General features: G+C 42.0%; 1 protein-coding gene across 1 annotated transcript; it reads right to left on the reverse strand.

Annotated features, from left to right (window-relative positions):
• Window positions 1-1027: 1027 nt before the first annotated feature.
• On the reverse strand, window positions 1028-33987 carry LOC139155589 (platelet-activating factor acetylhydrolase 2, cytoplasmic-like). Its single transcript, XM_070730792.1, has 7 exons — window positions 33718-33987; window positions 15790-15940; window positions 11319-11415; window positions 8677-8745; window positions 6946-7087; window positions 5399-5512; window positions 1028-1123 (listed from the first exon to the last, which is right to left on the reverse strand). The coding sequence occupies exons 1-7, from the start codon at window positions 33805-33807 to the stop codon at window positions 1028-1030; spliced, it is 759 nt and encodes a 252-aa protein (XP_070586893.1). The 5' UTR covers window positions 33808-33987.
• Between the last annotated feature and the right edge of the window lie 36680 nt (window positions 33988-70667).

The raw sequence follows: 70667 nt of genomic DNA on the forward strand, positions 1-70667 counted from the left end.
GTGATATTGTTTGCTGTGTATTATTATTATTATTATTATTATTATTATTATTATTATTTTGTTGTTGTTATTATTATTATTAATAATAATAATAATAATAATCTATAGTTATAAAAATATTATGATTTGGAAATAGAAAATTAAACATAAATTATATTAAAGTATTATATGTTACCAGGCTGATACAAGTAGGTTATAAGGGCAACGGGATGGTTGACGTTTGTGTAAATCATTGAGTGTTTAAGATCTGATATATATTTGTAAATATGAAAGTTTATATATGCTTATGTTTTTGTATGTCTTGTAAGTTGCGTCACATTATTGTTTTTATGGTTCTTTTTTAATCTAAATATTTAATAAAGATTATTTTAAAAAAAGAAAAAAAAAGAAAATAAGCACAAGGCACTTAGTGTAGCAGGAAACCAAAACCTCAGCTTCCCACACATAGCAACCTTTAGATGGTTGGTTTTACAGGCCTAATCTAAGTAGTTTACAAAGTCAGTATATTGCCCCCCCATAAATCGGAGTCCTCGTTTTATTGACCTTCGAAGGATGGAAGGATGAGTCAACCTTGAGCCTAGTGAGATTCAAACTGCTCGTAGCCAGCAGTGAGCTAACCTGCAATACTGCATTCTAACCACTGTGCCATCATGGCTCCTTTGTCATTGTCTCTTTGAGCTTATTAATAACAAATGACAAAGGAGCCATGATGAGGTTGCAATAGAAACGTAGAAACATAGAAGACTGACGGCAGAAAAAGACCTCATGGTCCATCTAGTCTGCCCTTGTACTATTTTCTGTATTTTATCTTAGGATGGATATATGTTTATCCCAGGCATGTTTAAATTCAGTGACTGTGGATTTACCAACCACGTCTGCTGGAAGTTTGTTCCAAGCATCTACTATTCTTTCAGGCAAATAATATTTTCTCATGTTGCTTTTGATCTTTCCCCCAACTAACCTCAGATTGTGCAACCGGGTACAATTTTCTTTATTTTTTTTTAAAAAAAGACGTTTTGGAAGATACTCACTTAAACTGGGCTTCTTTGACCAGAGCTAGCATAGCTGTCGCGCCTCCGAAAGAATGGCCCATGACAACGGCTTTGGTCAGATCCACATTGTCCTGCAAGAGATGGGTTGAGACAATTAAGGAAGCCCACTCATTAATGTCACGGCTCAAGAATCAGCAAAGTGGGCAATGGTGGAATTATTGCAGGGGTGGGCCGCTGGGGGCTAGCAGGGGTTCGGGAGAACTTCTAGCTAAGATTCTGTGCAGTTGGAGAACCCCCCAAAATCCCACTCCTGACTAGTGGGAGTTGAAGTCCAGATAGAAACATAGAAACATAGAAGTCTGACGGCAGAAAAAGACCTCATGGTCCATCTAGTCTGTCCTTATACTATTTTCTGTATTTTATCTTAGGATGGATATATGTTTATCCCAGGCATGTTTAAATTCAGTTACTGTGGATTTATCTACCACGTCTGCTGGAAGTTTGTTCCAAGGATCTACTACTCTTTCAGTAAAATAATATTTTCTCATGTTGCTTTTGATCTTTCCCCCAACTAACTTCAGATTGTGTCCCCTTGTTCTTGTGTTCACTTTCCTATTAAAAACACTTCCCTCCTGAACCCTATTTAACCCTTGAACATATTTAAATGTTTCGATCATGTCCCCCCTTTTCCTTCTGTCTTCCAGACTATACAGATTGACTATACAGATATCTTCAAGTTGCCAAGGTTGGGAAACACTGGTTTACCCAATGTCTTTATGCACATTTAGACACACACACAAATACAAATACAGTGGTACCTCATCTTACGAACGCCTCTTCTAACGAACTTTTCAAGATACGAACCCGGTGTTTAAGATTTTTTTGCCTCTTCTTCCGAACTATCTTCACCTTACGAACCAAGCAGCTGCTGCTGAGATGAAGGGGTTTCTTTTTTCCCCCTTTTTTGAAGGAAGAAAAGGGAGGGGCTGCTTGGAGCAGGAAAGATTTTGCAGAGAACAACGTGCTTGCAGAGGAACTGAAAGGGTGTCTTTTGAAGAAAGAAAAGGGAGGAGGGAGGGGCAGCTTGGGGGAGGAAAATTTTTGCAGAGAACAAGGTCCTTGCAAAGGCACTGAAAGGGTGTCTTTTGAAGAAAGAAAAGGGAGGAGGGAGGGGCAGCTTGGGGGAGGAAAATTTTTGCAGAGAACAACGTGCTTGCAAAGGAACTGAAAGGGTGTCTTTTGAAGAAAGAAAAGGGAGGAGGGAGGGGCAGCTTGGGGGAGGAAAATTTTTGCAGAGAACAAGGTCCTTGCAAAGGCACTGAAAGGGTGTCTTTTGAAGAAAGAAAAGGGAGGAGGGAGGGGCAGCTTGGGGGAGGAAATTTTTTGCAGAGAACAACGTGCTTGCAAAGGAACTGAAAAGGTGTCTTTTGAAGAAAGAAAAGGGAGGGGCGCCCCCCTTGCCTTTCTTCCTTCCCACTCACCCTTTAGCCTAGCCTTGCTTCTTCCACCCGTCCCCTTTAGCTGCTCCTCCCTGCCCTCTGTTCACCTCCCTTCTAAAGTTTGGGATTTTCCTGAAGGATTTCCACGCATTATTTGCTTTTCCATTGATTCCTATGGGAAACATTGTTTCGTCTTACGAACTTTTCACCTTACGAACCTCCTCCCGGAACCAATTAAGTTTGTATGATGAAGGTACCACTGTATATATGTTCCAAGTCACAATTCAAAACGCTGCCTCATGGGACCGCCTCCCCCTTCATACCTCATTGCAGCAAGCAAGGGCCCACAGAGCCAGCCTTCTCCAGGTCCTGTCTGCCAAACAATGTCGGTTGGCGGGACCTCGGGGAAGAGCCTTCTCTGTGGTGGCTCTGACCCTATGGAATCTCTTCCCTACCGATCTTCCGGAAAGCCGTTAAGACCTGGCTTTTCAAGCAAGCCTGGAATTAGATTGACCGCTGTGTGTGTATGGTTCTTTTAAAATTATTATTTATCATTATTACTGATTTTATTATGTATTTGTGATTGTGTTTTAATATTATTGTATTTATCGCATTTGTTAGCCGCTCTGAGTCCGCTTTGGAATGAGCGGCATCTAAATATAATAAATAAATAAACAAAATAAATTCCCTTTTGTCTTCACCCTTGCTCTCAGGAGTTATAGCTACCGAGGCGTTGACAAAATCCCTATCAGTCAATTGCAAAAGGCAGCTATACTTGGAACAGCTTACATTCTGAGATTATACCTTTAACACCATTAAGCAACAACATCTGCCCATCCCAGGTCCTTGGGAAGGAGTCAACAAATGTGACATGTCCCAAATCTAAACATCTGGCTGCCTGTGTGACCAACACCACCAATAATAATAATAATAATGTGAAGTCCTAGGTGTTATCTGAGCTTGGTGGTTTGCTTGCAGAGGTTTCATAATTAGGTAACGTCATCACTTACCTAGTTGGATAGGAAACATCTGTAAAACAAACCACCAAACTCAGTTCAACCTGAGCTATAGATATTCTATCATCGTCAACTCATTTCTCTGCTGGTTCTGTGCTCATATATATATATTTATTTATTTTATTTATTTATTTTATTTATTGGATTTGCATGCCGCCCCTCTCTGTAGACCCGGGGCGGCTAACAACAGTAACAAAAAACAGCATGTAAATCCAATACTAAAACAACTAAAAACCCTTATTGTAAAACCAAACATCCATACATACAAACATACCATACATGAATTGTAAAGGCCTAGGGAAAGAATATCTCAGTTCCCCCATGCCTGATGACAGAGGTGGGTTTTAAGGAGCTTACGAAAGGCTGCTGCTGCTACTGCTGCTACTAGTGCGCTGTGCACACAAATTTGCGCCCTGGACATGCGAAGCTGCGCCCGCAGCTCAATATTTGCTACCGGTGTGGTGTCCTGATCGGTACCAGTAGCTATTGATACTTTCCCTACGGACAGATGGGTTCACTTTCTATGAGAAGAAGAGGTCCTGGTGCCCCCTGGTGGCTGGCTGAAATCATAGGCCAGTGATGGCGAACCTTTTTCCCCTCTGGTGCCGAAAGTGCGTGGGCATGCGCTATTGCGCATGAACGAGTGCCCATACCCATAATTCAATGCGTGAGGAGGGCAAAAGCAGCTGCTCCGAGTCTAAGGAGAGGGGGCGACATACAAATCTAATAAATTATTATTATTATTCCCTCGCCCCCCTGGAGGCCCTCTGGAGGCTGGAAATGGCCTGTTTCCCAACTTCTGATGGGCCCAGCAGGCTCGTGTTTCACCACCCCAGGCTCCACCGGCTTCCCTGGAGCCAGGGGAGGGTAAAAATCCCCCCGACCCCCCCCCGGAGGCGCTCTGGAAACAAAAAACGCCCTCCCAGAGCTTCTGTGTGAGCTAAATATCAGCTGGCCGGTACACACATGCATGTGGCTTCATGTGCAAACCGCTTGTGATGTCACGATGATGTCACAGAACTGGATTGGTTAGTGCTGATCTGTGGGCACCGCCATCTTTTTTAAAAGAAAATTTGGGGGATTTTTTGGGGAGGGGGGGAATTGGGGAGGATTTTTTTCCTGGAGTTTTTTTCCCTCTTGCGCATGTGCAGAAGCTGAGTTTCGGGCACTGCACATGCATCGCTATCTTGTATCCAGCTTTTTTAATTATCTATCTATCTATCTATCTATCTATCTATCTATCTATCTATCTATCTATCTATCTATCTATCTATCTATCTATCTATCTATTAGATTTGTATGCTGCCCCTCTCCGTAGAGTCGGGGCGGCTCACAACAACAACAAAGACAATGTAAGAACAAATCTAATAATTTAAAAAACACTAAAAACCCCATTATTAAAAGCAAACATCCACACAAACATACCATGTATAAACTGTATAGGCCAGGGGGAGATGTCTCAGTTCCCCCATGCCTGACGGCAGAGATGGGTCTTAAGAACTTTACGAAAGGCAAGGAGGGTGGGGGCAGTTCTGATCTCCGGGGGGAGCTGGTTCCAGAGGGTCGGGGCCACCACAGAGAAGGCTCTTCTCCTGGGTCCCGCCAAGCGACATTGTTTAGTCGACGGGACCCGGAGAAGGCCAACTCTGTGGGACCTAACCGGTCGCTGGGATTCGTGCAGCAGGGGAGGGTGTATTTTTTTGCACTGCGCATGCGAGGTGCAGCCATGCGGTGCAGGAGGAAGCAAACTGGCAGCGAGCGAGGTAAGTTAGAGCCCACCCTTGCCTCCGCTGGCAAGGGGGGTGAGGGGTGGATGGGAAGTCCAGGGGGCCCATCTGACAAAAACAACATGGCACCCTGGTCTCCCACCTCTTTTCTAAATCCATCTAAATATTTTGTGTGTGTGTGTGTGTTCTAAAGGGGCGGGGCCCATGGAGCTGGGCGTGTTTACCTTCAGTGTAGAGAGGTCAAAATCCGTGCGCAGAAGGTTTGTCACCGCCTTGCCGTTGTCGATGCTTTGGATCAGCCTGAATCCCCGCTTACATTCGTTTGCTCTTTGATGGAGCTGGAATGAAAAACGTTTCAGAATTACCCTTTAGCTCCTCAACTCTCTCTCTCGCACAGAGTTAAGCCCGACATTACAGCAGGATGCAGAGAACGTTTCGGGGTTCCACGTAATAGGTTCCTCGCCTTCCATAAAAGTTTAAAGATCTATCTGTGCCACCAGGCTCGAGGCCATAAGACCCTAGTCACCTGGCCGACGAGTATAGTATGTCTTGCTGTGTGAATGGGAATGAATGATTTTAAATGTTATTAGGGTTTTTAAAGTTTTTTAGCTCTATTAATTGGACTTTTTAGATATGTATATTGTTTATTGTTTTGATATGCTGTGAGCCGCCCCGGTAAATAGATAGATAGATAGATAGATAGATAGATAGATAGGTAGGTAGGTAGGTAGGTAGGTAGGTAGGTAGGTAGGTAGGTAGGTAGGTAGGCAGGCAGGCAGGCAGGCAGACAGACAGACAGATATAGAGATAGACAGACAGACAGACAGACAGACAGACAGACAGATATAGAGATATAGAGATAGATAGAGATAGATAGAATAGAATAGAATTTTTATTAGCCAAGTGTGATTGGACACAAAAGGAATTTGTCTTGGTGCATATGCTTTCAGCGTACATAAAATAAAATATACATTTGTCAAGAATCACGTGGTACAACATTTAATGATTATCATGGGGGTCAAATAAGCAATGAAGAAGCAATATTAATAAAAATCTTAGGAAATAAGCAACAAGTCATAGTCATACAGTCAACATGGGAGGAAATGGGTGATAGGAATGATGAGAAAAACTAGTAGAATAGAAGTGCAGACTTAGTAGAAAGATAGATAGATAGACAGACAGACAGACAGACCCTCAGCAAGTAAAACTCTGAGGCAAGTAGATTCCTCAAAGAATAGCTTCATTAGATATATCGTTTTGGCACAGGCTGGTGAAAACAGACTCTGAAGATTTTTGTGGTTTTCACCTAATTAATTGAATTAATTAATTAAATAAATAAATAAAATTTAACTAATTACTTAATTTTAATTCTTAAAACAGTCACATGGTCCAAACACGGCTCTGTCGGGTTGCCTGTCCTCCTTCCACTGACCAGGTATGAGAATGTTGCCCTTGGTTCTCAAGAGAAAGTTATTTTGCTTTGGCTACAAAGCCCCAACTATCTCAAATGCCTCCTTCTGGTCCCTCAGCTCCAGTGTGGCAACAAAAAAGCTCCAAGATGACTTTGCCCATGTCAACGTCGGTTGAGAGAGAGAGAGATCGGATTAATTGATGAAATTTGTGATATGAAAGAAAGAAAGAAAGAAAGGAAAGAGAGGTAGATAGAAAGAAAGAAAAGAGAGAAAGAAAGAAAGAATAGAAAGAAAGAAAGAAAGAAAGAAAGAAAGAAAAAAAAATGAATTTACTGTCCGAGATAGTCAACATGAAATACCTGCGGGTTCCGGAAGTGAAACTCTTTCTGATCTCTGGGTAGCCTGCGGTAAGTGAGCCATTCTTCATGCATCTGAGTCTCGGGTAGATCTGGTGTTTCTGGATCCAATTTGCAAAAATAAGTAGCAGAAGCTGACCGGTCTCTGAAAAGAGCAGAAATCCTGAGCATCAGTACGGGGCAAGAACAGATGGGAAAGCAAAGAAGAAAAGGAATCTCCTCCAGTTCCAGCCTGCGTGATCCTTAGATCTAGCCCACTGGGCCGCCTTGGAAACAATGAAGGACTGGCCCGTGTTGCCTCTGCCAGGGAAAACGGAGTTCAGGAGGGCTGCCCGGAGCCTTCATGAGCTCTGTTTTTGCTGGTAGAGGGTTGCAGGAGACCGTTGCAGCCAAAAATGGAGCTTGGAAGCCGAGCAGAACATTCAGGCCACCACAGGTGCCGCCAAATGAGTCATATTGAGCTGGCCATGCCAACCCCTGGCCAAACACAATCCCGATGTGGCCCCCAATGAAATCAAGTTCGACACCTGTTTCTAAGCTCCCACCTGAAGTGGAGTTTTTCAGTATGTCATTACAATCTCTACTCAAATTTTCCTCGGACTCTCTGTAGCACCACTTTCCTGCGAAAGAGGGGTGGCCTAACTTTAGCTTCATGATGCTGTAATTCTGAAATCAAAGGAACAATTCCAGAAAGAGCTTCTGGAACTTGCATCCAGTATCCGTAGGCAGGGCAAATAATTGAATTACTGAAATTAAATATGTTGAACTGCATAACCGGTTGGTTCCCACTCCCGTCTTCCTCAATGATTGATTGGTTTGATTTGATTTCTTATCCTGCCTTTATGACTGTAAAGGTAACTTGAGGCAGCAAAACTATGCGATACTCCTCCCTCTTACGAAACTGCAAGAATGATGAAAAGATTGAAAATAATGGCTGCTGCTATCAAGAAATGAAATTTTAGGATGCGCATAGATGCATCAAATGTATATATATTTTTTAAAAAACAACATAAATACACAAATCTAATTTTAAATTTGGGATGTGGTGGCTCAGTGGCTAAGATGCTGAGCTGAAAAGTTGGCAGTTCGGCAGTTTGAATCCCTAACGCCGCGTAACCGAGTGAGCTCCCGTTACTTAGAAACATAGAAACATAGAAGACTGACGGCAGAAAAAGACCTCTTGGTCCATCTAGTCTGCCCTTTTACTATTTCCTGTATTTTATCTTAGGATGGATATATGTTTATCCCAGGCATGTTTAAATTCAGTTACTGTGGATTTCCCAACCACGTCTGCTGGGAGTTTGTTCCAAGGATCGACTACTCTTTCAGTAAAATAATATTTTCTCATGTTGCCTTTGATCTTTCCCCCAACTAACTTCAGATTGTGTCCCCTTGTTCTTGTGTTCACTTTCCTGTTAAAAACACTTCCCTCCTGAACCCTATTTAACCCTTTAACATATTTAAATGTTTCGATCATGTCCCAGCTTCTGCCAACTTAGCAGTTTGAAAGTGCATAAAAAATGCAAGTAGAAAAATAGGGACCACATTGATGGGACGGTAATAGCGCTCCATGCATCTTTGACATTTAGTCATGCCGGCCACATAACCATGGAGACGTCTTCAGAAAACAGAGATGAGCACCGCCCCCTAGAGTCAGGAACAACTAGCACGCTGTGCAGGGGAACCTTTACCTTTTAAATCTTAAAATGCCTTCTCTAAAGGATTCAGTCTCACCTGTGCTCAAGAGCCATCACCAAAAAACCCCGAGAAGCCATCTCTGTACAGATGGCTGAGTATACGGTTCTGAAAATTGAAAGAGAAAAGCAGATAATTAAAACTGAGGAACGCTACTTCTTTTAAATCTATCTATCTATCAATCTATCATCTATCTATCTATCTATCTATCTATCTATCTATCTATCTATCTATCTATCTATCTATCTATCTATCTAATCTATCTATCTATCTATCTATCTATCTATCTATCTATCTATCTATCTATCTATCTATCTATCTATCTATCTATCTATTAGATTTGTATGCTGCCCCTCTCCGGAGACTCGGAGTGGCTCACAACAATAAAACAGTACAAATCTAATAGTTAAAAATAAAAACAATTTAAAACCTTTAATATAAAAAACAATCATACATCTCATACAGACCATACGTAAAGCGAAGACAGCCCAGGGGAATCAGTTCCCCCATGCCTGACGGCAGAGGTGGGTTTTAAGGAGTTTGCAAAAGGCAAGGAGGGTGGGGGCAGTCCTAATCTCTGGGGGGAGTTGGTTCCAGAGGGTCAGGGCCACCACAGAGAAGGCTCTTCCCCTGGGTTCCGCCAGACGGCATTGTTTCGCCGACGGGACCCGGAGAAGGCCAATTTGTGGGACCTAACCGGTCGCTGGGATTCGTGCGGCAGAAGGCGGTCCCAGAGATATCCTGGATAAAAAATTATTTTTTCCGTGGAGTGTTGGTGAGACAAGGGCATACCTTGGAAGGCCCATGACAGCTCGCACGGCTGCATTTTGCACAATTTGTAGTTTCCGGACACTTTTCAGAGGTAGCCCCATGTAGAGAGCATTGCAGTAGTCGAACCTCGAGGTGATACGGGCATGATTGACTGTGAGTAGAGGCTCCCTGTCCAAATAGGGCCGCAACTGGTGCACCAGGCAAACCAGGGCAAATAGCCTAAGCGCTATTGCTATTAAAAGCATTTCAGGCAAGAGGGCTGGAGAAGATTTCATAGGAAAAGCCCCAAGGTGTGGCTGGTTGGTTGGTCTGAGGTTTCCCTGTTTACATCTGGGGTTGACCACTTCCCCTTAAACATTCTGCATTTTGAGTCAGTGGCCCCTGGACTCGCTCAAACCTTGGCAATGCCTTGGCCCCCCCATCCTTCCTCCCCAGCCCCTTTCGACTTTCTCAGCTCCCATGGATAATTGTTTACCTTGCTTGCCCTCCTTCAAAAAAATTATCTCTCTGCATCTGTATGTGTCACCCTTTCCGCCCTTTCTTCAACCCACTGGTTGCTGCTCAGGTGTGCAATTCAGCCGGTTCTGGAGAACCAATGTTAAGTGTTAAGGAGCGTGCAGAGTAATCCTTGAGCTACCAAGGATGCGCAGATGAAAGGTGGAGGGGGCAGATAGTCAGCTGATAGCCCAGAGATACAAGTAGTAATTCAGATAACCAGATACATTAAGTGTATAAATATTATTTACTTTGGCAAACAGCTTTAGTCCAGAACAATCCTAGTCATACACAATTACATCAGTCAATGCTCACAGTACATATGCAATATTATAAGCCTCTCTCAATACATTAAACAATACTTGAAGTAGGGGTGGGCTACTGCCCGGATGGGGGCGAGCGCAGTGGGGTAGCGAAAATGGAGCTCCACTCCAGAGCACCCAATTTTATTTATTTTATTTATTTATTTTGTCCAATACACAATACATATGGAAGAGAATAGACATGAAGTAATATATATAAAGATAATATGTAAAAATAGAGGAGAAGATATATGAAAGGAAGAAAAGAGATATGATATATGAGATAAGGAGAGACAATTGGACAGGGGACGAAAGGCAGGCTAGTGCACTTATGCATGCCCCTTACTGACCTCTTAGGAACCTGGAGAGGTCAATCGTGGAGAGTCTAAGGGAGAAATGTTGGGGGTTAGGGGTTGACACTATTGAGTCCGGTAATGAGTTCCACACTTCGACAACTCGATTGCTAAAGTCATATTTTTTACAGTCAAGCTTGGGGCGATTAATATTAGATTAGATTAGATTTATTGGATTTATATGCCGCCCCTCTCCGAAAACTCGGGGCGGCTCACAACAAGATAAAAACAACACATAATAACAAATCCAATACCCACCAATCCAATTACAATTTTAAGCTAAAAATTCATAAAAACAACTCCAGAATATTAAAACACACATACAATCAATCTAACACCAAAACAACAAGTTTGAATTTGTTGCGTGCTCTTGTGTTGTTGCGGTTGAAGCTGAAGTAGTCATGCCATGCCTTTCGCAAGCTCCTTAAAACCCACCTCTGTCGTCAGGCATGGGGGAATTGAAATTTCCCTTCCCCCTAGGCTTATAGAATTTATATATAGTATGCTTGTATGTATGATTGGTTCTTTAAATTGGGGTTTTAAAGATTATTTTTAATATTAGATTTGTTTACATTGTCTTTTTATATTGTTGTTAGCCGCCCCGAGTCTTCGGAGAGGGGCGGCATACAAATCTAATAAATACAAATACAAATTTCCATGAATATCATTCAAAGATCTCAGACTTGCGTGCCAACACCATCCTCCTCCTCCTTGGCCTTCCTGGACTAGCTGGTTTACCACTCCTCCTGTACACACTCACCGAAAGGCTCCTAGTCCGTGGGAGAATATGATCAAGGGGTACTTGTGCGAAGGGGGTCGGAAAGGTGCGTCCCAGGTGACAGGGATCTTACACGATCCTGTGAAAACGAAGAGCATGTTTATTTATACATACAGGTAGTCCTTGACATGCGACCACAACTGACCCCAAAAATTTAGGTTGTTAAGTGAGAAATTTGGAAAGGGAGTTTTATCCCTTCTTGAGACTTTCCTTGCCACGTTTGTTAAGCGAATCACTTAAGTTTAACTGCAATAAGAATCTGTATCGCTCAGCACTAGAAACAAGAGAGCCGGGGTGGCGCAGCAGGTAGAGTGCTGTACTGCAGGCCACTGAAGCTGACTGTAGATCTGAAGGTCAGCGGTTCAAATCTCATCACCGGCTCAAAGTTGACTCAGCCTTCCATCCTTCCGAGGTGGGTAAAATGAGGACCCGGATTGTGGGGGCAATAGGCTGGCTCTGTTAAAAAGTGCTGTTGCTAACAGGTTGTAAGCTGCCCTGAGTCTAAGGAGAAGGGCGGCATAAAAATCGAATAAATAAAATGAATAAATAAATAAACAAGAGGAAATACCAGCAGATAGAACTGTTATTAATTTTTTTTCAATGTGCAGAACTCAAGAAAATGACCTTGGAACTAAACGATAAGGAGGACTCGAGTTTTTATGAAGTGTGGAATGTATTTTACGATTGGTTAGAAACAAGGGAATAAAAGGAAGCTGTCTATAGGAAATGTAAATATGTTAAATAGATATAGAATTGCATTGTTAGGAAAGTAAGTAAGTAAATGTTTGTATAAAAGATGGAAAATAATTAAAAGAAGTAAGATCTTCTTACTTACGGTCTTAAGCCTAAAACGTATCAGGAAAGGCTTAATGAACTCAATCTGTATAGTCTGGAGCAGAGGTCCCCAACCGCCGGTCCGCGGACCGGCACCGGGCCGTTGGGGTTTTCAGCCGGTCCGCGGCGCCAGGGCCCCCTCGGCCTTTCCGCACCACCAGCGGCGCTCCCCCCGCCAGCCAGCCAAGCCCCGCGCCCGCCGGAACCGGCTCCTCGCTCTCCCCCCGCCGCCCGCCGCGTTTGCAGGAGGTGGGGAGGGTCGGGCAGCCCGCCAAGGCCAGGAGGGACGCCGCTGCCCCCCCCCCTTCCCTCTCTCTGCCCGCCGCTGCGCCTCCTTGACGCCGAGAGGAAATGCCGGCGTCAAGCGGAGGTCTTCAATGTCGGGGGCACACAGGCGGTTGCACGCGCTCCCTATCTCCCTGCTAGCCCACTCGGAGTATTCAAAATAAGAAAAACCTTTGCCGGCGAAGGCTTTTCTTATTTTGAATATTCCGAGTGGGCTAGCAGGGAGATAGGGAGCGCGTGCAACCGCCTGTGTGCCCCCGACATTGAATATCACCTTCGCCGGCCCCACCTCTCCTGCAAACCCCCTTGCTGAGAGCCCGGGGCGAAAGTGCTCTCGCAAAGGTGAGGCGGGCAGGGCGTGCGCGCGTCACCGCTGAGAAGAACGGAGAACGAGAGTGAGTGATAGCAACAGACAGCAAGATAGAGAGAAAGTGAGAAAGAGAGAGTGAGAGAAAGGGGGGGAGAAAGAGATAGAAAGAGAGAGAACAAGAGAGAGAAAGAGCGTGCGAAAGAAAACAAGAAAGTGAGAGAGAGAGAAAGCAAAAGAGACAGAAAGAAAACAAGAGAGAGAAAGTGAGAAGAAGAGAGAGAAAGAGGGGGAGAGAGAGAGAAAGAGAGGGAGAGGGAGAAAGAGAGAGGGAGAGGGAAAGGGGAGAGGGGGGAGAGAAAGAGAGCGGGAGAGAGAGGAGATAAAGGAAGAGGAGAGAGAGAAAGGAAGAGAAAGAAAGAAAGAGGGATAGAAAGAGAGAGAGAGTGAGAGATGCTCAGTGAGCCTTTCTTTGAAGTTGCCTTTCTTTCTTTCTTTCTTTCTCTTTCTTGCTTTCTTTCTTGCTCTTTTTCTTTCTCTCTTTTACCTTCCCTTCCTCTATTTCTTCTTTTCTTTCTCCTTCCTACCTTCTTCCCTTACTCTCCCCTTTCATAAGTTTCCTTGCTTCCTTCCTCTGTTCCTGTCCCTTCCCCCCTTCTTTCTTTCTTTCTTTCCTTCCTTCCTTTCCTCCCTCCATTTCTTGCTTTCCTTTTCCTTCCTCCCTTCTTTCCTCCCTCATTCCCTTCTTTCACTCCTTCCTCTCTTACTCTCCCCTTTCACACCTTTCCTTGCTTCCTTTGCACCCTTCTTCTGTTCCTGTCCCTTCCCTCTTTCCTTCCTTCCTTCCCACCCTCCGTCCATTCATTCACCCATTCCTCTCTTGATCGCCCCTTTTACGGCGCCGCTGACAGCTAGCTCCCCCCCCCCCCCCACCGGGCCATGGAAAACTGGTCTAGCTTAAAGCCGGTCCCTGGTGCAAAAAAGGTTGGGGACCTCTGGTCTGGAGGACAGAAGGGAAAGGGGGGACATGATCGAAACATTTAAATATGTTAAAGGGTTAAATAAGGTTCAGGAGGGAAGTGTTTTTAGTAGGAAAGTTAACACAAGAACAAGGGGACATAATCTAAAGTTAGTTGGGGGAAAGATCAAAAGCAACGTGAGAAAATATTATTTCACTGAAAGAGTAGTAGATCCTTGGAACAAACTTCCAGCAGACGTGGTTGGTAAATCCACAGTAACTGAATTTAAACATTCCTGGGATAAACATATATCCATTGTAAAATAAAATACAGGAAATAGTATAAGGGCAGACTAAATGGACCATGAGGTCTTTTTCTGCCGTCAGTCTTCTATGTTTCTATGTTTCTATAAGAGGAGCAAGGCTTTGATTATGCAGCCACAGGCATTATTTTGACTTTTTGACCTGTCCTGCAGATACTCGCTGGCAAAGAGTCTGTGAAGGAGAACAGAGGCCTCCATATTCTACTCCTCTTAAAAGGTTACTGCAGATGAAAATATGGGTTGCTTTTCTGCTGCAGCTTCTCATTAAAAAAACACATCAGTACCGTATAAAGAATGAAGTTAAATTTATGCCCAGTTCAAAGAGAAAAAGCGCTCAGCTCAAAATCAAACCTGCCAGTTCTTTTGGCTTTTTTAGCACAAGGTGCATGCCTCCTGTTCCAAACATCTATTTTTCTATAATATTTAGATGCTAATAGACATCTCTTTTGATCCATTTATAGCATTTAAAGAATTTAAACATGCCTGGGATAAACATATATCCATTGTAAGATAAAATACAGGGAATAGTATAAGGGCAGACTAGATGGACCACGAGGTCTTTTTCTGCTGTCAGTCTTCTATGTTTCTATGTTTCTAAACAAACTTTAATACAAATGGAGTTGAAGAGGTAGTTTTAACATAAAACTGAATGTAAATCGTGGATATCTAGCACCGTAAGATAAACTAAGAGAAAAAGGGTGAGCTATCAAGATAGCCAGCATGTTTCTGTCTGTCTAAACAAACTGCAGTAATTCCAGGGCTACTTTTATATGCTACTGTATTTCTTAACTTCCCATGTCTCTCCGCTAAGGGTTACCAAAGGTAACATGTGTTCCCTTGGGTTGTAAAAATGTGACTTTATCAAGGCAGTTATTGAGAAATTTCTAACCCACTTCCCTAAAGAGGAAAAACATGCTTTGGTAATGAGGCCTACAAAGTACAATTAGAAAGGAAGTCTGCAGTTCGGTATGAACAAACTGAATTTATTTATTTTATTAATTTGTCAAACAATTATAGGGTGGTAATTTGTAAAAATAAAACATTAGATAAGTAATGATAAAAAAATAACAAAAGAAGACAATAGTGCAGTGAAAAGACTTATTGTAAAACTGTGAAACTGGAAACAAAAAAATATTTTCCTATAAGTTAGCACAGTGTTTCCCAACCTTGGCAACTTGAAGATATCTGGACTTCAACTCCCAGAATTCCCCAGTTTGATAAACATATCCAGAAGAAAAATATTAAGTATTGTATATGCTATAGACGGTCTTTAGATTTAAATAGTAAACATGGTGCAGAATTAAGCTAATTGGCTAATTGGCTCCATTTATTTTAAGGGATTTTTTTTTAAAAAAAAAATCAAACATCTACTTTGGGTTGCCTGATGATTTCTAAATATATGCTGAAGATATGCTTTCTAAATATATGTTAAATATATGCTTTAAATCAGAGGTCTTCAAACTTGGCAACTTTTAACACTCGTGACCTTCAATTTTGCTGGCTGAAGAATTATGGGAATTGAAGTCCACAAGTCTTAAAGTGATTTTTTTTTATTCTGCGCATGTGCGGAAGCAAAAGTATCGGCAAAAATGACCAAAATCTGTCGCGAGTCACATGAGATTTTGCTTTGGGTGCGTGTGCAGAAGCCGAATCTTGCGTCAACGCACACATGCGCAGGTAGGTCCAGCGACGGGCAGAACTTCTCTGCTGTTTCACTCAGTAACTCCCAAGAAGCAGTTGTCTTACCAAATGTGACGCTGAGAAGGGGAGCAAACCATTTCCTATTCAGGCTCATGTAGTCAGCTAATCCAGAGTAATATTCATAACGGGGAATCCAGTTAGGCTCCTCGGATTCGCCCTGAGGGACGCAAGGGTAGAAGAGGCGGAAGAAGAGGCCCTGTAGAAAAGAAGGGTCAAGTTAGTATAGACCAGGGTGTCCGTGGGGAAGACGTTTTAAAATTAACTGATGCTTCCCTGTAACTTGCGATCTAGTTAAGGCGCGGTCGTAGATGACGTCATACCAAACGGCTAAGCTGATAAATCACCTCGAGGTTCGACTACTGCAACGCTCTCTACGTGGGGCTACCTTTGAAAAGTGTTCGGAAACTTCAGATCGTGCAGAATGCAGCTGCGAGAGCAATCATGGGCTTCCCCAAATATGCCCATGTTACTCCTACACTCCGCAGTCTGCATTGGTTGCCGATCAGTTTCCGGTCACAATTCAAAGTGTTGGTAATGACTTTTAAAGCCCTACATGACATTGGACCAGAATACATCCGGAACCGCCTGCTACCGCACGAATCCCAGCGGCCGATAAGGTCCCACAGAGTTGGCCTTCTCCGGGTTCCGTCGATCAAACAATGTCGTTTGGCGGGCCCCAGGGGAAGAGCCTTCTCTGTGGCGGCCCCGGCCCTCTGGAATCAACTCCCCCAAGAGATTAGAACGGCCCCCACCCTCCTTGTCTTTCGCAAATTACTCAAGACCCACCTATATTGCCAGTCATGGGGGAACTAAGACATCCTCCCCCAGGCTTTCATATTTTATATTTGGTATGTATGTGCTGTATGGTTTTAAATTGTTGGGGTTTTAGATATGTTTTATTTTAATATTACATTTGTCTCACTGTTATATTGTTTTTTATTACTGTTGTGAGCCACCCCGAGTCTTCGGAGAGGGGCGGCATACAAATCTAATAAATAAATAAATAAATAAATAAATAAATAAATAAATAAATAATAATAATAATAATAATCTAGTTAAGGCGCGGTCGTAGATGATGTCGTACCAAACGGCTAAGCTGATTTTAAAAAAAAAAAAATAATAATAATAATAATAATTATTATTATTATTATTATTGTTGTTGTTATTGTTATTGTTATTATTTATTAGATTTGTATGCCGCCCCTCTCCGGAGACTCGGGGCGGCTAGCCAGCCCTCATTCATTGGAGGTTTGTTTGTTTGTTAATTTAATTTAATTTAATTTAATTTATTGATTGGATTTGTATGCCGCCCCTCTCCGGAGACTCGGGGCGGCTAACAGCAACAATAAAACAGTGTACAATAGTAATCTGATATTAGAAATGATTAAAAATCCATTAATATAAAAACCAAACATACATACATACATACCATGCATAGAATTGTAAAGGCCTAGGGGGAAAGAGGATCTCAATTCCCTCAGTGCCTGGCGGCAGAGGTGGGTTTTAAGTTGCTTACGAAAGGCAAGGAGGGTGGGGGCAGTTCTAATCTCTGTGGGGAGTTGGTTCCAGAGGGCCGGGGCCACCACAGAGAAGGCTCTTCCCCTGGGTCCCGCCAGACGACATTGCTTAGTTGACGGGACCCAGAGAAGATCCACTCTGTGGGACCTAACTGGTCACTGGGATTCATGCGGCAGAAGGTGGTCCCTGAGATATATTTGTTGCCATTCTTTCCATTCTGTTGGCCAGGCTTTACACAAGGACTGGATTGACACACCTTTCCCCACAAGATGTCTCTTTCTGGAAAGCATAAAGAAGTTTTTCCAACTTCCTGCACTTCCTCATTTATAAGCCAACAGATTTCTCATCAGCTGGAAAGTCTCAACTTCTCACCATGATATCATCCATATCTGCCTTCCTCACTATGACGTGGCCTGCAATTACTGGAATTCTTCAGCTACTTGAGAGACGTATTTCATGGGTAGTATCTTAGGTTAAGAACAAGGAACTGGACAAAATCCTCCCAAGGAACTTCTGGAGCTGTTGAGGAATTCGAACTTGGATCTTCCCATTCCTAATCCACTACTTTCCCCACTCGGTTCTTGGGCTGAGAGGAAGGGACTGGACTGAAGTCACAGGGAGTTTCCATCATCATCATCATCATCATCATCATCATCATCATCATCATCATCATCACAACAACAACAGCAACAACAAACACAACCACCACAAGAACAATAGAGTTGGAAGGGACGTTGAAGGTCTTTTAGTCTAACCCCTGCTTAGGTTGGAAACCCTACACTACTTCAGACAGATGATTACCCAACATCTTCTTAAAAGCTTCCAGGGTTGGAGCATTCACAACTTCTGGAGGCAAGCTGTTCCACTGATTAATTGTTCTACTGTCAGGAAGTTACTTCTCTCCTTGTTTGGTTTCCACCCATTGCTTTTTGTTCTACCCTCAAGTGCTTCTTTAGGATTGTTAGATGTATAGAATGAAGTTTTCAACAAGTGAATCCTTAGTGGTATACAAATGTAATAAATAACATTAGTATTTTGAGAACATGCTGTGAGCCTTCTCAAAATAAAAATAAAAATTGGCACTTCCTTATTAACCAAAGGACTGTCACCATCAACAATAAGTCATAAGACATTTCTTCCCCACAAAGGAAAACCACTTTGTACTCATACATATTCTTATCTTTATTCCTGCAGGTGTCTGGTGCTTCCCCGCTATTTTTATTTTCTAAGAAAGCCAACGGAAAGTGTAGAAGAAAAAGGAAAAGAAAGGAAAGGAAAGAAAGGAAATGAAAAAAGAAAGGAAAGAAGGAAATAAAGGAAGAAAGGGAAAAAAGAAAGAAAGAAAGAAAAGAAAGAAGGAACGAGAGGAAGGAACGAAGGAGGGAGAGGGGAAGGAAGGGACGAAGGAAGGAAGAAAGGAAGGAAGGAAAGAAGGAAGGAGGGAGGAAGTAACAAAGGAGGGAGAGGGGAAGGAAGGAAGGAGGAAGGAAAAGGAAGGAGGGAGGAAGGAACAAAGGAGGGAGAGGGGAGGGAAGGAACGAAGGAAGGAAGAAAGAAAGGAAAGAAAGAAAGGAGGGAGGAAGGAATGAAGGAGGGAGAGGGGAAGGAAGGAATGAAAGGGAGGAAGGAAGGAAGGGAGGAAGGAAGAGAAAGATACCAGCACACCTTTACCCTTTCTTTTGCAAGACAATCTTTACAGCACAATGTTAGTTACATTACTCAACCCAAATTTCTTAAACATAGGCAGATAAAAATCAGGACAAGCAAATGATGCACCTATTATGCACACAAGGAATTTAAAAATCTAAAGTTACTAGTGCTAGAGATATTATCTTGCACAATTGTGCAATAATTAAAAAGCAGAAGAAATAAAAGGGAAACACTGAGTCACTTCAGGGTTAGAATGCACCGACAAGCAAAAACTTTAATAAAAGTAGCAAAAACCACCCACCACCACCCACGCACAATTTCCCAAAAGTACAATACCCAAACTGTTGGATTTTCAAACTCAAATAAATCAACATTGCTTGTAAGGGCTAAATTAATGTTAGGGTTTGATGGTGGAGCTTCTGGTTTGAACTTCTAAGGGAAGCAAGGGGATCTTAACAGGTTCTTGTTCTTACATTGTTCTTGTTATTGTTGTGAGCCGTCCCGAGTCTACGAAGAGGGGCGGCAAAGAAATCAATCAATCAATCAATCAATCAAATAAATAAATAAATAATCAGTTTAAAGCCCACATATTACAGCATAGTCTTCGACTTACAATCATGGTTGGGAATATTGTTAAGGCCCTTTAAGCGAGTTGGGTTAAAACTTCAAAAAAGTTGTTATTATTATTATTATTATTATTATTATTATTATTATTATTATTATGTCAATGCAACACAGCAAACGAGTTCACTATGCTGGATTTCGTATTTCATCCCCAGTCGGGCGCTTCCCAAGCACCTAGGACTGCGTGATGTAGCGGCGAATTACGTTTGCCGATCCCAGTAAAGCGGCCTTTTGCAATTGACAGATGGAGATTTTGTCAATTCCGATGGTTTTCAAATGTCCGCTGAGATCCTTTGGCACTGCGCCCAGCCTACCACAGAAGCATCTTCGGACAATAGCTGGCTCCCTCAGCTAGGAAATGGAGATCAGTACTGCTCCCTAGAATCAATCAGATACGACTGGACTGGGGAAATCTTTACGTTTACCTTAGGTTAAAAAAAACCCACCCCATTTGGGGTGCAGGAAACAATAGTCCAGCCTCTGGATTGTGATTCTTCATTCCGATTGCAGTGCACAATCCATAACTACAGCACAGGTGGTTAGATTCTGCACAGCTGCACTGGGGATTCGTTGGAAACACATGTCAAATCCAGCAGTTATTTTATATAACCCATATGGCAAACCCTTTGCACTCCTTATTATTATTATTATTATTATTATTATTATTATTATTATTATTTATTGGATTTGTATGCCGCCCCTCTCCGTAGACTCGGGGCGGCTAACAACAGTGGTAAAAACAACATGCAATACTAAAACAGCTAAAAACCCTTATTTTAAAACCAATCATACATACAAACATACCATACATAAATTGTAGAAGCCTAGGGGGAAAGAATATCTCAGTTCCCCCATGCCTGACGAAAGAGGTGGGTTTTAAGAAGCTTATGAAATGCCTTTCCATTTTTATATTAAACTGACTATGGGCCTCACCACTTTATAATATATCAGAATATCTCCGGGACCGCCTTCTGCTGCACGAATCCCAGCGACCAGTTAGGTCTCACAGAGTTGGCCTTCTCCGGGTCCCATCAACTAAACAATGTCGTCTGGCGGAACCCAGGGGAAGAGCCTTCTCTGTGACGGCCCCAATCCTCTGGAACCAGCTCCCCCCAGAGATTAGGATTGTCCCCACCCTCTTTGCCTTTCGTAAGCTCCTTAAGACCTACCTCTGTCATCAGGCATGGGGGAATTGAGACATCTTCCCAAGGCCTATATAATTTATGTATGGTAAGTTGTGTGTATGTTTTTTTGCTCTTTGAAATATTAGACTTGTATTTTACATTGTTCTTTGTCATTGCTGTGAGCCACCCCAAGTCTACAGAGAGGGGCGGCATAGAAATTTAATAAATAAATAAATAATAAATAAATAATTGACAGACTGCATCTTTTTTAAAAATTTATTTATTTATTTTTTCAAACAATTATAGGGTGATAATTTGTACAAATAAAACATTCGATAAGTAATGATAAAATCTTATCACAGATTTTATCTGAAGTTTATTATTTTATTCTAGAATATTTAATTCTATATTTGCTGAGTGTTTTAATTTGCTCTGGTCCCTGGTCTATTCATTTTATTTAGCGGATGACACCTGTTAGCCAGGGATCATCAAAGTGGCTGGCTGCCCCTGGGAAAGGATTTTGGGGGGGCGTTGTTATCTTATCTGGGGGACGCCTGAATGCCGGTAGCAATTGAGGAAGGCTCCTTTTCTGTCCTTAAACGGTTTATTCGCTTGCAGGAATCGAACCGCCGAACTGCCAACCTCACCAGAACGCAAGCTCAGCGCCTTACCACGCGAGCCACTGTGGCCCCTGATCTATGATTGTAATAAATTAGGGGACTGGAGATTTAAAACAGATGAAGAATGGTTGCAGGAATTGGGTAGCTCCAACACCGGAAGTTTTAAAGAAGATATTGGATAACCATTTGTCTGAAGTGGGGTAGGGTTGCATTAGAACAGGGGTCCCCAAACGTTTTACACAGGGGGCCAGTTCACTGTCCCTCAGACTGTTGGAGGGCCGGACTATAAAAAAACCCTATGAACAAATCCCTATGCACACTGCACATACCTTATTTAAAGTAAAAAACAAAATGGGAACAAATACAATATTTAAAATAAAGAAGAAGTAATAAGTAATTAAGTAATTAATAATTAAGTAATAAAGTAATTTATACTTCTTTATTAACAAGTAAATTTAAACTTAAGTCAACAAACTCCATTTCTCCTTCCTTCCTTCCCTCCCTCCTTCCTCTCCACTTCTCTCTTCCCTCTTCCTTTTCTCTCATTTGTTTCATTTTCCTCTCCCTCGTTTTTCCCTCCATCATTTTCTCATTTTTCTCTTTCTCTCTCTCTCTCTTTCCATCTCTCCCTCTTCCTTTCTCTCTCCCTCTCTATCTCTCCCTCTTTCTCTTTTTCTCTGTCCTTCTTTTTTTCTCTCTCTCTCTTCTCTCTTTCTCTCACTCACTTTCTAACTAACTCTCCCTCTTTGTATCTCTCACACTTTCTCTCTCTCCCCCCTCTCTCTATTTCTCCCTTTCTCTCTCTCCCTTTCTATCTCTCCTCTTCATTTCTCTCTCCCTCTCTATTCCTCCCTTTTTCTTTCTCTTATTATATCGATCGGTAAAATCTTGTGTGCTGCTGCGGGCCGGTTAAAAGACCTCAGCGGGCCACATCCGGCCCGCGGGCCGAAGTTTGGGGACCGCTGCATTAGAAGGTCCCTTCCAACTCTGTTCTTTCTATTTCTATATTGCTTGAAGGGATGTACTGAATTCACTAGGAGAACACAGGGGTCACAGAAGGCTGACTTAGCACGTTGTCCCGCAAGGGTTTGCTTTGCACTGGATTTTTCTTGAGAAACAAGTCATGTGACTTTCCTAGGAACTATGAGTCACCCAAGCACACAATGTCAAGATATACGTGCAGGTCCACAGCCTTTTTACCTACATAGATAACCTGAAATACCGGTAATTGCAAATTCGGAATTGATGCCCAGTCTGGAACCAACGCTAAGCAAACTCTCTTCTTCAACTTTAACCTAAGGCAGCCATTCTGACTGTGGCAAAAGAAAGGCAAAGCTCGAACCAATCTCTCTGGAACCCATACCACATCTCAGACATCAACACCCTTGAAAACGTCCAAAGATATTTCACCAGAAGAGCCCTTCACTCCTCCACTCGAAACAGAATACCCTACGAAAATAGACTAACAATCCTGGGCCTAGAAAGCCTAGAACTGCGGCGCCTAAAACACGACTTGAGTATTGCCCACAAGATCATATGCTGCAACGTCCTACCGGTCAATGACTACTTCAGCTTCAACCGCAACAACACAAGAGCACGCAACAGATTCAAACTTAATACGAACCGCTCCAAACTTGACTGTAAAAAATATGATTTCAACAATCGAGTTGTCGAAGCGTGGAACTCATTACTGGACTCAATTGTGTCAACCCCTAACCCCCAAAATACTCCCTTAGACTCTCCACGATTGACCTCTCCAGGTTCCTAAGAGGCCAGTAAGGGGCGTACATAAGTGCACTGGTGTGCCTTTCGTCCCCTGTCCAATTGTCTTTCCTTTCTCTCATTTATCATATACAGTAGTCCCTTGCTATACTGCGCTTCACCTACTGCGGCTTCACTTCATCGTGGGTTTCTGAGGAAGCCGATCGGCAGATTTAAACAGCCCGCCGAACTCGATCGGCAGGTTTAAAAAAAAAAAAAATCTAAAATTGTAAATACAGTGATACCTTGTCTTACAAACTTAATTGGTTCTGGGACGAGGTTCTTAAGGTGAAAAGTTTGTAAGACGAAACAATGTTTCCCATAGAAATCAATGGAAAAGCGATTAATGCGTGCAAGCCCAAAATTCACCCCTCTTGCCAGCCGAAACGCAGATTTTGAGCTGCTGGGATTCTCCTGAGGCTCCCCTCCATGGAAAACCACACCTCTGGACTTGCGTGTTTTTGCGATGCTGCAGGAGAATCCCAGCAGGGAAATCCCAACAGTGCAAAAACGAGCGCTTTGCTGGCAACGGAAGTCCGGAGGTGAGGTTTCCCAGCGAAGGGAGCATCAGTGAAATTGCAGCATCGCAAAAAACTCCACCTCTGGACCTCTGTGTTTTTGCGATGCTGTGATTTCACTGAGGCTCCCCTCGCTGGGAAACCCCACCTCCAGACTTCTGTTGCCAGTGAAGCACCCGTTTTTGTGCTGCTGGGATTCCCCTGCAGCATCACAGAAACACGGAAGTCCGGAGGTGGGGTTTTCCCATGGAGGGGAGCCTCAGGGGAATCCCAGCAGTGCAAAAACGGGTGCTTCACTGGCAACAGAAGTCCGGAGGCGGGGCATCCCAGTGTCAATGGTGGGTTTGTAAGGTGAAAATAGTTTGTAAGAAGAGGCAAAAATATCTTAAACCCCGGGTTTGTATCTCGAAAAGTTTGTATGATGAGGCGTTTGTAAGACGAGGTATCACTGTATTTAAATCTGTATCTAAAATAAATACTGTGTGGGAAGGGTTTTATAAACACTTAAAACAATGAAAACTTACCAAACAATTACAATATAAATACTTAAATAAGTACTATCAGTCGATAAATTCCCCATCGCGGATTTCACCTATCGCGGCCAGGTCTGGAACGTAACACCAGCAATAGGTGAGGGACTACTGTATATTTTCTTCCTTTCATATATCCTCTCCTCTAAGTTCACTTTTACCCTTATATATATTACTACATGTCTATTTTTCTTCCTATGAATTTGTGTATTGGATAAATAAATAAATAAATAAATAAATAAATAAATAAATAAATAAATAAATAAATGGATGGATGGATGGATGGATGGATGGATGGATGGATAGATAGTAATAGGTGCGTTAGGTGCTGCTATCCCAAAATATCTGACCAGGATAAATCAACATTACTAAGCCTTCTGGGCTGTACCAGCTCTGTCTATGGAGATTCTCAGTCATCCAGGTCAGGGTTGTTCCAAAGGTGCTTTTTCAAGAGGCAACTGGACTTTCTAGTTTTTCTTTGAAGATTTTTTTTTAAAAAGTTTATTTAATTTTTAAAAACAAAACACAACACAAAAACACATATACCACACATAAACATATTTACATTCTACATTTCCGTATCTTCGGTTTATATTCTTTATACAGTGGGGGGGGGGGGGAACTAAACAATGTCGTTTGGCGGGACCCAGGGGAAGAGCCTTCTCTGTTGTGGTCCCGACCCTCTGGAACCAACTCTCCCCAGATATCAGAGTTGCCCCCACCCTCCTTGCCTTTCATAAGCTCCTTAAATCCCACCTCTGTCGTCAGGCATGGGGGAATTGAGATATTCCCTTTCCCCTAGGCTTATAAAATGTATGCATGGTATGTCTGTATGTATGATTGGTTTTTTAAATTGGGGTTTTTTTACATTACAGTACTTTTAATATTAGATTTGTTCATATTGTCTTTTTGCTGTTGTTAGCCGCCCCAGTCTACGGAGAGGGGCGGCATGCAAATCGAATTAATAGATAGAATAGAGATAGTATTTAGTCAGACACCAATTGTGCAAGTTCTACCACTTAAAAAGACGAGAGAGGCCTGTAATTGACATTATAGGTAGACCTCAACCATAAGAGGCAACATGGGAAAACACATCCAGAAAATCACATTGTCTGATTTTTAACAAATTTCTTTGCCAATTGTGGCGGAAAATAAGTATTTGGTCACCTACAAACAAGCAAGATTTCTGGCTCTCACAGACCTGTAACTTCTTCGTTAAGAGGTTCCTCTGTCCTCCACTCATTACCTGTAGTAATGGCACCTGTTTGAATTTGTTATCAGTATAAAAAACACCTGTCCAGAACCTAAAACACTCACACTCCAAACTCCACTATCCTAAAGACCAAAGAGCTGTCCAAGGACACCAGAAACAAAACTGTAGCCCTGCACCAGGCTGGGAAGACTGAATCTGTAATAGGCAAGGATGTTGGTGTGAAGAAATCGACTCTGGGAGCAATAATTAGAAAATGGAAGAAATCCACCAAATAGAATTTCAAAAATGTTTCAAACTAAGTCACCTAACTGTTGGAAGTGCAAAATAGAAATAGGCGCATATTATCATACTTGGTGGACATGCTCAAAAGCAAAAGAATACTGGAACCTAACAGAAAAATGGTTAAGAGAAATAACACAGCAAGAAATCAAGAAAACACCAGAATTTTTTTTTATTGGGTATTTCAAATAATAAATATAACAAAGACGTATACTACTTAATAGTTCATATGTTAGTAGCAGCTAGGATAGCGTTTGCTCAAAAATGGAAGGAAACTGAGATTCCAAAAGAAGCAGACATACGGTACTTAAGAAAGTCTTAGAATGCGCCGAGCTCGACATGATGACGAGACGGTTAAATAACCAAGAAGAATCAGAATTTTATGATATTTGGCAGAAGGTATACACTTGGTGGGAAATAAAGAAAAAGAGATAAGCTTGTTGTTATATTACTTTGAATATTTGAAATTAGTAGTTAAACCGTATTAGACAGTGATTATTTACAATATAAATGTAAATTCTTTTTTCTTCTCTTATCTTTTTTATCTGTTTGATTTAATTCATAAATTAAGACTTTCTATATATATTTTTATAAACTTTTAGATGTGTTTTTATTTACTATGTTACAATTGATATCTTCACATATTTTATAGACGGTGTTAAACAACAGTAAGATCTTTCCTTTTTTCTTTTTTAATATAATGATGACTTCTATTCGGAGCGGAGCGACTGTAGCTCCACTAAATGTTATATGTTATGTTTGTTCTGTTTGTTTATGAAAATAATAAAAAATATTTTTTTAAAAAAAGGAAAATGGAAGAAATACAAGACCACTGATAATCTCCCTTGATCTGGGACTACACGCAAGATCTCATCCCGTGGGGTCAAAATGACCACAAGAACGGTGAGCAAAAATCCCAGACCCATATGGGGCGGAACCCAGTGAATGACCTGCAGAGAGCTGGGACCAACGTAACAAAGGCTACCATCAGTAACACACTACGCCGCCAGGGACCCAGATCCTGCATTGCCAGATGTGTCCCCCTGCTTAAGCCAATCCATGTCTAGGCCATCTCAAGTTTGCTAGAGAGCATCTGGATGATCCAGAAGAGTATTGGGAGAATGTCATATGGTCAGATGAAACCAAAGTAGAACTGTTTGGTGGAAACACAACTTGTCGTGTTTGGAGGAAGAAGAATGCTGAGTTGCATCCAGAGAACACCACACCTACTGTGAAGCATGGGGGTGGCAACATCATGTTTTGGGACGGTTTCTCTGCAAAGGGACCAGGACGACTTATCCGTGTACATGAAAGAATAAATGGGGCCATGGATTGTGAGATTTTGAGTGCCAACCTCCTTCCATCAGCAAGGGCATTGAAGATGGAACATGGCTGGGTCTTTCAGCATGACAATGATCCCAAACACACCGCCGGGGCAACGAAGGAGTGGCTTCGTAAGAAGCATTTTAAGGTCCTGGAGTGGCCTAGCCAGTTTCCAGATCTCAACCTTATAAAAAACGTTTGGAGGGAGTTGAAAGTCCATGTTGCCCAGCGACAGCCCCAAAACATCACTGCTCTTGAGGAGATCTGCATGGAGGAATGGGCCAACATACCAGCAACAGTGTGTGCCAACCTTGTGAGGACTTACAGAAAATGTTTGACCTCCGTCATTGCCAACAAAGGATATATAACAAAGTATTTGTTCTGCCGGGCTCTCTGGTAGGAGCGTCCCAAACATTCAAGGATACAAATTTCAGACACACACGTATGAAAATTCAAAACAATGTTCTTTATCACAAAATTCAAAATAAACTGAGCACTCTTTTTGTATTGCAAAGAGCACTCGTCCCAAAACAACGGGGCAGTCTGTACAATTTCCCTTAAGCAGTCATTAAGTACTTAGCTAGCAGCTGTGAAGAAACTTCACACCCCTTCTTCTTCCACGAAGTGAAACACCCACACACTTTGCTCGGCATTGGTTTCAAAGACGTGAAAAATCAACAAACAAAGTTAAGGCACGATTCCTGAAGAGGTCCGATCAGATATTCTTCCACAACGGCCAAACCCACACGCTGCTATTTATAGCAGCAGCCCTAATTACTGGAGCCCCACCCAAACACAGGTGGCCCCTCCTGTAATATGTCCTTACTTGGTCTCTTCTACGCATAATTCTGCGCTTGCGTGGGTCCAAGACGTCTTCATCTGAATCAATGGAAGATAAGGGAGATTGACTGCCTTGGCTGTGTGCCAAGCCCCCCTCTTCCAAGTCACTCCCACCTTCTTCTTCCTCCGAGGAAACTAAACTCTGAACTGACTCTGTCGGCAATAACACAGGTCTGTGACATGTTGAATTTTCCCCTGCATCCACCTCCCCATTCCCTGGGACAGGAGCTGGGCCAGAGCCAACCACAACAGTATTGAGATGAACTTTTGTTATTGACCAAATACTTATTTTCCACCATAACTTGGAAATAAATTCCTTAAAAATCAGACAATGTGATTTTTCTGGATGTGTTTTCTCATGTTGTCTCTCATGGTTGAGGTCTTCCTATGATGTCAATTACAGGCCTCTCTCATCTTTTTAAGTGGGAGAACTTGCACAATTGGTGTCTAACTAAATACTTTCCCCCCCCACTGTAATATCCATATCACTCTATTTCCTTTTCCTTTCAAGCCAATTATAGATTTCCCCCCATACAGTATAGAATTCTTTTTCTTGATGGTTCTGAAGTTCTAAGGTAAGTTTACTCATTGTTGCACAGTCTAATATTTTTTGGGGTGTGTGCAAGCTATGGATTAATTTCTGAAGGAGCGTGAGAAGGTTTTGCTATCCCCTTCAGTCAGTGGGTCTCAGCCCATGGGTCTCCACCTCTTTGGGGGGTCAAACAATCCGTTCACAGGAGTCACCTAAAACTATTGGAAAACACATATTCATTATGGTCTTAGGAATCGAGACATCACTCCCCTATCCGTCTCCAAGTGAACCCACCCACATGCAAATAGATTACAGTGTTCCCTTGATTTTCGCTCAGGATGCGTTCCGAGACTGCCCGCGAAAGTCGAATTTCCGTGAAGTAGAGATGCGGAAGTAAATACACTATTTTTGGCTATGAACAGTATCACAAGCCTTCCCTTAGCATTTTAAACCCCTAAATTACAATTTCCCATTCCCTTAGCAACCATTTAGATTATTACTCACCATGTTTATTTATTAAAGTTTATTTTAAAAAATATTTATTAAAGGCAGACAAAAATTTGGCGATGACATATGACGTCATCAGGCGGGAAAAACCATGGTATAAGGAAAAAACCCGCAAAGTATTTTATAATTAATATTTTTGAAAAACCGTGGTATAGACATTTCGCGAAGTTCGAACCCGTGACAATCGAGGGAACACTGTACTGCAAAAAAAAAAAAAAGAATCTATATCATGGGAACTTCTGAGCATGCGCAGAAGCTGAATTTTTGGCACTGCGCATGTGTTGCCATCTTGTTTTCAGATTTTTTTGCGCAATGCGCCCGCGTGGTGCGGCCACACAGTGCAGGAGGAAGCAAACCGGCAGTGAGCTAAGTTAGAACCCACCCAACTTTCCTAATAATTTTATTATTTAATGGTTAGGGTGGGGGGATCACCACAATATGAGTAAATGTATTAAAAGGTCACAGCATTAAAAGGTGGAGAACCACTGCCTTAATTGCATGTTTCTCAACCATAGTAACTTTAAGATGAATGGATTGCAAGCCCCAGAATTCTGGGACTCGAAGTTTAACAGAATAGCAGAATTGGGAGATTGGAGGTCTTCTAGTCCAACCCCCTCCTTAGGTAGTGTTCTGTCTGGGTCACCCCGGAAGCTATGACCAACCCAAAAAGATAAGCCAGACACACCGGTAGAATCCAAACACAGTTTTATAATGGTAAAGAGAAAAGAAGCCAACAGAAAATGTCCTTACAAATCAGGAAAACACTGGAACTCCAAATAGATACACGAAGGCAATTGTTCATATATAAACACAGGATCCTTAATGCCAAGACGAGGCTGTTGAAATAACAGACATACACCTCCCACGGGTCTTCAAGGCTGCTGGGCCACGAGCCAGGAACAGAAACGCTGAGAGACAATGCAGATTACAGCAACTCCACTCTGATAACACTCCACACTGCCGAAAGAGTTTGCCTGCCTTATAAACCCTTCCCTGCTAATGAGGACCACACCCAACCCCCTGGTGTTCCTCATTCAACGCTGATAATATTTCTTCAATTGATTCCTCCTTTGATCTATGCGTCTCTGTCGCATACTAATGACAGCTTGTGCTTCGTCATCCAATGACTCCAGAGACTCTAGAGAATCCAAGCTACTGGCTTGAGAGAGCCCCTCCCCAGGGCTCCCAGGCCTTTCTTCCTCGTCACTTTCCTCTCCGCTCTCATCCTCCCCCGGGCATGGAGCCAGCAGAGACGCAGCTGGTCTTTCATCTGACTCAGGCTGAACCACAACAGGTAGGAAACCCTCTAGCATTTCAGACAAATCGTTATCCAATCTCTTTTTAAAAACTTCCAGTGTTAGAGAATTCACAACTTCTGGAGGCAAGTTGTTCCACGGATTAATTGTTCTCACTGTCAGGAAATTCCTCCTTAGTTAAGTTGCTTCTCTCCTATGTGGCCCGGATGCTCCATTGGAACCTGCGCCACAACTACCATCTACCAGTGGTAAAGAACTAGTGGGATTATAAACCTGAGAAAGTAGTTGAAAACAAAGATGCCAAAATACTTTGGGACGTTCGAATTCAAACTGACAAGGTTTCGAAACACAATGCACCAGACCTCCCGATTGTGGAAAAGAAAAAAGTGTGGATCATTGATGTCGCCATACCAGGTGACAGCCGAATTGATGGAAAACAACAAAAACTTAGCCGATATCAGGATCTTCAAATCGAACTACGACGACTGGCATAAACCGGTACAGGTGGTCCCAGTGGTAATCAGCATGCTGGGTGCTGTGCCAAAAGACCTCAGCTGACATTTGAAAACCATAAACAATGACAAAATCACAATTTGCAAAAGGCCACCGTATTTGGATCTGCTAGTATCATACGAAAATACATCACACAGTCCTAGATGCTTGGGAAGTGTTCGACTTGTGATATTGTGATACGAAACCCAGCATATCAATCACGTTTGCTGTGTATTACTGTTTTTTGTGAATAAAATAATAAAAATTATTACTACTACAACTACTACTACTAAAGCAACGACGATTCTGGCATAAACATGTACAGGTGGTCCCAGTGGTAATCGGCACACAGGGTGCTGTGCCAAATGACCTCAGCCGGCATTTGAAAACAATAAAAACATTGACCCAAATCACCACCTGTTAGTTGCAAAAGGCCACCGCACTTGGATCTGCACGCATCATACCAAAATACATCACACAGTCCTAGTCCCTTGGGAAGTGTTCGACTTGTTATATTGTGATATGAAACTCAGCATATCAATCTCCTTTGCTGTGTATTACTGTTTTTTGTGAATAAAATAACAACAACAATAACAACAACAACAGAGTTGGAAGGGACCTTGGAGACCAATCCTTGAATACAGCTCATCTGTCTGGAACCCACACGGCATTGCGGGCATAAACACTTTGTTGTGGTTAGCTCTGGCCCAGCTCCTGCCCCAAGGACTGTGGATGTGGGGGAGACATCCACATGCTGCAGGCCTGTTTTGCTCCTGGTTGGAATCTGCTGATGAAGGCTCCTCTGACCAAGAAGACATGAGTGACAGGGAGGAGGAGAGTGTGGCAGACAGCTCAGAAGGAGATCAATTCTCTAGCTCCTCCTTGGATTCAGAACAAGTTAATGATGCAGCCACGCATGCGGAGAGCGATGCATAGGCAGCAACAACTGAGAGATTATTATCAAAGAAAATGAGGCCACCTGTGGTTGGGTGGGGCTGTGGTCATTAGTGAGGCTGCTATAAAGAGCAGCCTGTGAGTTTGGCCATTGTGGAGGATTATCTGATCGTTGTGTTTCATGCCTGTTTTACTGACTTTGACCTTTTGTGTGCTGATTTTTCCCCGCTTTGCAACTAAACCAGAGCAAAGTGTGTTTCACTTTGTGAAAGAAGAAGGACTGTGAATTGCCTCACAGCTGCAAGCTAAGTATCACAGAACTGATAAGGGACTTGTACAAATTACCAGTTTGTTTGGAGACGAGGGCTCTTTGCTATACCAAAAGAGGGCTTGGTTTAAGTGAATTTTCATTATAAAGAACATTGTTTTGAATTTTCAAACATGTGTTTGTCTGAAATTTGTACCTGTGAAACACTTTAGAAAACACTTTAGAAAATATCCAGAGATACTTTACTTAGAACAGTGTTTCCCAACCTTGGCAACTTGAAGATATCTGGACTTCAAGTTGTCAAGGTTGGGAAACACTGACTTAGAAGAGCCCTCTACTCCTTTACTCTCAACAGTATACCCTAGACTTACAAACCTAGGTTTAGAAAGCTTAGAACTACCTCACCTTAAACACGACCTAAACATAGCCCACAAAATCATCCGCTACAACGTTTTTCCTGTCACCACTATTTCACCTTCAACCACAACAACACACGAGCACACAACAGATACAAACTTAAAGCAAACCGCTCCAAACTCGACCGCAGTAAATTATTATTATTATTTTTTATTATTATTATTTATTAGATTTGTATGCCGCCCTCTCCGTAGACTCGGGGCGGCTTACAGCAATTATAAAAACAATGTATAACAAATCTATTACAGTATTTAAAAACTCTAAAAAAACCTTATTTAAAAAGCAAAACATACACACAAACATACCATGCATAAACTACATAGGCCTGGGGGAGAGTTTACGAAAGGCAAGGAAGGTGGGGGCAATTCTAATCTCCGGGGAGGGGAGTTGGTTCCAGAGGGTCGGGGCCACCACAGAGAAGGCTGTTCCCCTGGGTCCCACCAGATGACATTCTTTAGTCGAGGGGACCTGGAGAAGGCCAACTCTGTGGGATCTAACTGGTCACTGGGATTTGTGCGGCAGAAGGCGGTCCCGGAGACTTCAGTAACCGAGTAGTTGATGCCTGGAACTCAATATTCAGTATCATCACCTAACCTCCAAAACTTTACCCTCAAGACTTTCCCCCAACTAACCTCAGATTGTGCCCCTTTGTTCTTGTGTTCACTTTACATACATACATACATACACACACCCTGGCTTAGGCATGCTTAGCCCGACAAATGGTTATCCAACATCATCTTGAAAACTTCCAGGGTTGGAGGACCATTCCCAACTTCCAATATAAGGCTAGGTGAGGCCTCCGTTTGACTTCACCCTCCGTTCCGGGGTTCCCATGGAAGCGCAGAGCCCGATTTTATTTATTTATTAAATTTTTATGCCGCCCCTCTCTGTAGACTCGGAGCGGCTAACAACAGTGATAAAAACAGCATGTAACAATCCAATACTAAAACAACTAAAAACCCTTATTATAAAACCAAACATACATAACAAACATACTATGCATAAATTGTAAAGGCCTGGGGGGAAGGAATGTCTCAGTTCCCCCATGCCTGACGGCAGAGGTGGGTTTTAAGGAGCTTACGAAAGGCGAGGAAGGAGGGGGCAATTCTAATCTCTGAGGGGAGTTGGTTCCAGAGGGCCGGGGCCACCACAGAGAAGGCTCTTCCACTAGGTCCCACCAAATAACATTCTGTGGGACCTAACTGGTCGCTGGGATTCGTGCGGCAGAAGATGGTCCCGGAGATAATCTGGTCCAGTGCCATGAAGGGCTTTATAGGTCATATGACAAATCTAATATTTAAAATAACTAAAAACCAAACATACACACAAACATACCATGCATTGTATAGGCCTGTGGGGAATGAATATCTCAATTCCCCCATGCCTCACGACATAGGTGGGTTTTGAGGAGCTTACGAAAGGCGAGGAGGGTGGGGGCAATTCTGATCTCTGGGGGGAGCTGGTTCTAGAGGGTCGGGGCCGCCACAGAGAAGGCTCTTCCCCGGGTCCCGCCAGGAACCGCCCCCTCCCCCCCCCAAACCATCGGTCTCAGCCCCAACCCCGCTTCCTCCTCCTCCCGCCCCGCGGCCGCCCGCGCGCGCTCTGACCTTGGGGCTCTGGCCCACCATCACGTCGGTGCAGCCCACCGGGTAGGCGCCCCTCCCGTGGGGCAAGCCGACCGACTGGGTGACCCCCATCCTGGGAAGCCGCGTCGCCGAGACTCCCAGGCGGCGCGGAAACAGCTCTGCAGCGCGGGCGGCCTCCGGGGAGGGCAAAGGCCTGAGGAGAAGTTTCGCTTTCTCCTCTCGCGCGCGCCCGCCTCCCGACCATTGGCTGGCTGAGGGGAGCTCGGGCCGCGGTCTCCGGGAAGGACGGACGGAGGGAGGAGCCGGCAGGGACCGAAAGGAGGAAGCGCCGGCGCCCGGAGAGTCAATAAGGGCTTGTATGTGGACTTTGGATCGCGTCTCCAGGACGCGCGGCCCAACCTTTGCGCTCGGTTGGGTCGGTGTGTGTGTGTCTCTCTCTCTCCCAAAACGAGATGGAGAAATAGTTTTTATTTTCCTTCTCTTTTTCCAACCAAGAGAACACTGATTGATCATAAAATCATATACCAAAATGTCCTTCCTGTTAGTGACGACTTCACCTTCAACCGCGACAACACACGAGCACGGAATAGATTCCAACTCAATGTAAACTCCTGCCCTCAAAATGTTGCTACAGAGCACCGCACACCAAGACAACTAGACACAAGAATAGTTTGTTTCCCCCGAACGACATCACTCTACTAAACAAATAATTCCCTGAACACTGTCAAACTATTTACTAAGTCTGCACTTCTATTTCTACTAGCTTTTTTCTCATCATTCTCATCATCCTTTTCACTTAGGGTTAGGACTCATACAGTCCTAACCCTAAGTGGGTTAGGACTGTATGACTGTAACTTGTTGCTTGTATCCTAAGATTTTTATTAATATTGATTGCTCTCTAATTTCCACATTGCTTATTTGGCCCATATGACAATCATTAAGTGTTGTACCTCGTGATTCTTGACAAATGTATCTTTTCCTTTTATGTACACTGAGAGCATATGCACCAAGACAAGTTCCTTGGGCAATAAAGAATTCTATTCTATCCTATCCTATCCTGTCCTATCCCCGGACTATCATTAAGTGTTGTACAGCATGATTCTTGACAAATGTCTCTTTTCTTTTATGTACACTGAGAGCATGTGCACCAAGAGAAATTTCTTGTGTGTCTAATCACACTTGACCAATAAAGAATTCTAATTTTAATTCTATTCTATTCCATTCCATATTCTATTCCATATTCCATTCTATTCCATATTACTGTATATTCCATTCCATATTCCATTCTACAGTATTCCATATTCTATTCCACTCCAAATTCAACTGCAGAAAATACGCCTTCAGCAACAGACTGACCAATGCCTGGAATGCGCTACCTGACTCTAGTTTCTTCCCCAAACTCCAAAAACTTTAACCTTAGACTGTCTTCTGTTGAACTCATCCCATTCCTAAGAGGTCTATAAGGGGCGTGCATAAGCGCACTATTGTGCCTACCATCCCTGTCCTACTGTCCTATTGTCTTTTTTTTAATCATTACTCTGCTTATGGTATGCTTATACAAACCACTATCCTATATTTGTTCGACAAACAAACAAACAATGAGGAAAAAGCTAATAGGGCCAAGTAGAAATCAACAATCAGCCTGCGTGTGTACAGGATAGGATTTTAAATTTCAGTTGCAATGTTTTATTTGTCTGTTGTTCTAATGTTCACACTTTTCCCCTCGTTCTATTACTGTACATTTTTATTGTTGTGAGATTGACTGTAAAAGTTTACACTGAGCTTTATGGAAATGTTATTAATAAATCAATCCAAGAAATAATAATAATAAAGTAGCTGAAGAAAACAACACTGTTGGGTTAAAACTTGCATCCATCTCTCTATTTTGCTTTCTCTCTCTCTCCTTATCTGTCTGTCTGTCTCTTTCTCTTCCTTTCTTTCTCTCCTTTCTTTCCTTCCTTTTTTCCTCTCTCTTTCTGTCTCCCTTTTCCTTCTTTCTCCTTTCTTCCCTCCCTTTTTCTTTTTCCTGTCATTTTGTTCCATCCCTTTTCTCTTCCCTTCCATTCTTCCTTTCCCTCTTTCCCCCTTCTTTTCAATTCAAGGCTACAATGCCCTTCCTGTCAATGACTACTTCAGCTTCAACCACAACAATAAACGAGCACACAACGGATGCAAACTCAAAAATGAACCGCTCCAAACTTAACTGTAGAAAATAGGACTTTAGCAACCGAGTGGTTAATGCCTGGAACTCACTACCTGACTCTGTGCTTTCATCATCAAGCCCCCAAAATTTTACTCTCAGACTGTCCACTGTTGACCTCACAGGAATTCCTAAGAGGTCAGTAAGAGCGTGCATAAGTGCACCAGCGTGCCTTCCGTCCCCTGTCCTAATGTTCCCTCTTGTCAATACCCATCTTATATATATAAAACGTGGACAAAATGTACCCATCTTAAGTATATAAACAATGTTATATCTATTTATTGCTGATAATGAAAAGGAAGAGGGATTAGTATAGATCTATTTTGAGCTTATTAGGCTCTCATCAGCTAGCCATACGCTTACCGGGATTTGAACCTGGGGAGTTTGCAGTTTTAACCTCTCTAGACCACAGGTTTTGCTCCTCTCAACTTGTACCAGGGAAGAATTATAGGCTTATTTCCTTGTCGAATCATCCTGGTATACCCAAATACGAGAGGGAGCATACTGCTTCCTTTTTGCCTCTTGGCCTCTCCAGGGGCTATATCCAAAATGATTAAAATTTTATAGCCGACAAAATATGTGTAACATATTTTTGCTGATAATGAAAAGGAAGGGAGACTAGTATAGATCTAATTCAAGCTATTTTGCTCTCATCAGCTAGCCAAACCCTTATACAGTATATGTGTGTGTGTGTGTGTGTATGTATGTATCTATCTATCTATCTATCTATCTATCTATCTATCTATATTTCTATCTTTCTATCTATCTATCTGTCTGTCTGTCTATCATCTATCTATCTATTTATCTTTCTATCTTTCTTTCTATCTATCTATCTATCTATCTATCATCTATCTATCTTTCTATCTTTCTATCTATCATCTATCTTTCTATCTATCTTTCTATCTTTCTTTCTATCTATCTATCATCTATCTATCTTTCTTTCTATCTATCTTTCTTTCTATCTATATTTTTTATCTTTCTTTCTATCTATCTATCTTTCTATCTATCTATTTATCATTTATCTATCTATCTATCATCTATCTATCTATCTTTCTATCTTTCTTTCTATCTATCTTTCTATCTTTCTTTCTATCTATCTTTCTATCTATCATCTATCTATCTATCTATCTATCTTTCTGTCATGGGCATAAATGAACTGCAAAATTCCAGAGGAACACTAGATGGCAGCAAACTCTTAGATGGGCACTTCCCTGCTGCCCTCTATTGTTCATCGAGATTTTCACAGTCCAGAAGATATTGAAGTCTAATGAAGACTACACACAGCACCAGGGTAGAAGCATCCAGAATTCATTCCAACTTTCAGACAGATTCATATTTTTCATTCAAGGCAAGAAAACAAGCAACTAGAATATAAATCTTGCACCGTCACTACTTGCCCTTGTTTTATTGGGCATTAACTTCAATGCATAAGAAACAAAGTGCAGGGCAGAAAAAATAAGAGATAAAAATTAGTGTCAATTCAATATATTTTGGGGAGTTTTAAAAATGCCCGGTGCAGATCCAAGGCCTCAGTTCCCCACTAAAACATTCCTGGAAGATGTTTTTTCTGTTTTTTCTGACAAATCCCCTCTTGTTTATTGCTGCTTTTTATAAAGTGCAATACACGTGTGCAAAGGTGTTTCTCTAGCTTTTCATTTATCATTTCTCCCCTCCTTCCTTACACCTTCAATCGCTGAGGCCATTTAAAATTAAACAGACCTAAAAGGAAGGTTTTAAAATAAATCAAAAGACCAACATTTTTATGACTCAGTCAACATTCCACGGCACTCTTTATTCTCCAAGGGCTTTTAATGGATGATTGATGCCTATGGCTCTTATTTCTTCTGTTTTATAGAGATTTATGACACTTGCGGTCATAAAGGAGTGTGTAAAAATCTTGCATGTGCAATATATTACTGGGTATAATGGTTAACTTCTGAATTTGATCAGGACTGCTGTCTGATTTAATTATATCCCCCTCCCAGAAATGGCTTAATAGAATTTTCACACTGAGGTTGGTAAACTGTCAAATAAGTGGTATGAAAATGCTATAAATATACACAGTCATGATTACAATGTCCCTATTGAAAGGGTGGGTGGGAGACAGCTGTAATGCAGAAATCTTTATGTCAGCCCAGAGTCATCTGGTAGGGGAGATAAGCAGCTCAGGAAAGAAAGGAAAGAAGGAAGAAAGAAAAGAAGGAAGGAAGGAATGAAAAAAGAAAGAGAAAAAGAAAGAAAAAGAAAAGAAAGGGAAGGAGAAAGAAAGAAAAGAAAGAAAAAAGAGAAAATAAAGAGAAAGAAGGAAGGAAAGAAAGAGAAAAGGAAGGAAGGAACGGGAAAAGAAAGAGAAAAAGAAAGAAAGAAAAAGAAAAGAAAGAAGGAAAGGAGAGAGGGAGGGAGGGAACAAAAGAAAAAGAAAGAAAAAAAGAAAAGAGAGGAAGGGAGGGAGGAAGTAAAAGAAAGAAAAGAAAGAAAAAGAAAAGGAAAAAGAAAGAAAGAGAAGGAAGGAAGGAAAGAAAGAAAGAAAGAAAGAAAATTAAAGTAAGAAACCAATGCCATATAGAACAGAACTACTTTTATTGTACAGGTAGTCATTTAATTACCGTATTTTTGGGAGTATAAGATGCACCTTTTTCCTAAAAGAGGCTGATAATTAGGATGCATCTTATTTTTTAAAATATTTATTTATTTGTTTGTTTGTTTGTTTGTTTGTTTATTTATTGGATTTGTATGCCGCCCCTCTCCATAGACTCAGGGCGGCTAACAATAATAATAAAAACAGCATATAACAAATCTAATATTTAAAATAACTAAAAAACCCTTAATAAAAACCAAACAAGCACACACACAAATATACCATGTATAAATTATACTCTGAATGTAGCTTTCCCCCCCTCCAAGCTTCCCCCTCCCAGCCCTAATTAGCTGGTAACGATCTTCCCAGCTCTTACCTTGCAGGCTCTTTCAATTGTTTCTCTCTGTGAATAATGTTTTCCAATCCCTAAGTCTTTGCAGGTTTTTTTTTCATTGCTCCAACTTGCTCTGAGTAAGTTTCTTTCCAGCCCTTTTCAGGTGCTAATGATGTTCCCAGCTCTCATGGGCTTGCAAGCTCTTTCATTGTTACTCTCTCTGAAAAAGATTTTATTTAAGCCCAAACCAGGGGATAAAATAATGTGCTGAAACTGACCAGACTAAGGACGCTAGCCAGATGAATACATGGTAAAAAGATTCCTTTCCCTATTTCCCTCCCCCAAAACTAAGGTGCGTCTTATACTCTGAAAAATATGGTAAATCTGCTGCATTTAAGGCAGTAAATATAATTATTCCACTGTATTCACTTTTCTTTCCAACCTTTTACAAATTACAGTTCGGTGGTAGCTTTTGGAGAGTTTGGGGTTTGCACACCATCCTGGAAATGTTAATTGCCTACCTCTATTTTATAGATTGAATAATAAAAAAAGAATAGATATAGAGAGATATGGAATATTCTAGCTCTCTGCCGCCCTCTGTTGGTCACCTAGAATTTTTTTTTCTCGGCCGAATTGCCAACTTACAATTTTCAATGGAAATGATTCTCAGGCAAGGTTCCATTTCACTAAATTAAGCATTCTTGAAGGGCCAAGCCTAGTTAATACAAGGATGGAATATGAACCAGGAAATCCTGAGGCTGGCGACACTAAGGAGTTGAAAAAACCTGAACGGTGGTAATGGAAAACTGCATTATATTATTATTATTATTATCATCATTAATATCATTATTATCATTATTATCATTATTATCATTATTATCATAGGCATATGAGCACAGCTCCATTTTCACTACTGGAACAGCAGTCCCCCTATTCCAGGAGCTGCCCATTACTGCCTATGACCATTGCTGTGTCCCAAGGTCAGGGGTGGGTTCTGTTTATCTTCCCTACCGGTTTGAGGTTGCACCGGAAGTGCAAATCAAGGGAAATATTTCTTCACCCAGAAGGTCCTTGGTTTATGGAATTAACTTCCAGAAGAGGTCGTGACAGCTGTCAGCCTGGATAGCTTCAAGGCAGGATTAGACAGATTCAAGGATGCCAAGTGTATCGGTGGTTATTGAAACGGATGTCCATGTGCCGCCTCTATGTTGGTTGAGGTAGGCAGGATTCCCTTGAGTACTATTTGTTGGGGGTCAAGGGCAAGGGAGGGTCTTGCCTTCTCTTTCTGCTCAAGATCCCCATGGACAATTGGTGGGCCACTGTGTGACACTGAATGCCCTACGTAAGCAGCCTATCAATCCTAGGTCTTGAAAGCTTAGAACTACGTCGCCTAAAACACGATCTAAGTATTGCCCACAAAATCATATGCTGCAACATCCTGCCTGTCAATGACTGCTTCAGCTTCAACCGCAACAACACAAGAGCACGCAACAAATTCAAACTTAATATTAATCGCTCCAAGCTTGACTGTAAAAAATATGACTTTAGCAATCGAGTTGCTGAAGCGTGGAACTCATTACCAGACTCAGTAGTGTCAACCCCTAAACCCCAACATTTCTCTCTTAGACTATCCACGATTGACCTCTCCAGGTTCCCAAGAGGTCAGTAAGGGGTGTACATAAGTGCACTAGCCTGCCTTTCGTCCCCTGTCCAATTGTCTCTCCTTATCTCATATAACATATATATTTTCTTCCTTTCATATATCTTCTCCTCTACTTTTATATCCTTTCTTTATATATAATACCTCATGTCTATCCTCTTCAATATGTATTGTGTATTGGACAAAATAAATAAATAAATAAATATAAATAAACAAACAAATAAATAAATAAAAAAGAATGCTAGACTTGATGGGATTTGGCTCGATTCAGCATGGCTCTTCTTATGTTCTTATGTATTAGAAAATGAGAAACATTGCTGCAATTTGTAAAGTTTAGTTCTGATGGCCAAGACCAACGAGTTAAAATTTGCAAAGAACATTGGAAAAATGTACATCACTCTGGTTTATTAGTGTAAAAAAATGAGGTTTTTCCAGTTGGCAGCAGAATGTGTTTGTTGAATTTCACGAAGCTGACAAAATGTTCCCAAAACTATATATTATAATAATTATTATTATATAGGTTTTCCCCCATGTTTGTGGTAGGTTTTCTAGCTGTTGCCTCTTTAGCAGGCTGCTTTTTGCTGTAGCCATGATGACATCAGCATTTCTTTTAATAATCAGTTAGGCTGAGGAATGTTAAGCGGATCCCATTGTGGTTTAAAAAAACTACAGTGCAGGAAACCACCGAGGGTGGCTTATTTTGCAAATAATAGTTCAAGCTAAAATGTTAGTATTGTATTATATTGACTTTCCCTGCTTGGAACTGTCAAAAATTCTTATCTGCATTAAATTCATTTAGTGAGCTGAAGGCCAAATTGTCATGAAGGCCAAAAAACCTGTCAATGACTACTTCAGCTTCAACCGCAACAACACAAGAGCACGCAACAGATTCAAACTTAATATTAACCGTTCCAAAGCTGACTGTAAAAAATATGACTTCAGCAATTGAGTTGTCCAAGTGTGGAACTCATTACCTGACTCAGTAGTAACAACCCCTAACCCCCAACATTTTTCCCTTATACTATCCTTGATTGACCTCTCCAGGTTCCTAAGAGGTCAATAAGGGACGTGCATAAGTGCACTAGTGTACCTTCCATCCCCTATCCAATTGTCTCTCCTATATCTCCTATATCTTTTCTTCCTTTCATATATCTTCTCCTCTATTTTCATATCTTTTGTTCTATCCTTTTCTTAATATATATTACTACATGTCTATTCTCTTCAATGTGGATTGTGTATTGGATAAAATAAATAAATAAATATGCAATCTACAAAGATTGTTTTGTTCTCCATCTATAAAGAACAAAACTATTTAATTTTGTCCTTCCAGTTACTAAGGAAGAGTATCAGACTTTTTATTTTTTACAATTTTTTAAATATATTTTTACTACAAAAAGATATTGACAAAATTGAACAGGTCCAAAGATGGGCTACAAGAATGGTGGAAGGTCTTAAGCATAAAACGTATCAGGAAAGACTTTATGAACTCAATCTGTATAGTCCGGAGGACAGAAGGGAAAGGGGGGAGATGATCGAAACATTTAAATATGTCAAAGGGTTAAATAAGGTCCAGGAGGGAAGTGTTTTTAATAGGAAAGTGAACACAAGAACAAGGGGACACAATCTGAGGTTAGTTGAGGGAAAGATCAGAAGCAATGTGAGAAAATATTATTTTACTGAAAGAGTAGTAGATGCTTGGAACAAACTTCCAGCAGACGTGGTTGGTAAATCCACAGCAACTGAATTTAAATATGCCAGGGATAAACATATATCCATCCTAAGATAAAATACAGGAAATAGTACAAGGGCTGACTAGATGGACCATAACTTCTTCTCCTTTTTTTTGGTCATGAGGTCAATTTTTTGCTTCTGCACATGTGCAGCTTTGCTGGCTGAGGAATTCTGGGAGTTGAAGTCCACAAGTCTTAAAGTTGCCAAGGTTGGAGAATCCTGGACTGGAGTATAAAAGCTGCCGGGGGGTGGGGGGTGGGAGAAGAAATCTCAAATTGGAAAGAGAGTCGGACTGGATTGACAGGCGATAACAGTGAATAAAGTTTTGTAAAGAGAATTCCTGGAGTATTGCAGGATTCAAGCAAAAAGAAACACATTCTACCTTTGGATCTCATTCAATGCACCCAATCAAATAAAATCTATTATATAATAGCAAACAGGTACAATCTAGTGAGCCAAAGCACTTCCAAGCACAGATGGGTGTCAACAGACTCAAACTCAACCCTGATTAGACAGAGTGGCTGTGGGTTTTGCCTCCCAAGGACAATTCCATCTGTCCGTCCATTACCCTGCGGGGGGGAATTACTGACCCCCTCAGAGAGGGTCCGCAACTTGGGCGTCCTCCTCGATCCACAGCTCACATTAGAGAAACATCTTTCAGCTGTGGCGAGGGGGCCGTTTGCCCAGGTTCGCCTGGTGCTCCAGTTGCGGCCCTATCTGGACCGGGAGTCACTGCTCACAGTTACTCATGCCCTCATCACCTCGAGGTTCAACTACTATAACGCTCTCTACATGGGGCTACCTGTGAAAAGTGTTCGGAAACTTCAGATCGTGCAGAATGCAACTGCGAGAGCAATTATTGGTTTCCCTAAATATGCCCATGTGTCACCAACACTCCGCAGTCTGCATTGGTTGCCGATCAGTTTCTGTTCACGATTCAAAGTGTTGGTTATGACCTATAAAGCCCTTCATGGCATCGGACCAGAATATCTCCAAGACTGCCTTCTGCCGCACGAATCCCAGCGACCAGTTAGGTCCCACAGAGTTGGCCTTCTCCGGGTCCCATCGACTAAACAATGTCGTCTGGCGGGATTCAGGGGAAGAGCCTTCTCTGTGGCGGCACCGACCCTCTGGAACCAGCTCCCCCCCAAGATTAAGATTGCCCCCACCCTCCTTACCTTTCGTAAACTTCTTAAGACCCATCTCTGCTGTCAGGCATGGGGGAATTGAGACATCTTTCCCAGGCTTATATAGTTTATGTATGGTATGTTGTGTGTATATTTTTTAAATTATGGGTTTTTAGTTTTTTAAATATTAGATTTGTATTTTACATTGTTTTTTACTATTGCTGTGAGCCACCCTGAGTCTACGGAGTGGGGCGGCATACAAATTTAATAAATGAATGAATGAATGAATGAATGATTGAATGAATGAATGAATAAATAAATAAACAAATTAACCATCAAACAAACAAACAAACAAATAAAATAAATTGTGGAATGGATCATGACTTATCAGTGCCAAGTGTTCAAGATGGGGCAGCAAGATTTGATCTGAAGGAGATAAAGTAGGTGCATATAAATAATGTAAGCAATATATTCAGTAGGTGTATGCAAAAGAGGCTTTGAAGGGTTGGGTGTGAGCAGGGTGTGGGTGGAGAGGAGGAGGCTGAATAGAAATCAAGAGCAGAAAACAAAAATATTCCCAACATTTCAAAGAGGAGAAGATCCAAGCGGCTTCGAGAATAGCTGTCAGGATATATGAAGGGAGGCAAAGCTTTGGACAACAAAAGAATGATGGGATGCGGATTTACAACCTCAAAGAAGGAGGGACAAGGAAAGGCAGCCCGAGAATGTCAACAAACAAGAGGGAAAAGACATAGAAAAATGAGCTAGGAGAAACCACAGGAAACTTTATCACTCAGGAAGACATAATCATGGAAGAAATATCATAAGAATAGGATAGGATAGGAATAGAAATAGGAATAGGAGTAGAATAGAGTAGAATAGAGTAGAGTAGGAATAGGAATAGGAATAGGAGTAGAGTAGTGTAGAGTAGAGTAGAGTAGGAATAGGAATAGAAGTAGAGTAGAATAAAATAGAGTAGGAATAGGAATAGAGTAGAGTAGGAGTAGGAATAGAAGTTGAGTACAGTAGGGGTAGGGGTAGGATAGGGATAGGAATAGGAGTAGGAGTAGAGTAGAGTAGAGTAGGGATAGAAGTAGAGTACAGTAGGGGTAGGACAGGACAGGAATAGAAATAGGAGTAGGAGTAGGAGTAGGAGTAGAATAAAATAGAGTAGGAATAGAAATAGGAATAGAAGTAGAGTAGAGTAGGGATGAGGTAGGGATAGGGATAGGAGTAATAATAATAATAATAATAATAATAATAATAATAATAATAATAATAATAATTTATTGGATTTGTATGCCGCCCCTCTCCGCAGACTCGGGGCGGCTAACAACAATAATAGACACAACATGTACAATCCAATAATAAAAAACAACTAAAAACGTCTATTATAAAACCAAACATGCACACAAACATACCATGCATAACTTGTAGGGATAGGGATAGGCCAGAACAGAACAGAATAGGACAGGACAGGAGTAGGAGTAGAGTGGAGTATGAGAAGGAATAGGAATAGAGTAGGAGTAGGAGTAGAAGAGAAGAGTCGGAAGGGACCTTGGAGGTCTTCTAGTCCAACCCCCTGCTTGGGCAGGAAACCCTACACCACTTCAGACAGATGGTTATCCAACATCTGCTTAAAAACTTCCAGTATTGGGGCATCCACAACTCCTGGAGTCAGGCTGTTCCACGTAACCCCAAATCATAAGAGAGAATTGGGGTTAAAAGAAGATGGGAGGGCTATAATCAATACCGGTACAGATAAGGATGGCGCACTGGTAGCAAAACCTGAGTGGCGTGCGCAGTTTGGCTTCTGCTGTGAGCGCATGTGGGCATCTCAGTGGGCTTTTCCTTCTGCGCAGGTGCAGGAAGCAAGACCTTGCGAGGAGATGCGCACGCAAGAGAGATTTTGGTGGTTTTTTGCTTCTGCGCATGCGCAGAAGCAAGAAATTGCTGAAATCTCACATGCGCACGCGTCCCCTAATGAGATTCTGCTTCCTGCACAAGTGCAGATGCGAAAACACACTGGGACAAGTGTGCGCGCATGCAGGAAAAGCAAAGCTGTGCACGCAGCACAACGGTAGTGGCGGGAATGGGAATCCACCTCTGGTGCCGCCCGGCAGGAGTGACCTTGAGCTGGCCATGCATCTCCTGCCACTAATGGGCAGCCAAATTTTTTACTGCCACACTGTGGGTGTGGCTTATTTTGTGGGTGTGACTGGGTAGGAGTGGCTTGCCAGCCATGTGACCAGGTGGGAGTGGCTTGAACGATCATCATTGTTCAAGTGAACTGTTAAGTCCTTGACTTACAACCTCACCAGTGTTGCTCGCTGGGGTGACAATTTGCTTCGTGTTTCCCACGCTCTCCTGCCTGGGTCGCCCCCTGCCACAGGCTGGGTAGCTAGGTGAACGGGTGCTGCCAGAAGCATAAATGCTGCCAGCGCCGCTTCCACCCACGCCTTCTGCTTGCACCTCAGGCAGGAGGTGGCAGTGTGAGGCTGGAGGGGAGCCGGGCAGGAGAGAAGGAAGCTCGTCCGAGGCCAAGAAGGAGGAAAGAGGAAAAAAGCAAGGAGCTCAGACGCAGCAGCAGCAGCAGGGAAAGAAAGGAGAGCCGAACCGAAACCAGTAATCCAGGAAGTGACAGCCACTGATCAGCTGGATCTGCGCACGCAGCTTCATTTCCGCCGGTGTAACAGCGCGCCACCCCGTCCTGCCTGCTGCCCACCCCTACCACATGCCCGCCCCTGGCCCCCATCGAGGTCAAACATAACCCTGATGTAGCCCTCAATGAAATTGAGTTTGACACCTCTGGTGTAGATGGGTGGAATACATTTAGTTATTACTAGCGAGAGGCTGAAATGAAAGCCATGTAGCTAGTCATTACTAGAGGGAGGTTGAAATGGAAAGATTTGAACATGGACTCACTCAGGGTTGAATATCGGCCAGCCTTGGTTTTTTTATTATTATTAATATTATTAATATTGTTAATATTATTATTATTAATATTATTATTATTACTATTACTATTACAGTATTATTACTATTATTATTATTATTATTATTATTATTATTATTATTATTATTATTATTATTATTTATTTGCCAACAGAACATTGCCTATCCATTACAATCCAGCAGGGGGAGCCCTCTAGCCATTCAGCTATCAAAGGCATTGGTTCTTTTGCAACCTGATATTGGATATCAACTATCTCCAAGTGTTCATCGTCTGTCCATCTGCTTCTGACATCTGTCAGCAAACTATATTTGAAAACAGATCAGAAATGAGCCTACTTTAGCAGGAGGAGAGAAACTGTCTGAAGTACCTAAGATAAAATACAGGAAATAGGACAAGGGCAGACTAGATGGACCATGAGGTCTTTTTCTGCCGTCAATCTTCTATGTTTCTATGTTTCTATGTTTCTAGATAAGAACTGGGTGTTGAAGATTTTTTTGCCTCTTCTTAAGAAACATTTTCTACTTAAGAAATGGAGCCCAGAAAAATATCCCAGGAAATTTGAGAGCGGGACGAAGGCCCGGCCAGTTTCCTGCCATTCCCCCTTTAATCCCAGCCATCTCGGGCTTTTCTGGGCTGCCAGAGGAGCCTTTCGGTGGCGCTTAAGGAAGCTTTGGCAGTCAAGAGCGAACAAAGCATTTTCCTTTCTCTGAGCACTTAGAAAGGGAATAAAACTCTGCTAGTGCCCCGAATAAAAAACGCTCCCTTTGCTCTGGGCAGCTGAGGGGTCACCACAGCGAAGGAAAGGCGCCGGCTACAAAGCGACCGAGCGAGAGGAAAGGGGAACCCTTCAGTATGGGAAGGAAGAGGCAGCAGGTAGGAGCAGCAACAGCCAGTGTATGGAAGGCGCAAGCTCCTCCTCGCCGCGTCTGGGTGCAGAAAGGCAAAAGGGGACGGTTCACCCCGAGGAGTCACCATAGTGAAGGAAAGGCACCAGCTACAAAGCGGGCGAGCAAGAGAAGGGAGCCCTGCAGCATGGGAAGAAAGAGGAAGCAGGTAGCAGCAGCAGCAGCAGAAGCCGCCTTTCGGTCAAAGGAGTGAGAGGTTCTGCCTTTTTTTTTTAGTGTTACAGTTTTGGATTTTGGGGATTCCCCTCCCCTCCCCTTCTTCCTTCAGTAGCGACTGTCCTACTGCTCCTCTTCCTCCTCCTCCTCCCACCCAAACTCCGAGCTTTTATTTCTTTCCTAATGGGTTTGCACACGTTATTTGCTTTTATATCGATTCCTATGGGAAAAATGGCTTCTACTTACAAACTTTTCTACTTAAGAACCTGGTCACGGAACGAATTAAGTTCTTAAGTAGACGCATCACTTAAGTAGAGGTACCACTGTATTTATGTATGTATGTATGTCCTGGTTGTGCAGTGGTTAGAATGCAGTGTTGCAGGCAAACTCTGCCCACAGCCTGGAGTTCGATCCTGACTGGCTCATGATGGACTCAGCCTTCCGTCCTTCCAAAGTGGGTAAAATGAGGACCCAGATTGCAATATGCTGACTCTGTAAATCGCATAGAGGGGGAGGTAAAAGCGGTATACAGTGTTCCCTCGATTTTCACGGGTTCAAACTTCACGAATAGCCTAGACCACGGTTTTTAAAAAAATATTAATTAAAAAATACTTCGCGGTTTTTTCCCTATACCACGGTTTTTCCCACCCAATGACGTCATATATCATCGCCAAACTAATAATTTTTGCAAATAAATAACAAAAAAAATAATTATTGTTAATAAATAATTATGTTTATAAATATCAGGATCACTAAGTGTCTTATTCAATGGTGAGTACCAGTAATAATGGTGAGTAAATGGTTGTTAAGGGAATGGGAAATGGTAATTTAGGGGTTTAAAGTGTTAAGGGAAGGCTTGTGATACTGTCCATAGCCAAAAACGGTGTATTTACTTCCGCATCTCTACTTCGCGGAAATTCGACTTTTGCGGGTGGTCTCGGAACGCATCCCCTGCGGAAATCGAGGGAACACTGTATAATTCTATTGCTATTGTTATGATGGTTGCAGTCTCCTGGGGTTCCTATGATCACTGTTTGCAAACTCCTGACAAGCAAAAGTCAATGGGGGAAGTCAGATTTATTTAACAACCACCTTACTAAATTAACAACTCAGTGGTTTACTTAACAATTACAGCAAGAAAGGTTACAAATGGGGCAAAGTTCACTTAACTGTCTTGCTCAGCGATGGAAGTTTGAGGCTCAAGTGGGTAAACGTCAAGGACTAGATGCACATACCGGTAAATATATTTGTTGAGCACAAAACAAGCGGCGATTGGAGCCATTTGATATTATCTACAGCTGGAAGGCAGAGCAGCCTCACTTTTCCACTCCAGCCTGTCTTGTTCTTAATGCCCTGAGCTCATCTCAAAGCAGCACAATTAAACCTATTAATTAGCAAGAAAAACTGGCTCTCCCTTTCATTTGAAGCTCTACCACCAGAGGCTTCTGAGTTTCATTAAACAGACAATGGAATTATGATGAAAGAGGCCACTCTTTAAACGGGACGGCTTTCTCCCTTTATTTATTTATTACGCGGGGTTTCTGTTTTGAACTTTTCGTTGCGGGAAAGGACTCACGTGTTTTCTGCAAACAGGCAGGAATCGCTCCAACTGAGCTGAAGAAGAAGAAAATTGTTCCCAGATGGCCAAAATTCACATTTTTTTGGGGGGGGGGGGAAACGGTTTATGCCCAATGCCGCTGACATCTGCAAGCTGTAAATGTTCCGATATAATTTTTTGCTCGGGTTCCTCTCTTGATGGGCTTGGCTTAGTCTAGCTATACAGTGGTACTTCTACCTAAGAACGCCTCTACTTAGATTTATTTGTCTCTTCTCAAAAACCATTTTAAACTTCCAAACCCGAGCCTCCGAAACTGTAACTGGAAAAGGCAGAGAGAAGCCTCCGTTGGGCCTCTCTAGGAATCTCCTGGGAGGAAATAGAGCGGGAAAAGGCAGGGAGAAACCTCTGTGGGGCCTCTCTAGGAATCTCTTGGAAGGAAACAGGCCCAGAAAAGGCAGAGAGAAGCCTCCGTGGGGCCTCTCTAGGAATCTCCTGAGAGGAAACAGGGTGGGAAAAGGCAGAGAGAAGCCTCTGTGGGGCCTCTCTAGGAATCTCTTGGAAGGAAACAGGCCCAGAAAAGGCAGAGAGAAGCCTCCGTGGGGCCTCTCTAGGAATCTCCTGGGAGGAAACAGGGCGGGAAAAGGCAGGGAGAAGCCTCCGTGGGGCCTCTCTAGGAATCTCCTGGGAGGAAACAGGGCGGGAAAAGGTAGAGAGAAGCCTCTGTGGGGCCTCTCTAGGAATCTCCTGGGAAGGAAACAGGGCCTCCACCCTCCCTGTGGTTTCCCCAATCTCATGCATTATTTGCTTTTACATTGATTCCTATGGGAATTAATGTCTGTCTGTCTGTCTGCCTAGTATCTACCTACCTACCTACCTACCTACCTATCTACCTACCTATCTATCTATTTATCCATTGGATGGGGTAAAAAGCAAACATGTAGGATGTTTATATATTACATACAAAATATTATCTTCAGTTCTTTTCCAAAAGACAAGAGAGAGGGGGGGGGGAGGGAGGGAGAGAGAGAGAGAGAGAGAGAGAGGGAGGACACCCATCGTGCTTTCCATAACATTCCCTCAAAATCTAACAAATAGAAATACAGCTGCAACACCCTCTTAGGTTGGTCCAGCAGAGGCGAGGACACCAATTCGAACAAATGGACTAAACATCTCTTCAGGGTGAACTTACAAGTAGAAAGGACCCATCGGACAATCTGGGTCAGTCCCAGTTTATTCATTTATGCTAAGCCCAGAGGTGGGTTGTCTCTCGTGCTGTGCAAAACCAGCCATTGTGAATTGTAAAACACAGGCCATGGCTTGGTAGCATTCACCAGTTTCGGCTTTGTCAACTCTAAGACGAGAGATAGTGAAACTCAGCCACCCTCTCTCAGCCTAACCAATCTTGGTGGGTGGATGGGAGGATAAAACAGAGGAGAGAAGCACGTACTACTTCCCCCAATACCTGGAGGGCATGAATGGAACATGAAAATACATGCGTGCATAAAAAGCACACATTTCTATAACCAAGATAGGTGCAGCCAAGATGGCTTGAGGGCTGCCCGGGACTTTGTACGACTTATCAAGGATTGAAGTCTAAAAACAGGAGCAGAACCTAAAAAGGTCCTAATTTCTTATTTCATTTATACTGGGTGGGGTTTTTTCCGGAATATTTTATTTTATTTTTTATTGTTTTTTCCTTTAAACATCATAACATTCCTCCTTACAAATCTACATCTAAATTTTATATACTGCTTAAAAAAATAAAGGGAACACTCAAATAACACATCCTGGATCTGAATGAATGAAATATTCTCATTGAATATTTCATTTGCACCACTATTCCATTTGCACAACAGCATGTGAAATTGATGGTCAATCAGTGTTGCTTCCTAAATGGACAGTTTGATTTCACAGAAGTTTGATTTACTTGGAGTTGTATTCTATTGTTTAAGTGTTCCCTTTATTTTTTTGAGCAGTGCACTTTACAATTCACATATCTCTTTACAATATATATCTTTCCATTGTCCCGATTCTTAGTCTTTTCCACACAATCCCACTGTTTTTCCCTTATTTTTCCCATCCAGTTATAACATTTCTTCCAAACCTTATAATAGTCCCACTCACTTTGTCCTTTCAATTCTATTGTCAATTTGTCCATTTCTGCACAACTGTATATTTTGTCAATCAATACATTTTCCACTGGAGATTTGTCATCTTTCCAATATTGGTCATAAGCCATTCTTGCTGCAGTAACAATGTGCAGTGATAAATATTTTATATCCTTTGGTTGCTGCTTCTTTATTATCTCCAGTAAAAGGAATTCTGGAATATATCCCATCTGTCTTCCTGTTATCTGTTCTAACCATCCATAAATCTTTTCCCAATACTTTAGGATGTAACCACCACATGTGAAACAATCTACCTACAGTACATCTCCTTTTCACTTCTAACAAGATGAATTAATACTGGTTTTTTTAATGGGGTGAAGGCGGGGGTGGGCAGCAGGCAGGACGGGGTGGAACGCAGTTCCACCGGTGGAAATGAAGATCCGTGCGCAGCTCCAGCTGATCAGCGGCTGTCACTTCCTGGATTACTGGTCTCCGCTCGGTTCTCCTTTTTTCCCCTGCTGCTGCTTCTGCGCTACTTGCTTTTCTCCTCTTTCCTCCTTCTTGGCCTCGGGCGAGCTTCCTTCTCTCCTACCCGGCTCCCCTCCAGCCTCACGCGGCCACCTCCCACCTGAGGTGCAAGCAGAAGGCGTGGGTGGAAGCGGCGCTGGCAGCATTTATGCTTCTGGAAGCACCCGTTCACCTAACTACCCAGCCTGAAGCTGGGGGGCGACTCAGGAAGGAGAGCGTGGGAACGCGAAGCAAATTGTCACCCCAACGAGCGACACTGGTAAGATTGTAAGTCGAGGATTTAACAGTTCACTTGAACAATGATGATTGTTTGTTCAAGCCACTCCCATCTGGTCACATGGACGGGAAGCCACTCCTACCCAGTCACGTGACCATTAAGTCACACCCACAAAATAAGCCACACCCACAAAAAAGCCACACCCACAGTGCAGCAGTAAAAAGTTTGGCTGAAGGTACCATGTAAGGCAGTTGTTTTGTCCCTTGAATTCTTTCTGTTGCTTCATCAATTTTCCCTTCTTGTTTGCTTTTTCTGTCAGTGGTAGGTGGGTTCTCATAAGCAGAAAAGGAAAACGTGTCTTTTGCACCGTACCTTAATCTGATCATCCCCAAGATAAGACCCTCAAAAGGAGATTTTTAAACAGGGATGGGCCGCCAAAAGTTTTACTGCCACAGTAAATAATACTGCCATGCCCACAATAAGCCTGGGGGCGTGGCTTAGTGTGTTGGTGTGGCTTGATGGTCATGTGACCGGGTAGGAGTGGCTTGCAGGCCATGCAACTAGGTTGGAAGTGGCTTGCCAATCACGTGACCAGGAGTGTTTTATTTATTTATTTATTTAAAATATTTTTATTAAATTGCAAAGACAAACAAAATATACATTACATGTAACATTTAGTGGAGCAACAATTGACCCTCTCAGAGTTGAAGTCATCTTTGTATTTGTAATAAGAAAAGGAAAAAAATCTTATCGTCTATGAAATACTTAAAAATATAAATTTTTCATTCATTGTTAAAAAAAACGTGACCAGGAGTGTTTTAAAGGACAGGTGACTGGATGGGAGTAGCTTACCAACCAAGATAAGTTTTCAAATAGGTGTTTAGACTGAACATCCAAAATATACTATTTAATTCTATGTATGTATGCCATAAGTGTGCATACATATTAACACACAAGAACACACAAATATACTTTATCTACTATATAAACCAGTGTTTCCCAACCTTGGCAACTTGAAGATATCTGGAATTCTGGGAGTTGAAGTCCAAATATCTTCAAGTTGCCAAGGTTGGGAACCATAGAAACATAGAAACATAGAAGTCTGACGGCAGAAAAAGACCTCATGGTCCATCTAGTCTGCCCTTATACATATATCTATCTTAGGATGGATATATGTTTATCCCAGGCATGTTTAAATTCAGTTACTGTGGATTTACCAACCACGTCTGTTGGAAGTTTGTTCCAAGGATCTACTACTCTTTCAGTAAAATAATATTTTCTCATGTTGCTTTTGATCTTTCCCCCAACTAACTTCAGATTGTGTCCCCTTGTTCTTGTGTTCACTTTCCTATTAAAAACACTTCCCTCCTGGACCTTGTTTAACCCTTTAACATATTTAAATGTTTCGATCATGTCCCCCCTTTTCCTTCTGTCCTCCAGACTATACAGATTGAGTTCATGAAGTCTTTCCTGATACGTTTTATGCTTAAGACCTTCCACCATTCTTGCAGCCCGTCTTTGGACCCGTTCAATTTTGTCAATATCTTTTTGTAGGTGAGGTCTCCAGAACTGGAGACAGTATTATTCCAAATGCGGTCTCACCAGCGCTCTATACAAGCTTCTTGCTTGTATGTGTATGTACACATACATACGCACGCACAGCTCTACTAAAACTATACACATTCAGCCTCATTTGCTGTGATAGATAAAACATACCCAGAACCCAGAAGGGAAAAAAAGAGGGGGAAAAATGAATTTTTTTCTACCCGTTCTGCGTACCTGACCATACCCATAGGAACCCATCCTTTTTTATTTATTTTTTTTTATTTATTCTTTGTCCAATATACAATACATATGAGAGAGAATATACATTAGGAATATATATATAAAGATAGGAAGTAAAAAGAAGGGAAGTGGATAGGAAGAGAATATATATAGAGGAGAGAATATATAAGATAAAAGAGGTAAGAAAAGAGAATTGGACAGGGGACGATAGGCACATCAGTGCACTTATATACGCCCCTTACTGGCCTCTGAGGAATCGGGAGAGGTCAATCGTGGAGAGTTTAATGGAGAAGTGTAGGGGATTGGGGGTTGACACTATTGAGTCCGGTAATGAGTTCCACGCTTCGACAACTCGATTGTTAAAGTCGTATTTTTTGCAGTCAAGTTTGGAGTGGTTAATATTAAGTTTGAATCTGTTGTGTGCTCTTGTGTTGTTTCTGTTGAAGCTGAAGTAGTCGTTGACCGGAAGGACGTTGCAGCGTATGATCTTGTGGGCAATACTTAGATCGTGTTTTAGACGCCGTAGTTCTAGGCTTTCAAAGCTTGTTCCTTCCCAACTAGTCTGATTCCTTGGCTGGAACAGACACAGCACGAGGATACAAATGCTGTAATGGAGCAGACGGATAAACCGAATTTAATGTTTACTAATGAGAGCTGCCAGGTTCTCTGGGGACCAGTTTATGGAAAATAAATCACACCGTCCTTGCTTTGGAGAACAGGCTGTTAATTACAACTCCCTTCCTTTTGGCACAGAGGCGGAGAGAATAACGCGCCCCCCCCTCCGGCCCCCCCAGTGCAAGCATTTATGGGACTTTTCTGGAGCTTTCAACTGCTCAGTCTCTGTTTTGTTGAATGTCAAAGCAAAGTTTGATGCCCAGGTCCTGGTGCAACCTTTGGGAGAAGTCGCAACTCAACTGGGTGAATTTGGAGACATCGCTTTCTTTGATGTTCTTCTTTTAGTTCCTCCACTTTCAACAGGATCCGTTTTAATGCCTTTTTGGCCTGTCTCAGCAGCTTCCGACCAGTTATATGGAGAACCGGTAGTGGAAATTATGAATACCGTATTTTTCGGAGTATAAGACACACCTTAGTTTTGGGGGAGGAAAATAATGAAAAGAATCCGCTTACCTATTCATCTGGCTGGCATCCTTAGTCTCGTCAGTTTCAGCAGCAATCATTAAGTGTTGTACCACATGATTCTTGACAAATCTCTTTTCTGTTATGTACACCTGCACCAAAGACAAATTCCTTGTGTGTGCAATCACACTTGGCCAATAAAGAATTATATTCTATTCTATTCTATTCTGTCCTATTCTGTCCTATTCTACTCTACTCTATTCTATTCTATTCTATTCTATACATTAAATCTCCACTCATATTAGGGCTGGAGCAGTGTATCCAAGCTCAACAGGCATTCTATTCTATTCTATTCTACTCTACTCTACTCTACTCTACTCAATTCTATACATTCAATCTCCATTCATACTAGGGCTGGAGCAGTGTATCCAAGCTCAACGGGCATTCTATTCTATTCTATTCTACTCTACTCTACTCTACTCAATTCTATACATTCAATCTCCACTCATACTAGGGCTGGAGCAGTGTATCCAAGCTCAACAGGCATTCTATTCTATTCTATTCTACTCTACTCTACTCTACTCAATTCTATACATTCAATCTCCACTCATACTAGGGCTGGAGCAGTGTATCCAAGCTCAACAGGCATTCTATTCTATTCTATTCTACTCTACTCTACTCTACTCTACTCAATTCTATACATTCAATCTCCACTCATACTAGGGCTGGAGCAGTGTATCCAAGCTCAACGGCCACTCTATTCTATTCTATTCTATTCTACTCTTCTCTGTTCTATTCTATTCTATACATTCAATCTCCACTCATACTAGGGCTGGAGCAGTGTATCCAAGCTCAACGGCCATTCTATTCTATTCTATTCTACTCTGTTCTATTCTATTCTATACATTCTATCTCCACTCATACTAGGGCTGGAGCAGTGTATCCAAGCTCAACGGCTATTCTATTCTATTTTTTCTATTCTACTCTGTTCTATTCTATTCTATACATTCAATCTCCACTCATACTAGGGCTGGAGCAGTGTATCCAAGCTCAACGGCCATTCTATTCTATTCTATTCTATTCTACTCTACTCTACTCTACTCTACTCTACCCTATTCTATACATTCAATCTCCACTCATACTAGGGCTGGAGCAGTGTATCCAAGCTCAACGGCTATTCTATTCTATTCTGTTCTGTTCTGTTCTACTCTACTCAAGCTCAATGGCTATTCTATTCTATTCTGCTCTACTCTACTCAAGCTCAACGGCTATTCTATTCTATTCTGCTCTACTCTACTCTACTCTATTCTATTCTATACATTCAATCTCCACTCATACTAGGGCTGGAGCAGTGTATCCAAGCTCAACGGCTATTCTATTCTATTCTGTTCTACTCTACTCTACTCAAGCTCAATGGCTATTCTATTCTGCTCTGCTCTACTCTACTCAAGCTCAACGGCTATTCTATTCTATTCTGCTCTACTCTACTCTGTTCTACTCTATTCTATTCTATACATTCAGTCTCCACTCATACTAGGGCTGGAGCAGTGTATCCAAGCTCAAAAGCCCTGTGAATGGAGTTGCATGGGAAAAAACCCTAGGTGCCACACTCTCGGTGTTCCATTTTATCCGTTGAGTTTTTGATTTCCTAATGAAACCAAAAGGATCCGTGGGATCGTTTCAAAGCTATACAATGCCAGGCAATTAATGTGATTATTCACCGCGCCTGAAGTAATGTTCAAAATTACGAGCCAATGGCAACTTTTGAGAAAGGCAATGGAAATTGGACCCCCAGGCCGATGTGGGTAAGAACTTGCAAGCAGGGGTAACTGTCAGGGAGGAAATTAAAAAGATAAGGGAGCTGCTCTCCAGGTTGCAAACATTGCATGTCCATATAAGGCAATTCAGCTAGCATCTCTCTCTCTCTCTCTCCTCTCTGTGTGTGTCTGTGTGTCTGTGTGTTTGTGTGTTTGTGTAGGGGATAAATTGTGAGATGATAATAATAATAATAATAATAATAATAATAATAATAATAATAATAATGGGTTTGGGGGAGGTACTGTTAAAAAAATAATTTCTAAGTCAGGACCAGGTTTTTGAAAGACTCGATCCTATTTTGCATGTGATGCTTGTAAAAAAAATTGGGTTTGTGTGGTCTTGGCCACGGTGTTGAATTTTTGATACATAAGATGAAAAACAAGTACAAATACATACACATTAAAAAAAATTAAAAAATTAGGGAGATACCTTGCTCTCTCTTCCTTTCCTTATTGTGTTTTATATAGAACTGTAACATCGTTTTTATTATTGTTGTGAGCCACCCCGAGTCTTCGGAGAGGGGCGGCATACAAATCTAATAAATTATTATTATTATTATTATTATTATTATTATTATTATTATTATAATAACTCTAGGCAATATTCAGTTTGCAGTTTTCCATATCGATATTTTTCATGCTCTACTAATTTAACTCTAAGTCTCTTAGAAATAAACATATATACTGTACTTCAATTCAAGATGTATAAAGAATAGAAGATAGAAACAAAAGTAAAAGAGTACAAATTATTACAAATATATTTCTTTCCAAGTCGTGTACATAAACCTTTTATTGGATCTCGAAGATCCAATCTTTGTCCAATTTTAATCTATGTATATTATTGCATGTCCAACTAAAGGGGGGAAAATTCATTTTTATTCTTGCGATAGCTCCTCTATTCTATTTTAACTCTCTCCCCCTCCTCTGTTATTCTTCTTGCTGAAAATCTGACCCTCGATTTGTCAAAAAGCAACTTTTGAACAATTAATAGCAGGACCGACAGCAACAGATGCTGTCCTCACACGACACGCTAAACCGACTACGGCAAGGTTAGCATGTTGTACGAATCTAATCCTGTAGCTGAATTGCAAGGACACCCAAATATTGGGCGTAAATGGTTCAACGATCGATGCACGCGCAGGAATATCCTACGAAAATAGACTAACAATCCTGGGTCTAGAAAGCCTAGAACTACGGCGCCTAAAACACGATTTAAGTATTGCCCACAAGATCATATGCTGCAATGTCCTGCCTGTCAATGACTACTTCAGCTTCAACCACAACAACACAAGAGCATGCAACAGATTCAAACTTAATACGAACCGCTCCAAACTTGACTGTAAAAAAATATGACTTTAACAATCGAGTTGTCGAAGCATGGAACTCATTACCGGACTCAATAGTGTCAACCCCTAAGCCCCAACATTTCTCCCTTAGACTCTCCACGATTGACCTCTCCAGGTTCTTAAGAGGTCAGTAAAGGGCGTACATAAGTGCAGTAGTGTGCCTTTCGTCCCCTGTCCAATTGTCTTTCCTTTATCTCATATATCATATATATTTTCTTCCTTTCATATATCTTCTCTTCTATTTTTACTTTTATCCTTATATATATTACTTCATGTTTATTTTCTTCCTATGTATTTGTGTATTGGACAAATGAATGAATAAATAAATAAAATAATATCCCAGGTGTACTTTTAACGTGTTCGAAGGGGAGCCCACCTTATCCGAGGGTCCAAGTTTCATTTTTATAATGCTTTCTTTTTCTTTTTTTAATTGCATTAATTTGGAAGCGGCAGAATAATTAACAGAGCGAGAGCAAACACGGAACGCAAATTTAAACTTTGCCTTTCCTCTGGCAATTAGGAGGAAAATCTGGTGTTGGCTTCAGAGAAAAATCTAACATCAGAGCCAAGGATGGATTCTTCCTTGGCCTAGAGAGCAGGGGGGGGGAGTGTCCCGATTGTGCCTTTGTAGGGGGAGAGTGTAGCCATGCTCCCACTTAATGAGAGACCTCGGCACCTATTTGTCATCTGGCGGGACCCAGGGGAAGAGCCTTCTCTATGGCGGCCCCAGCCCTCTGAAATCAACTCCCTCCGGAGATTCGAACTGCCCCCCACCCTCCTCGCCTTCTGCAAGACTCTGAAGACCTATCTATGTCGCCAGGCATGGGGTAACTGATGTACCCCCCTTTTGGCCAGTAAGATTAATGTGTGATTATGATTGGGTAGTATTGACTGGTTTTAAATGATAATGGGTTTTTAGCTTTAGTTTTAATTATTGGATTTGTACTGCATTGTTTATTGTTGTTGTGAGCCACCCCGAGTCTTCGGAGAGGGGCGGCATAGAAATCTAATAAATTATTATTATTATCATTATCATAATTATTATTATTTGTTCCTATTAATCATGAGTATGCTTCAGTGATGGCATTCAATTTTTTAAAATTAGCGGACCTGTGGGCGTGGCTTGATGGGCAGTTCTGTAATTCTAAAATTCTATTTCTATTTCTATTATTTCTATTTCTATTTCTAATTCTCCCTGTCAAAAGTGGTGTTCCCCAGGGCAGCGTACTAGGTCCTACTCTTTTCATTCTCTTCATCAATGACCTATGTGACCATATCGAAAGCAACTGTGTTCTTTTTGCCGATGACGTAAAACTTTTCAACACCACGGACAACACATTTACTCTCCAAAAAGACCTTGACTTTGTCTCAGATTGGTCTAACAACTGGCAACTTCCAATATCAACCAACAATTGCTCTACCCTCCACATCGGCAAAAATAATCCAAACCTCATATATAAACTGAATAAACCAAATCTCACAGCCAATCCACACTTAGTAAAAGACCTTGGAATACTAATATCAAATGACCTAAGTGCCAAAGCCCATTGCAACAATATTCCAAAAAGGTTTCTAGAGTTGTTAACCAGATCCTACGTAGCTTCTGCTCTGGCAATCTCTCAATACTCACAAGAGCCTACAAAACTTTTGCCAGACCCATCCTTGAATACATCTCATCTGTCTGGAACCCATACCACATCTCGGACATCAACACCCTTGGAAACGTCCAACGATACTTCACCAGAAGAGCCCTTCACTCCTCCACTCGAAACAGAATACCCTACGAAAATAGACTAACAATCCTAGGTCTAGAAAGCTTAGAACTACGGCGTCTAAAACACGATTTAAATATTGCCCACAAGATCATATGCTGCAACGTCCTGCCTGTCAATGACTACTTCAGCTTCAACCACAACAACACAAGAGCATGCAACAGATTCAAACTTAATATTAACTGCTCCAAACCTGACTGTAAAAAATATGACTTTAACAATCGAGTTGTCGAAGCGTGGAACTCATTACCTGACTCAGTAGTGTCAACCCCTAACCCCAAACATTTCTCCCTTAGACTCTCCACGATTGACCTCTCCAGGTTCCTAAGAGGTCAGTAAGGGGCGTACATAAGTGCACTAGTGTGCCTTTCGTCCCCTGTCCAATTGTCTTTCCTTTATCTCATATATCATATATATTTTCTTCCTTTCATATATCTTCTCCTCTATTTTTACATACTATCTTTATATGTATTACTTCATGTCTATTCTCCTCCATATGTATTGTGTATTGGACAAATGAATAAATAAAATAAAAATAAAATAATTCTAATTCATTCCATTCTTAGCATATCGCATGAACTCAGCCAGTGAATACACAGCAGAGAAAAGGTGATGGAGGGACCCTTGGTACTTTCTGAACTTGGTTGTTTTCTTGCAGAAATTATATGACTCAATCTAGGGCCAGGATGATGCCAGGCGAGATTGCACCCAGGTGAATATGAGGCGGGTTGGGCCAAATGTACCTTACGCCTCTTGCCATAAAATTTTTCCAAGCGCTACTCAGACTTTCTTTCGCAACAGCTTCGGCAATTATCTCTTTGAATCATCTCTTACCGCATGAGCCGTTGGATAAATGGAGGACAAGAAGCAACCTAGCACTTTGAGATACAAAAGAAATTACCTTCTGGAGGATAGAAATACTAATACAGTACAGTAATACCTCCTCTTACGAACTTAATTGGTTCCTGGAGGAGGTTCGTAAGGCGAAAAGTTGGTAAGACGAAACTGTTTCCTATAGGAAACAAGAGCCCTTCATTCCTCTTCTCACAACAAAATACCTTACTCCGCCGGACTTGAAATTCTTGGTTTAGACAACTTACAACTCCGTCGTCTCTGTTCCGACTTAATTATAGTTCATAAAATCATATACCAAAATGCCCTACTTGTTAACGACTACTTCACCTTCAACCGCAACAACACACGAGCACGGAATCGATTTAAACTAAATGTCAACCGCTCCAAACTTGACTGCAAAAAATAATACGACTTCAGCCCCAGAGTAATCAACGCCTGGAATGCACTACCTGATTCTGTGGTTTCTACTAATAACCCCAAAACCTTTAACCTTAGACCAGTGTTCCCCAACCTTGGCATCTTGAAGAGATCTGGACTTCAACTCCCAGAGTTCCCCAGCCAGCATTCGGCAATCAGTTTCCGGTCACAATTCAAAGTGTTGGTTATGACCTATAAAGCCCTTCATGGCATCGGAGCCAGAATATCTCCGGGACCGCCTTCTGCCGCACAAATCCCAGCGACCGGTTAGGTCCCACAGAGTTGGCCTTCTCCAGGTCCCGTCGACTGAACAATGTCGTTTGGCGGGACCCAGGGGAAGAGCCTTCTCTGTGGCAGCCCCGACCCTCTGGAACCAGCTTCCTCCAGAGATTAGGATTGCCCCCACCCTCCTCGTCTTTCGTAAACTCCTTAAAACCCACCTTTGCCGTCAGGCATGGGGGAATTGAAACATCTCCCCCGGGCCTATACAGTTTATGTATGGTATGCTTGTGTGTATGCTTGCTTTTAATAATGGGGCTTTTAGTGTTTCTTTTAAATTATTCGATTTGTTACATATTGTTTATTATTGCTGTGAGCCGCCCCGAGTGTACGGAGAGGGGCGGCATACAAATCTAATAAATAAATAATAAATAATAAATAATAAATAATAAATAATAAATAATAAATAATAAATAATAAATAATAAATAATAAATAATAAATAATAAATAATAAATAATAAATAATAAATAATAAATAATAAATAATAAATAATAAATAATAAATAATAAATAATAAATAATAAATAATAAATAATAAATAATAAATAATAAATAATAAATAATAAATAATAAATAATAAATAATAAATAAAAAAATAAATAAATAAAATAAATAAAATAAATAAAATAAATAAAATAAATAAAATAAATAAAATAATAAATAAAATAAATAAAATAAATAAAATAAATAAAATAAATAAAATAAATAAAATAAATAAAATAAATAAAATAAATAAAATAAATAAAATAAATAAAATAAATAAAATAAATAAAATAAATAAATCTCTTCAAGATGCCAAGGTTGGGAAACACTGCCTTAGACTATCTCCACTACCATGCTCTTTTGAGACTGAAGGATGCCAGTGATGAGGTTTCATTGCCCTTCCATCTCTGCCTCTTTTCCTGTTATCGTTCCTTTCCCAAAGTAGAGCTTTCCCTCCTTTTTTATGCCTCGGCTGGGAGTATTTATGCGGCTGGCAAGCAGACCGAAGGGATGACTCTCCCTGCATAGATCATCCCCACAGCCGTAAAAGGTGGCAGAAGGAAATAAGCTTAGTGCCCAGGAAAGGGGAAATTGGGGCAGGGGAAAAACAGATGATTGAAAACATTTCAGATTTCTCTTGCGCCCGGAAGGGGAAAAAAAAGACTTCTCTTTTCTCAACAGCCGGTTCCCAGGGCAGCCCTGCCTCCGTTTTGCCCCTGATTAAATCGGCCTCGGTAGCTTTTCATGTATTTATTAGGCTCTCGCAGTTGAGCTGGGGGGGGGGGGGGAGAAGAGGCCTAGGATGTGTTCCCATGACAGCCCCTATACATCATCGGGACAATTTGTCCTGCAGAAGCAAAGGCTTGTCAAGGTCTTTCTTACAAGGATGGGCTGCAAGCAAGCAAAGGGAAACAAAGCAAGCAAGGACCTGGAGAAGGCCGACTGTGGGAACTAACCGGCCGCTGGGATAGATGAGGCAGAAGACGGTCACGAAGATAATCTGGTCCTAAGCCATGTAGGCAGTAATGGGCAGCCAAAATTTTTACTGTCAGTGAGGACCCAGATTGTTGGGGGCAAGAGGCTGAGTCTGTAAACTGCTTGGAGAGGTCTGTATAAGCACTATGAAGCAGTATATAAGCCTAAGAGCCTATTCTATTCTATTCTATTCTATTCTATTCTATTCTATTTATTCCATTCCATTCATTTCTCTTTTCTTATTCTATTCCATTCCTTTCTATTTTTCATTTCTCTTCTTCTATTCCATTCTCTATACCATTCCATTCCATCCATTCTATTCATTTCTCTTCTCTTATTCCACTCATTTCTCTTCTCTTCTCCTTCTCCATTCCATTCCATTCATTTCTCTTCTCTTTTTCTATTCCATTCCATTCTTCATTTCTGTTCTCCTCTCTTCTCTCTTCTCCTTTTCTTCTTCCATTCCTTTCCATTCTTCCTTTCTCCTCTCTTCTCCTCTCCATCCCATTCCGTTCCAAAGTGGCTTAGAAAAAGAGCTGATTGTGGAGAGGCTGTTTTGGGCAGCACCGCTACAAGGGCCGCACTCGGGGGGTGGGTGGGTGGGTGTGTCAGTCTCTGGCTCCCGTCCTTATAAGAGGATCAAACTCCTGTAGTACAGTTGGTTTCTGTAGGCTCGGCCAGAGTTTTAAATTACAGTAGCCGCACTCCAAACCTGAGCCTCACCTTTCAACAAAGGAAAGCTTTATTGGGGCTGTCCTAGAAAAGAGCCACGGATCCGTCCTGCCCCAAAATAAACACAGCAAGGGCAGGGTGACTAGCACAAGGCCTCCTTGACTCCAGGCTGCTTTCAGGCTGCTCCTTGTTCGCTCCCATCCAGGCACAAGCAGCAAGTCCCACACCCAACCAGGTCACGTTGGAAGCCGAGATTTCTGCCGACGGAGAGAGACCCACCTCATTTTCCGAGCGCAGCTCTTGGAGGACAAGTAGTTCTCGACTTACGACAGTTCGTTTAGGTACAAAGTTATAAATGTTCGGAAACTTCAGATCGTGCAGAATGCAGCTGCGAGAGCAATCACGGGCTTCCCCAAATATGCCCATGTTACACCAACACTCCGCAGTCTGCATTGGTTGCCCATCAGTTTCCGGTCACAATTCAAAGTGTTGGTTATGACCTATAAAGCCCTTCATGGCACCGGACCAGATTATCTCAGGGACCGCCTTCTGCTGCATGAATCCCAGTGACCAGTTAGGTCCCACAGAGTGGATCTTCTCCGGGTCCCGTCAACTAAACAATGTCGCTTGGCGGTACCCAGGGGAAGAGCCTTCTCTGTGGCGGCCCTGGCCCTCTGGAACCAACTCCCCCCAGAGATTAGAATTGCCCCCACCCTCCTTGCCTTTCGTAAGCTACTTAAAACCCACCTCTGGCATCAGGCATGGGGGGAATTAAGATTCCTTTTCCCCCTAGGCCTTTACAATTCTATGCATGGTATGTATGTATGTATGTATGTATGTTTGGTTTTTATATTAATGGGTTTTTAATCATTTTTAGTATTAGATTACTATTGTACACTGTTTTATTGTTGCTGTTAGCCACCCCGAGTCTCCGGAGAGGGGCGGCATACAAATCCAATAAATAAATGAATGAATGGGACCTTATCGGCCGCTGGGATTCGTGCGGTAGAAGGCGGTTCTGGATGTATTCTGGCCCAATGCCATGTAGGGCTTTAAAGGTCATTACCAACACTTTGAATTGTGACCGGAAACCGATCGGCAGCCAGTGCAGGCCGCGGCGTGTTGCAGAAACGTGGGTGAATCTAGGAAGCCCCACGATGGCTCTCGCGGCCGCATTCCTTGTGTGTCCAATCACACTTGGCCAATAAAATTCTATTCTATTCTATTCTATTAAGAACTATTTTCTACTTAAGAACCTGGCTACCAGTTCTACCTCTGGTCTGGGGGTGGTCAAAAACCCAGGAGAATCGTGGTAGCCCCCTTTTCAGCACTGTACTGAAAAGGCGAAAGCTTTTTACGAGCTGCAGCTGCCTTTTAATGAAATCCCTTGGTTGGGAAACGGTTTGCCAAACTGATTTTTTGGCTCCCGTTTCTACCCACCCACCTTTAATGGGTGTGCAGTCTTGCCAGCTGCCCTGGCCTTCAGCGATGGCACGTGCCTGAAAAAAACCCGATCAAAAGAATTATGATGTACTGCTCAGATGAAACGAAGCTTTTCTGCCTCTGAGATTCCAAGGTCCTCTTAAGAGAGAGCTGGGAACATCCTAGGACACCCCCAGAGCTGGGTCGCGATTGTGGAAGAAGATATGGAGCATGAGTATAATTTTAATAATAGATGCATATTGAATTACCTAAAAGGTGAAGGATTTTGTATCAGAGAAACTCTAAGCCAGTGTTTCCCAACCTTGGCAACATGAAGATATTTGGACTTCAACTCCAGAATTCCCCAGCCAGCATTTGCTGGCTGGGGAATTCTGGGAGTTGAAGTCCAAATATCTTCAAGTTGCCAAGGTTGGGGAAACACTGCTCTAAGCAACTGAACTGCAGTGGAGGAGGTAACAGATGAACTACGGCGCCTAAAACACGATTTAAGTATTGCCCACAAGATCATATGCTGCAACGTCCTACCGGTCAATGACTACTTCAGCTTCAACCGCAACAACACAAGAGCACGCAACAGATTCAAACTTAATACAAACCGCTCCAAACTTGAGTGTAAAAGATATGACTTTAACAATCGAGTTGTTGAAGCATGGAACTCATTACCGGACTCAATAGTGTCAACCCCTAACCCCCAACATTTCTTCCTTAGGCTATCCACGATTGACCTCTCCAGGTTCCTAAGAGGCCAGTAAGGGGCATACATAAGTGCACTAGTGTGGCCTTTCGTCCCCTGTCCAATTGTCTTTCCTTTATCTCATATATCATGTATATTTTCTTCCTTTCATATATTTTCTCTTCTATTTTCACTTTTATCCTTATATATATTACTTCATGTTTATTTTCTTCCTATGTATTTGTGTATTGGATGAATGAATGAATGAATGAATGAATGAATGAATGAATGAATGAATGATGGAAGGGACCTTGCAGGTCATCTAGTCCCAACCCCCTGCCCAACAGGACCCTACCGTACCCTCTACCTCTATCTAGGATTGAACTCACAACCTCCTCTATGTGAGGCAAGAGCTCTAACTCCTAGGCCACAGAAGCTGGTTCTGCTTCTAGTCCACAGCAGCAGGGTATTAGCCTAGGTAGCATTAGATAAGTAGCATAAGTTTAAATAAAGAATTGTATGTATAGAAATGATTAAAAACAACAAATTTAGAAGACGCACTGACAGTTTTAAAGTGTAGGGGAACAAGTTATCGGTCATTTTCCACTTACAAACCTGAGCCTCTGAAACTGTAACCAGAAAAGCCTCCGTGGGGCCTCTCTAGGAATCTCCTGGGAGGAAAAAGGGACGGAAAAGGCGGGGAGAAGCCTCCGTGGGGCCTCTCTAGGAATCTCCTGGGAGGAAAAAGGGGCGGAAAAGGTGGGGAGAAGCCTCTGTGGAGCCTCTCTAGGAATCTCCTGGGAGGAAGAAGGGGCGGAATAGGCGGGGAGAAGCCTCCGTGGGGCCTCTCTAGGAATCTCCTGGGAGGAAAAAGGGGCCTCCACCCTCTCTGTGGTTTCCCCAATCACACACATTATTTGCTTTTACATTGATTCCTATGGGAAAAATCGCTTCTTCTAACAAACTTTACTACTTAAGAACCTGGTCACGGAACAAATTAAGTTCATAAGTAAAAGTACCACTGTATATATGTATATGTATATATAAACCCCAAAAGGATTCTCAATGGAAAAATGAGGTTTAGCAAATACAATCCCTCCGCTTCCCTTAACGCACTGACTCCAATTCCTATTTTATTTGCTCCAATTATAGTTTATAGTTTATTAGATTTGTATGCCGCCCCTCTCTGAAGACTACTAGCACAGGGGTCTTTTATTTTAATGAACATCATCTAGAACCTGCTCTTCAATTATCTCCATTGGAGGGGAGACCCGCTCACCCAAATCCTACCCGTCCTTTCTTCCTTGTCAATGATTATAGCTTTATTTTAATGTCAGTTTTAAAGCCGCAGAGTGTTGGTTTTGATAACAGCAGGCTGCCAATTGGCAGGGATGGTGCCATGCAACTTTCCTTCAAATCAGGTCAATTGTGTTGCCATGGTGAGAGGCTGTGATCTCATAAAGAATGGAATTATCAGATTATGAGCAGAACCCAGAGATTCCCATGAACAAAAAGTGGAAATGGGAGGTGGCCAGGGGATCAGTCAGGGATCCCGTTAGGAAGAGATCTCTGCAGGGAGAGAAAATTATCCCTCATGGCTTAATTCAGTATGATCTAGTGAGGAAAGCATTGGGCTAGAAACTGGGGGGCTGTGAGTTGTAGTTGTGCTTTAGCGTGACTTAGCACAGCTGGATATCTTTGAGCCAGCCCTTCTCTCTCAGACAAACCCATCTCTCAAGGTTGTTGTGAGACTCTAGAAAGAGTGCAGAGAAGAGCAACAAAGATGATTAGGGGACTGGAGGAGGCTAAAACATAGGAAGAATGGTTGCAGGAACTGGGCATGGCTAGTTTAATGAAAAGAAGGACTGGGATGACTTAGTTTCTTTCTTTCTTTCCTTTCTCCCCTCCCCTCCTTCCTTCCCTCCCTTCTTCCTTTCTTCCTCCCTCCCTCCCCTCCCTTCCTCCTTCCCTCCCTCCCCCCCCTCCCTTCCCTCCCTCCCTTCTCCCTTCCTTCCTTCCTTCCTTCCCTCCCTTCTTCCTCCCTCCCTCCCTCCTTCCCTCCCTCCTTCCCTCCCCCCTCCCTTCCCTCCCTCCCTTCTCCCTTCCTTCCTTCCCTCCCTTCCTCCCTCCTTCCTTCCTTCCTTCCTTCCTTCCATCCTTCCGAGATGGGTAAAATGGGGACCCAGGTTGTTGGGGGCAATGGGCTGATTCTGTAAACAGAGAGAGCTATAGAACACTGTGAAGTGGTATATAAGTCTAAGTGCTATTGCTTTGCTATTGGGAATTCTGTATCTTTTCTTCAAGATGCAGAACAGGAAGAGCATTGTTAGTCTTACCTACTCCGGAAAGACGCAGTTTAGATTTGGTTTATAACTGTTGGTTTTAATTCAGCAGGAGCTCTTGTTAGAGGAAGCGTTCCTGAGCATAAGCAGGGTGCTGAAAGAATAGGAAATATGCAAATGGAGAACATCCCATTAACAAAGCAAAATATGCTGGATACAGGTAGACAATTAATATATTTGAAGCAAAAGCTAGACTTATTAAGAAATACACGAGGTTGGAAAAACTTCACTCTTAACCAAACTAGATTTTGAAGAGAAGGAGGGAAGAGCAGAAAATTAAATAATATTTGAGCTAAACTGTTAATACTAAGCATAGTATACAGTATTTAACTAGCTGTAAGCAGGAGAGAAAGGCCAATAGAAACAGGGATGCTTTTCCTTTTCAATCTCCAGCCATTTTTCTTAATGGTTAAAACAGCTTAGAAACCATCTCTTAGGAGCCCATTATGGGAATCAAACATGCCATAACTTATGGCTTAGCTTTGGTCAATCAAACCAAAGCTCCCATAAGGAATCCGTACATCCGAGACCGCCTTCTGCCGCACAAATCCCAGTGGCCGATTAGGTCCCACAGAGTGGGCCTTCTCTGGGTCCCGTCGACGAAACAATGTCATCTGGCGGGACCCAGGGGGAGAGCCTTCTCTGTGGTGGCCCCGGGCCTCTGGAACCAACTTCCCCCAGAGATTAGGACTGCCCCCGCCCTCCTCGCCTTTTGTAAGTTATTAAAAACTCATCTTTGCCGCCAGGCATGGGGAAACTAACACACACCCCAATTGTCATGGTTTGATTGGTTGTGTGATTATTTTATTTTATTATAAGGGTTTTAAATTGCATTTTAAAATTGGATTTGTACACTGTTTATGTTGTTGTGAGCCGCCCCGAGTCCTCGGAGAGGGGCGGCATACAAATCCAATTAATAATAATAATAATAATAATAATAATAATAATAATATTATGCAACACCAGGATTTTAAAAGCATCCTATGCAATCTTGAGCCAGAAGCAAAGCTTACAATGGTAGGTAATTCCAACAAAGTCTTGACCCATTCTTTTCCAAAAAGAAAAGCGTTTGTGAAAGAAGTGGCTCTACTCCATCTTGCAATGATGAAGTACAGACGGAGGCAGGAAACTGCACAATTATCAAGATAGTTTTTGGAATTATTCACACCAATGTGGGACCTTTTCCGTTTTTATATATGTTGGTGGAGATGCTACTCCAACATGGAGTAGGGCCACACCCATACACATGCATATATCATAAATTTTTAAGAAAGTAGAAATAAACAAATAACTAACAGTCAAGAGAGAGAGGATATATAGAAAGAAAGCGGAAAGAAATATAAAAATATAAAAATATATAGAAACAAACATAAAAAGAGAAATGTTTGACTTTTTTTACAATACATATAAATAAAACTTGAGTTCAACCCTTGCTCTACAATTACAATGTACTTTTCTCTCTCCCCCCCAATCTATAAATATTACTACTACTTTTACTGCCGTTATATCAAGGGTGCAGTGCAGAAATCACAGGCTGCCCGCAAGCAGTTCAGGATATTTTTTCAATTCTTATATGAAGAGACTCCAAAATTAAATCAATATACTGTATTCTCAAAGAAGAGAATCTGCTCTTTCTAATGGTGCTAAATTGAAGAAGATTGAAGCAGGGCATCAAATTTGACAAAAACTAATTAAATACCAACTTTGAACTCTTATATTTTTTCAACAACTTGAAGGAAAGTGCTGCAAATTGGAAGTCCTCATTGCAGCTGTGTACTGAGTACACCTGCCAAAAATCAACCTGAAAGGTCAAGTAGTTTTGAAACTACACCAGCCTGAAGATTGCTGTAAATTCATTTTTCATCAGTTTTTTTTTTCAAAGTTTGAACCTGAACCATGTAAAAAGTAAGAGGGCTAGGTACTGTACATGTGTTTTGTCAATTTATAAAGCCTTACAAGGTGCTCAGGGTCTCCAAATATCGCCAACATACTACTGGAACTGCCATGTTTACAGCTTCTGGAAGTTGGCCCCAAATGTCACTTTTGCTGACTCCGCATTTTGCGACCCTTCACTTGAGGACTCCTAGAACTCCCAATTTTTAGTCCTTTGAACTAAAATTTGCACAGCATAGTTTTTCATCATAAACTATGTGTCAAATTTTATCAAAATCTGAGATGGTAAGGTGGGGATGATCTTTAAAATTGGTCCACTAGAGACGGAATGGCCCATATTGCTCTTGAGTTAAAACGGTATATACAAAATATGCCCCCATTTTGGTGGAGGGGTATGAATGTTGTCTGGTGGCGGACACTAAATCACTGACCACATCATTATATGTTGTGTGTATGTTCTATACAGTGATGTGCTCCTACGGGTACAGTCAGGTACGCAGTACTGGTAGCAAAATTTTTATTTTTTTTATTTTTTTCCTTCTGGGCTCTGGGTATGTTTTTCCTATGGCAGTAAATGAGGTTGAATGTGTATAATTTTAGAAAAGCTGTGCGTGTGTGTGTGTACATACACATATAGTTTATTGCAGCTGCGAGAGCAATCATGGGCTTCCCCAGGTATGCCCATGATACACCAACACTCCGCAGTCTGCATTGGTTGCCGATCAGTTTCTGGTCACAATTCAAAGTGTTGGTTATGACCTATAAAGCCCTTCATGGCATCGGACCAGAATACATCCAGGTCCGCCTTCTGCCGCACGAATCCCAGCGACCGGTTAGGTCCCACAGAGTCGGTCTTCTTTGGGTCCCGTCAACTAAACAATGTCGTCTGGCGGAACCCAGGGGAAGAGCCTTCTCTGTGGCGGCCCCGACCCTCTAGAACCAGCTCCCTCCGGAGATCAGAATTGCCCCCACCCTTCTTACCTTTTGTAAGCTCCTTAAAACCCACCTCTGTCGTCAGGCATGGGGGAACTGAACTACCCTTTTCCCCCTAGGCCTACACAATTTATACATGGTATTTTTGTG

The sequence above is a fragment of the Erythrolamprus reginae genome, unplaced genomic scaffold, assembly GCF_031021105.1.
Source record: "Erythrolamprus reginae isolate rEryReg1 unplaced genomic scaffold, rEryReg1.hap1 H_31, whole genome shotgun sequence".
Lineage (NCBI taxonomy): Eukaryota > Metazoa > Chordata > Lepidosauria > Squamata > Dipsadidae > Erythrolamprus > Erythrolamprus reginae.

Bases quoted from the DNA above. Each gene is read 5' to 3' on its own strand.
- LOC139155589 (XM_070730792.1), bottom strand. From the start codon at position 33,807: ATGGGGGTCACCCAGTCGGTCGGCTTGCCCCACGGGAGGGGCGCCTAC. The intron at 15,941-33,717 runs GTCAGAGCGCGC...TCTTTTCTACAG, and splicing joins TGGTGGGCCAGAGCCCCAAG to GGCCTCTTCTTCCGCCTCTT. The intron at 11,416-15,789 runs GTAAGACAACTG...TCGTTTTCACAG, and splicing joins CCTTCTCAGCGTCACATTTG to GATCGTGTAAGATCCCTGTC.